This window comes from Saccostrea cucullata, unplaced genomic scaffold, assembly GCF_032062105.1.
Source record: "Saccostrea cucullata isolate Sc308-1 unplaced genomic scaffold, CSIRO_AGI_Scuc_v1 ctg454, whole genome shotgun sequence".
In the NCBI taxonomy this organism is placed as follows: Eukaryota; Metazoa; Mollusca; class Bivalvia; order Ostreida; family Ostreidae; genus Saccostrea; species Saccostrea cuccullata.
Window position 1 is genome coordinate 481,383 of NW_026933264.1, and position 72,089 is coordinate 553,471.

Sequence of the window (72,089 nt, forward strand, 5' to 3'; positions counted from 1 at the left end):
GATGTAATGTCAAACGTTCCATAGTGTTTTGAGTCTTGGCTAATTAGGAAAGATAACTCTTGAAAGTGGACTTTTTATACCAAATATTTTTTAAATTCGATTTTTCATTTCGTTTAAACATTCTTCATTCAATTTGACACATGTAATTCATTGAAATACATTCCTTGTCTCTTCAGAACACGTTTTTTAAACGTTTTATGCATAGATTAAAAAGATAATGACATTAATTGTTTTCTAGGAGAAAATTATTTTTTCTAATAAAATTATTATTAGGTATTATGAGGTATTTTCACTTTGTGTACTTGTCTTAAGAAGATGCCCATCATTTGACACGTAAAGTTCTGAAATTCTGTGAATAATAAACTTGAAATAAAACATTTCACTAAAATAAAACAAAAACTAAAAAATTCTATAAAAAATATTTATGATATCAATACCCCCATCTGGATATTTGACATCTACATTATAAGTGGTGCTGTATTGAAATCTAAAATAAACTGTGGATGTAATGAGCCACCTTAAAAGATCGTATTTTCTTACCTTCGCATTATTATACAATTTGAAACAAAAATGGTAAACACAGGGGCTACATTTTGCAGCGTATGAAAATATCTCCTTTTCTGCTTCTCAAAATTATAACTTAATAATACACTAAGTTTCAAATTTTAAACAATCAAAAACTTAAAAGAAATTTCGTATGTAACCCAAGTTAAAAGTAATTGAATAAATGCTTCAAATATCTGAAATAACAATGGATTTAAAATATCTGAATTAACAGTGGTTATTTCCATTGTTATGTCGATACGATATATCCAAATGAGCTTGAAAAAAAAAGATGACACAGAGTCTGACAGATCTGTTTCATATTTGAATATTTTACTTGAAGAAGACGCTAATTGTAATTTAACAATCAATTGCAAGCTTTATGACAAACGAAATGACTTTGATTTTGTAATCGTGAATTTCTCTTACTTATGCCGCAATATACCCTCATCACTTGTATATATTATGGGGTTTATATCTCTAGCTGATTCAACACACAAGAGCATTCTCTACGTTTCTTAAACGACGTAAATTATTATAAAAAACAAGTTAATGATACAAGAATACTAGTATTATCAGTTTCTTTTAAAGTAATCATTTTGCGAGTTCTATGGTCTATACAACAACCTTGTCACCAAATACAATTCATCATTCAAATGCTGATTGACTTAATACAAATTGTTAGGCCATTATTTACACACCGAATTGACGACGGATTTTCCATTATTTCCCGAACATGACAAGGAGCACTCTGCGGGTGTGATCGTTCTGCAGGGGATGCTTACTCCTCAGTGGTACCTGATCTATTTTTAAATGGAACTAGGCAACAAATGATTCCATTTGATAAAAAGTCATTTCTAATCTTAATGTCAATGAAAAAAGATATTGACCCTGACCTGCCTTGCTTCTGAAATAAAACGATCAAATGGAACCCCCATCCATACTATGAATGAGTAATAAGTTGTCTTCTTGAATCTATTAAAATATTAACATTATTTTGCATAGTCTGTTTATAAATGTATATGTTTCACCGACGTTGCGTCTGTTCTGATTACACATATTCTTACATAGTGGATAGAATGTTTGTCGACACTTGCATTGAATATTTGAAGACATTTCAAAATTGACAGTTTTTAGCTCTACTGGTCAGAGACCAGAAGAGCTTATGCGATAGTAATGCGTCCGGCGTCCGTCCGTCTGTCTGTCTGTCTGTCCGTCTGTCTGTAAACAATTTTTCAAAACGCTACTCCTCCTACAATTTTAGTCTGATTTCAATATAACTTTGCACACAAGTAGACTACACTAAGATACGTAGAATAGTGCATCGGTTTTTAATTTCGATGAACGGTGTTGCGATGGTTACTAAAAATAGAATTTTCTGTGAAATTCCTTTAAAACGCTACTCCTTCCACAGTTTTGGTCTGATTTCAATATAACTTGGCACACAAGTAGACTACACTAAGATACATAGAATAGTGCATCGGTTTTTGATTTCAATGAACGGTGTTGCCATGGTTACTAAAAATAGAATTTTCTGTTAAATTCCTTTAAAACGCTACTCCTTCTACAGTTTTGGTCTGATTTCAATATAACTTTGCACACAAGTAGACTACACAAAGATACATAGAATAGTGCATCGGTTTTTGATTTCGATGAACGATGTTGCCATGGTTACTAAAAATATAATTTTCTGTGAAATTCCTTTAAAACGCTACTCCTTCTACAGTTTTGGTCTGATTTCAATATAACTTGGCACACAAGTAGACTACACTAAGATACATAGAATAGTGCATCAGTTTTTGATTTCCTTGAACGGTGTTGCCATGGTTACTAAAAATATAATTTTCTGTGAAATTCCTTTAAAACGCTACCCCTTCTACAGTTTTGGTCTGATTTCAATATAACTTGGCACACAAGTAGACTACACTAAGATACATAGAATAGTGCATCGGTTTTTGATTTCAATGAACGGTGTTACCATGGTTATTAAAAATAGAATTTTCTGTGAAATTCCTTTAAAACGCTACTCCTTCTACATTTTTAGTTTGATTTCAATATAACTTGGCACACAAGTAGACTACACAAAGATACATAAAATAGTGCAATGGTTTTTGATGAGTAGAAACCAGTAGAGCTACAGTCTCGACAGAGACTTCTGGTTAATAACATCTTTCCTCGAGTTAAGGAATTTAAAATGTGTCTGGCACGATAAAGATTCCTCACTGCTCAAAGGCCTTCAGTGCTGAGTAAGGGTCTAAATTTGAAGTGTCTGTATGAGTGAAAATTCCCGAATGGAACGTGAAACAATATAAAATCAATTTTGTAAATAATCAAATATGTTCCGTACCGTTGAAAAATTCCTTATTTTTGTCCCCTACCGGTGAAGCTAGATGGATCTTTGGGTTTCCTCCTCGTCTGTCTGTTTGTCTATCTGTTCACCGACTAGCTGTTTCTCCGCCTGCATTTCAGTCTGTTCCACATTGTTTTTTAATCGCTGTTTGAATTTTTTTGAAATATTGAGCTTATATTTGGTATATGGGTGTATTGATGAGTTACAAATCAAGTTTGTATTCCACTTGAATTATTTTTGTCGGAATAACGTCCTCTTTATTATTAGAATTTTAAGTTTTTTACCCCCATTCTTGCAGATATTGAGCAATTTTTTTGAATGAATTAACGTTGATGACTGAGTTATTGATAAAGCTTGTTTAGTCTTCCCCTTTAAAGATTTTTGATGAATTTATGGAATTGCAAATTCAATGGGCACCAGATTACACATGCCGGTAAGTAACATTTTGCTGATACATTAATATTCTCAAAATGATTGTTCAAATGGACATTTTTTGTTATCATTTCGTTCATGGTAATTTCACAACCAACTGCAAGCTTTATGACAAACAAAATAACTTTGATTTTGTAATCGTGAATTTCTCTTACTTATGCAACAATATACATTCATCACTTGCATATATATCACAGGCAAAAGTGGCTCAATTAATTTTATATGAATTTCCATGAATTTCATGTGAATTCTTAGCATGAGATAGAGACAGAAAACAAGATAATTGAAATTTATATAAAAACTTCAAGCAATTTTGACATAACCACATATGAATTTTACATGAAGAGCATATCGCATAAATATCGTGCAAAGAAAAATTCACATAAAAATTCTAAAAAAAATTATATGAATATCAAATGATTTTTTTCACATAAAATTCGCATGAAAAAATATTTATATAATTTTTAGATGATTTTCATATAATTTTTAAATAAAAAGATAATGACATGAATATTATGTGAGCCACTTTTCCCTGTGATATATTATGGGGTTTATATCTCTAGCTGATTCGACACACAAGAGCATGCTCTACGTTTCTTAAACGAGGTAAATTATTATAAAAAACAACTTAATGATACATGAATACTACTATTATCAGTTTCTTTTAAAGTAATCATTTTGTGAGTTCTATGGTCTATACAATGACCTTGTCAGCAAATACAATTCATCATTAAGTCAAATGCTGATTGACTTAATAAAAATTATTAGGCCATTTTTTACACACCGAATTGACGACGGATTTTCCTTATTTCCCGATCATAACAAGGAGCACTCTGCGGGTGTGATCGTTCTGCAGGGGATGCTTACTCCTCCATGGCACCTGATCTATTTTTAAATAGAACCAGGCAACAAATGATTCAATTTGATAAAAAGTATTTTCTAATCTTAATGTCAATGAAAAAAGATATTGACCCTGACCTGCCTCAAATAGAACCCCATCCACACTATCAATGAGTGATAAATTGTCTTCTTGAATCTATTAAAATATTAACTTGATTTTGCATAGTCTGTGGATAAATGTAAATGTTTCACCGACATTGCGTCTGCTCTGATTACACATATTCTTATATAGTAGACAGAATGTTTGTCAACACTTTCATTGGATATTTGAAAACATTTCAAAATTGACAGGTTTTTTTTTACATCTTTCCTCGAGATAGCGAATTCAAAATGTGTCTGGCACGATAAAGATTCCTCACTGCTCAAAGGCCTTCAGTGCTGAGTAAGGGTCTAAATTTGAAGTGTTTGTATGAGTGAAAATTCCCGAATGGGACGTGAAATAATATAAAATCAATTCTGTAAAAAGTCAAATATGTTCCGTAACGTTGAAAAAATTCCTATTTTTTATCCCCTAACGGTGAACCTAGATGGATCTTTGGGTTTCCTCCTCGTCTGTCTGTTTGTCTATCTGTTCACTGACTAGCTGTTTCTCCGTCTGTATTTCAGTCTGTTCCACATTGTTTTTTAATCGCTGTTTGAATTTTTTTGAAATATTGAGCTTATATTTGGTATGTGGTGTATTGATGAGTTACAAATCAAGTTTGTATTCCACTTGAATGATTTTTGTCGGAATAACGGCCTTTTTATTTTTAGAATTTTGAGTTTTTTTTACCCCCATTCTTGCAGATATTGAGCTATTCTTTTTAAAATGAATTAACGTTGATGACTGAGTTATTGATAAAGCTTGTTTAGTCTTCCTCTTCAAAGATTTTTGATGAATTTATGGAATTGCAAATTCAATGGGCACCAGATTTCACATGCCGGTAAGTAACATTTTGCTAATACAATATTCTCAAAATGGTTGTTCAAATGGACATTTTTTGTTATCATTTCGTTTACTGTACATGCTGATTAGAAAAACAGGTATTTCGTGGACTTTTCGGGATGGGGTGATTACCTGTACTTGTTGTAAAGTGAAGGAATCCTTAACCCTCTGTGTCAGACTTGTTGAAAGAACATTGGGTAATAATCTAATTTTGCAGTTGACCAAGGAGGTATTTTTTATATATTAAATTAAATTATAAAAGTGATATCTAATATGACCCCTTTATACAAAATATCGGTTAATAATTATCAATAAAAATACTGATGAACTGGATAAATGTTTGTAAGAGTTAAATTCAGGAGATGGTTCTCAATTAAAATAAAGTACGAACTGTTATATGTGTGTTTAGAACTGCATTTCCTTGATGATTGCCTGTAAGTTCAAAATTAACGGTAAAACTGTTTAACGAATTGAAGTAAGATGCAGGCCAGTTTTTTTTCACTTTGTTAGGTCATTGTGTTTAAAGCATCCGTAGATGTATAAGGAGCGCAAACGAAATAAAGAGCATTTTAATGTACAGCAGCTTTCTTAATGTCAGAGTATACGAGTTTAAGAGATTATGCCACACATTACCCACGATATATTGATGTCCAGGCTTTCATCATTCACTGCTGCCTATTTCAATTAAAATAGATTCCATAAAACTAACCTCATTATTGGTTATTTGCAAAACTGTTTGAAAATATACTGATTGTACACAAAAGTAATCTGAAATTTATATCAAAAGATTTGATTTCTGATTAAAATATCTATATTGGTACACGCAATAGTAATAGTTTTCTCATGTTTACTTATTGTGTTCCATTATGAGCAGGCCTATTTTTGTATTCAAATCAGACAGAATTTATTCAAATTCATGCATATGATGTAAATATTTGACAACGTATACTCGACAACGAAATATCAATAAACAGTTATAAGTATTTCTATCCGTGTGTTAACATGATATCTAAATGAGCTTGAAATAAGATACCATAGAGTCTGACACATCTGTTTCATATTTGGATATTTTACTTAAAAGACGTAAATGGTAACCTGTGAGTGTAAGGAAAACGTGATGTCCCTAACATTTCAGATGTCAACTGCCCTTACTTACACAGCAATATAACCTAATCACATGCGTACAGAGTCTACATCTCTCAGTTCATTGATACGAAATAGAACATGTATGTTCTACGTTTGAACAATACCCGGTACCTAAAATGGGGTAAGTAACATGCATTTACAAAAAAAAAAAATGATGATACAAGCTAGTTAAGAAGACCATAAGTCTCGTTCAAAATCATCATTTCGTTAGTTCTATGTTCGATATAATGACCTTTTCAGCAAAAGGTCATAAAAACAAATGCTGACTGATGTACCATTATTTACGCACTTATTTGTCGACGATTTTTCTGTTATTTGTCGCACCGATCATGACAAGAAGCACACGGCGGGTGTGATCGATCGGCAGGGGATGCTCATCCTCCATGGCACCAGATCCTACCTCTGACGTTTTGAGAGATCCGTGTTTACTATGCTCCTGTTTTGTACCAGAGTCTGAATGTAATCGGGGAGTTGACAGAAAACTGTGATGAAGTGGATTTAAAAAATTGAATTCAAAATAAATTGTACAAATAATTCGTTTTAGATTTACCGAAAGAAACAGTACTAGTATGCACTATTTAATAGCAAGAGTAGATTCTGTATGGTATGCTTACTTATGTACAACATGTATAATAGCATGGCCGTTACTTTAAAAAATTTTGTAATAAATGAGAAAGCGACAGAGGAATGTTCATTTCTGTTACAATCAATGATTCATTTTCCCTCTACAATATCAATTTATTTTTAATTAGAGTCCAATTTCACTTCAAAGGAGACAAAACAAGCTTATGCTTCTTTTTTCTTCATTACCAGAGAAATTGTTTTGAAACATCAGATTTCTGTCATCTCTTTTGGATCTCTGTCTTTTTCGTCGTTGACCGATTAAGCCTCAAGAGGGACGTAAGAAGATTAAGTGTTTATTTAACCTCATGTGGTAAGCTCAGGACTAAACCTTTAACCTCCTTGAAATTAGAGATTTTATCTTGTTTTTATTTAGTGTTTATTCTTGTAACCAGGGATCTTTTTTTTTACTAAAATAGATTGTCAGGAAACTACAATATCGTTTTAAACTTTTTGCAAATTCTCGAAAGGTTTTTTTTTCTCAGCAAATTCGATCTATCATTAAGAAAAAAATATCTTCATTTAGACTGTAAGGTCGTTATTCCTACACTGAATTTTCTACCTTTTTTCAGTATATAGACAAAATGTTAACGGCAGATGTGAACGATGGGCAACGTATGCTTACTCCTCCATGACACATGATCCCTGCCCGTATGTTTTAATGCTCTGTATACTCTTGATTTGTATTGTTAAAAAATGACTTTTTAACTAGACTACTATTTGTAATCTCCACATCTTTATGTATATTTACGTGTCATGCTAGTTATATAAAATTGTTGATTTTATCATTATGTTTAATAAGAGGTATTAATTTTTATATTTGGATCTAATTTATATTTTGTTTAAGTAAATCATCTTTTCAAATAGTGTACTTTGGATAAATATCCTCAGTGTCGACGTTGCATCCATGAATTTAGAAACTTTTTATGGCAACAATTGGCCCTGGCTTGTGTGCACTTCTCTAGTTAATTCAATTCATCAAATATTACTGTTCATTGTCTAAAATGGATATATTAGATTGTTGACCTCTTATTTCAAAAGGCGAGCGGTGTTCTATTCCAGAATTTATATTTGTCGATAAAAATGTCCATTAGTCAATGTCGGCTCCAGTCATAAGTCAAATGAGAAAGCAGTGTTCAGGGAATCAGAAGATATGTAAAAACATAATCGGATTTAATTAAACCTATCAGCACCAATTCTTTCAATGTATTGTCTTCGTTCCGGATCTTTTTGGACCTTGATGCAATTGTCGGCATTCACTTAATCTTCTACGATCCACATAAAAATCAACCGCTCGATCTTGTTCTTAAATATATTGAACATCTTTTTCTGTCTTCTTTTATTTCCATCGCTTCCGCATTTTCCAATGCATTGAATATTCAACAACACGCAAAGAGTGCCTAAATGAATATATTTTAAATACTAGATTATCTTAAGAACTCATGTTTAAAAAATAATAGCAAAACGAGAATTATTGGGGGTAAAATTGAACACTAAAACGACTTTCAAAATAAAAGTTTAAAGAAAAAAAATATGCTTAAACATATTTATTTAATGTATATCTTCAAGTTTTAAACAAAACATAACAACAAAAAATTATAAAACTTTAGGAGTATTGTAAAAGGAAGCAATTAGAATTATACTTTAAAGGACATTAAAAAAAAAAAAGAGTTTTAAGTACAACTGTCTGATATTTGGCTAAACACAGGTCATATTTTGTTCAATTTAAATAGATTTTTCCTTATCTGATTTACAAATTAATCAGAAGTTATATGATATTGTAGAAAACTCGTGAGATATCTAAATTAACTTTCATTATCTGTTCTACGACGTCTCTAGTAGGCTGACCAATGTCTAATCAACATCATGTAATGTCCGTATCATACTGGAATCGATCTTTTCATAAAAAGAGCTAATCTAGGCAAATATTGTTCAAGGGATGCTTACAATGTATGGTTAAACTTCTTTTTTGATAATCAGCGTGCTTGAGGTTCGAACAGTTTCCTTTCAAGATGACAAGTAGAAATGGTTTCCGGTATTTCCACCGGAGGTCAATTGTTCTACATGCATATTTAATAAATTTGAAAACATTTGCTAAGTCAATTAATGATGCTTCATTTTCCAGCTGTCTAATAAATATATTTCAAATAAAAAACCCTTTTACACTTAAAACTACTCATGTTTTTTGAAAGTTTTTTCCTTAAAATTTTTCAATAAAAATATTTCTGACATAAAGTGTATTATTTTATATTTGACTTTAAGCTGGTTTGATTCAATAAAATCACGAAAGATCTTTCAAGTGCGATCATATCAATGTTTGTTTAATTAACAGATAGCTACTATCTGAAATTGTACATCAACTCATCATGTGCATAACTGATCGAATACAATGCCGTTAATCTACATATCTTACCTTAAGGGACGAAAATTTAAAAAGTAAGTCAACAATATTTGTCTCAAAGGAAAAAAAATGCATTTGTAAATTCACATACTCCTAGAATAATGTTAAGATGTTATTATCATTTAATGATGTTTTATTTTTACAGATATTGGACATGGTTACTTTTGATTATGTCGGCGATTTTTATCATACATTTCATATCTCCCTCATTATTTACTGGTGAATGCCAAACAAAACAGAGAATAATAAGCGACTGGAGTATTATAACGGTGGATGATGACAATGAATTTAACAGCAATAACTTTAGTTTGATTTCTGATTCCTTTCTGGCCTCCAGACGCCAGTTCATGAAAGAGGAAATTCGACACGTGGCTTTCCTTAAGGTCCACAAGACCGGAAGCTCTACAGTTACGAGTATAATTCAGAGATTTGGATGGGCGAGACAGCTGAATTTTATTCTTCCGGCAACAAGCCCTAATCTTTTCAGTCAAAATGAAAGTATTACAACCAATAACATTCTGCATATTGACAAAGACGAAACTTACGACATATTGTGCAATCACGTAATATACAACAAGCAGGCATTTCAAAAATATTTACCACCTGATACAGTGTACATTGGAATTGTAAGGGACCCTTTTGATCAATTTGTTTCATCTGTTTACTACTATAAGTACAGATGGAGCGTTCCCTACCTCGCCCGTCTTCCTATTAGGTACCCTATAAAATACTTACTGGAAAATCCGAATCAATACGAACCCAAAAATTATCAGAATTCGTTCACAAAGAGCAGAATGTCCGTGGACTTCGGATTACCTGAAGAATTATTTCATACAACTGATAAAAACAAGATATTGCCCTACCTTCGAAAACTACACTCAGAATTCAAACTGGTAATGATTAAGGAATACTTTGACGAATCTTTGATTCTTCTTCGAAGAATTTTAAATTGGAATATGAAAGATATCCTTTACATAATCAAGAACTCGTCAAAGTACGTGCCACTTAGAAGCTATCGGGACAGATATCTTCATAAGCAGCACTCATTTCTTGATTATTGTTTGTATAACTTTTTTGTTAGAATATTCTGGAAAAGAGTCAGGCAACAAGGAGAGGATTTTCACGCCGAAGTTTCGTATTTTCGACAGCTGAGATCTGCAGTGGAAGACTTTTGTTCTGAAGTGGTGAAAAAATCAGCTTTGCCTGTTCAGGTGTTTGAAGCAAAGGAAAACGAATTTCATTCTTACATTGTTATTAATAAGGAAGAATGTGTACTCTTATCGATGGACGAAGTAGAATTTTCAAATAAACTTAAATGGCGACAATTTCCACACCTTCGTCCAATGGGAAATCAAAGAAGACATCCTAGGAAAAGATGGTAGTTAAAAGGATAGGCAAATGAATAAAGAAATATCGTAAAAGTCACTGCCATTCAACTTTGCGTTATCAATCTCTGCTAATCAAGGATTTTAACGGACGATTTCACATTCGAATAAGAGGCATAAATAAACATTTGTTCTATGATTTTGATTTAAAGAAAAACTCTACATCGTATATTCTTTTATCCTTGAAACATCGTATAAACACGGTTCTCAACGAAATTCCAGTATCGCATTTTGCGTACTAGTATTTCGCAGTAATGTAGACTGTGTTGCTAGTGATTTAAAATGAAACAGGTCCTGTAGATGTGTGGTCTTAAAATGAGAGAAATATAAATGTTACATATCTCAGATAACAATGTTTTCTAATTAAACAGTTAGCAGTTTTATAGAGTTCAATAATGCTTCAATTATTCTTTATATATATGCATGTACCACTTTAAATACACGTATATTTTGGAGGTCCGTATTTGCTCTGCTTTAATTCTGTATTGTTTGATGGACTTTTGACCCAGAATATTGTTCGTTATCTTCATATATTTTGTTATGAAACTTATCTGTGCAAGCAAACTTGATAGAGAATGGACCAACTCTTACATTATGTCTAAAACATAGTTGGGATGGTTAAAAAAAGAAAACAATCTTTTAAATCATTTGTTATTTAATGTTTTATTATTTTATATGATTGTAATGCCTTATGAAAATATCTTCATCATAGAAGAATTATGAAGTTATTTGAAAAATGATCGAAAGCGGCAAGCAAACGAAAATGCACTTACATTAACAACCTTATACATGTAGTTAACTTTTGATTAATCAGAAGATGTAAATTCCGATTTCCCTAATTCAAGTAAAATATATTCTTTTAAGTTGCTCGCAATTTCTTTTAAAAAGGGAAAAGATAAAAAAAACGGAAAATGTAGATTTTTTGACAGAGATACATGTGAAAGGAAACGCCCAAACATTCATCATATCTTAAGTTGCCATGTACTGTGCATGTAAAATGTTTCTTCAGGAAACAAAACGAAAGTTTGTCAACAGTAGGAAAGCAACAGTCGCAATGACTCTGCTGACCCAGAAATTAATAATTTAGCGCGACAACATTGTTTATCATTTACTCCATTTGGTGCAAATTAAGATAACCTCTGTTTTTAAGACAAATAGCTTTGTTAATTTTTTTGGTTACTTGTTACGTTATTCTCTCCGATTTATCAAAAAATTATATTCATATAATATAATTTTTCAGTTTTCATGACGCAGCCTTTCCTGTAACTCATTCGTAAGATAGAAAAGAAAGAAAAATGGGAACGAATATTCCCATGTATACAAATACTGCATTAAATCACAGTGTTTTGCAAATTGTGTATATAAGTGTACATACACAGATGTATAAAAGCGATTATAAATATTCTTATGATTGTTTAAATAGAAGCTGCGGATCCTCCTTATCATCATCAAACTGGTCATTACATGCCACAAGTCACCTAGAAAACACAAAGAGAAAACCCTCCAGCAATAGAATTTTAAAAAAATCAATTTATTCCCTTTATTTCCCAAAATATAACATAATTCTTTAAAAAATGGAAAGAAGCATTATGTTAAACGAAGTAATATACTGACATACATCTAATACGTCATCAATCAAGAGAGGCTCCTTAATATGCAAATATAGTAGAGCGTGATATTATGCAAACATTATTATGCAGGTATCTGGATTTCAGAATAAATATATATATATATGGAATGGCGCTCCATGCTACTTGCAAAATAGCAATTCCATTTAGGTTCTGAAATATTAACAGCTGACATGGTTCTCCAAAATAAATACCAATAAATACAGTTAAAGCCTGGCACCATCATCCCAAAATATTTCACTTTATCTGTTAAGTTTAAGCTGTGTAAATCGCAATTTCGGTTAGTGAAAGTTCCTGGATAAAAAATGTAATAATATCATCATTATAAATATGGCACCAAATCTAATGTTATAAGCACTGTATGGTGAAGTTAAAACTTATGAAGGTATAAGAAAATGGTTAATATTTGAGGTAACAGGAAGTTGATCACTTTGAAACAATATAATATCCTGTCGTTAAAATGGCCCGTTCACTCTCCATTTGATCAGGGCCGAGTGCTTGTCAGAGCACACAAATACCTGGAAAAAGAAGAGAACTTTATCCAAACTGCTCCAGTTACTCCAATCTTTTTTTTCTCACAAAATGGTTGACTCTTCCACAGAAACTGATCTTTCCCGCCCCAAAGATGGAATTTTGGTGAAACACGGAGCGCCATTTCATATTTAAGATTTATTAAGTGTAGTTGCCTTTTCTCTGAATTTTTTTATACAAGAGAATTTCAGTCTCTCGAGAAAGTGTGGGAACATCCCTTCTAAATATGCAACAACAAAAACAATACTTACGCCATGGCATTTTCCAGGACAGAAACGTAATCTTGATTTGAATAACAATGGCTCTCCTGGTAGAAGAATAAAAGCCTTCATGGCGACTCTGGCCACCCAACCAGTCCCTGCACGATTCATTTCGGAGTAGTTTCTGATGGGAATCTCCAAGTGCTGCTGAGCTGTTCTTAATACACATCTGTATAAGGAGAAAAACTAGACTTGTTAGTTGATTCAAACCATTACATGAAATGGAACAATTCTATTTTTCTTTGTGGTTTTTCGATTTCTGGGACCGTTGGTGCGATATTCAATGTCGATTTATTAGTCGAGTCAAGTCTAGACTTAAATAGAAATTACAGAATTAGAATACGATTCTGCAGAATATAAACTAAGATTCTGCAATACTAGAAACGTAATAAAAAAGATAATAATATTTTAGCGCCTTGCACGTTGCCTTTCTTTTGCAAACTCAAGTGAACGCTATATGTTTTAACAAACATGTTTAGAAGCTTTGCTTAAACTGTGTTTATTAATTGTTTGAGACTAAATACTGACCCATTTTCAATGACAGTTTTGCTGACAACCTCATTGGAGTTGGCGTTAATACTGTATACCTCTAAGTACTCGACCATGACACCACGGACATCTGGAATAAAATATGAGCATGAATACTATTTTACAACGTATGCTTACATAGTTTAAAATTTAAAAAATTAGTTTGTAACACATGAAATGATTGTCATACATAAACGGGTCATTTTCACAAAATATTTTACGAAAAAAGCAAAAACTTTACAGTTTTTCCATAAATAAACAATTCACAGTGGGAAAATGTAAATATTATTGGATTTTATTGTGAATAAAATTTAAAAGGTTACTCAATATGTCTCAATATTTAGTTTGTTTAAAAAATTGAATGTTAAAATAAGACAATAACATCCATCGCAAATGTTAGTTTCCAATTTTTTAAACTTGCATAAATATTATAGATTATCGAAGTGAAATAACTTGCGAAAATGAGAATATCACCAGCATCCCTTTTTCTAAGTATTCGAAATAATAAATAAATACTGGTCTGAAACTAGAGAATGTGATAGAGTAAATTCTTGCGATTTTTTAGACGTCTTATGTAAAACAGCTGTAAAAGATAACTTTGATATAGGCGTTCTTGGAGCCATAACTTACAGGGAATATATTTTTTATTCCAATACTCCCACAGGATTTAAAGACCAGAATTTAATTTATTAAGCCTTATTGTTTGGTGCAATATTCCACAAAATACCACGTATCAACTTCTAAAAAAAGATTATTCAGATACTCTGTAAAATGGAGTTTGGAAAAAAAAAACTTCGTGTTTCAAACACCCATTCATTTCGCCCAGGATGTAATAAAATCTGTAACTGAAACCTAATTGCATATCTAAATGACACCAACTTTCGTATTCCAAAAAATGAATTGGGATTGGTTACTAATTAAAACAAGAGGCCCAGGGGCCACAGCGCTCACCTGAGCACATCGGCTAGGAAAAAGCACATATCAGATCAGAACTGAAAGTTTACTAACGTTGGGGGAGGGGGGGGTCTTGAATTTTAACCCCCAGGGGATCATGATTTGAACGAACTAGAATCTACACTACATGACGATGATTCCATATAAATCTTACTAATCATGGCTTTGAAGTACATGTACTTGAAAAGAAGATTTTAAAAGGTTTCCCTATATATTCCTTTGTAAAACTTTTAATGGCCATTATGGCCCCACCCTAGCCCCGGGGTCAGGATTTGAACAAACTTGAATCTACACTACCTGAGGATAATTTCACATGAGTTTCATCTTTCCTGTCTTAATGGTTCTTGAGAAAAAGATTTTTAAAGATTTTTCCTATATAAATTCCTATGTAAAACTTTGATCGGCCATTATGGCCTCACCCTACCCCAAGGGGTCATGATTTGAACAAACTTGAATCTACACTACCTGAGGATGATCCCACTTCAGTTTCATCTCTCCTGGCCTAGGGGTTCTTGTGAAGAAGATTTTTAAAGATTTTTCCTATATATTCCTATATTAAACTTTGATTGGCCATTATGGCCCCACCCTAGCCACAGGGGTCATGATTTGAACAAACCTGAATGTACACAACCTGAAGATGATTCCACATGAGTTTCATCTTTCCTGTTCCTATTGATCGTGAGAAGAAGATTTTTCCTATATATTCCTATGTTAAACTTTGATAGGCCTTTTTGGCCCCACCCTACCCCCGGGGTCATCATTTGCACAAATTTGAATCTACACTACCTGAGGATGATTCCACATGAGTTTCATCTTTCCTGGCCCAGTGGTTCTTGAGAAGAAGATTTTTAAAGATTTTTCCTATATATTCCTATGTAAAAGTTTGATCGGCCATTTTGGCCCCACCCTACCCGCAGGGGTCATGATTTGAACAAACTTGAATCTACACTACCTGAGGATGCTTCCACATGAGTTTCATCTTTCCTGGGCCTGCGGTTTTTGAGAAGACGATTTTTAAAGTTTTTCCTATATTCCTATGTAAAACTTTGATCGGCCATTGTGGCCCCACCCTACCCCCGGGGGTCATGAATTGAACAAACTTGAATTTACACTACCTGAGGATGCTTCCATATAAGTTTCATCTTTCCTGGCACAGTGGCTCTTGAGAAGAAGATTTTTAAAACATACCATCAAATTTTCACTATTTCTCAATTATCTCCCCTTAAATAAGGGCGTGGCCCTTCCTTTGTACAAATTTGAATCCCCTTTACCTAAGGATACTTTGTGCCAAGTTTGGTTGAAATTGGCCCAGTGGTTCTTGAGAAGAAGTCGAAAATGTGAAAAGTTAACGACAACAACGACAACAACGACGACGACGACAGACAACGGACAAATTTTGATCAGAAAAGCTCACTTGAGCCTTTGGCTCAGGTGAGCTAATAAAAGAGGAGTCTGAGAAAGCCGAACGTGTGACAAACGTAGGGATGGACATAGACAAAAAAACAAGTACCTAAATTTTCTTTAGAAAAAAAAGGAATGAAATATGGAGATAACGAATTATATTCGAACTCATAAGTCAAATCAAATGATTCAAATCGGGCGCAGAGCATTCGCGGATTTCTTTAGCATCAGAGATGGGATCAGGTGCAATGGAGGAGTAAGCACGCTCCGGTGATGGGTCATAAACGCCGTGTGTTTTGTCTTGATCAGGGAAAATGGAAAAAAATGAGACAATTCAGTGCGTATATAACAGCCCAACAATTTGTTTGGAAAAAATCAGTCAGCATTTCACTTAAATATAGATTGTATTTGCTGACAAGGTCAATGTATCGATCAAGGTACTTGAAAAAATGATGACTTTATACGAGACTGTAGATAGTCTTGTCAGTTTACCAAAAAACGTCTTTTTAAAGTAAAATATTCAAATATTAGACAGATGTGTTAGACTCTGTGGTATTTTTCATTTCAAGCTCCCCAGGATATATCGAGTGGACATATTAATGGAAGTCAATATACATTGATAAAAGAATAGAGGTCGTGGATAAATTTAAATGTTAAGTTTTTTCTGATGTTTAATATAGATTTTGAATAAATTCTGCTTTAAGATTAGCCCTCTAATAACGAGAGATAAAGTGGTAAAAAAAGTTTTATTTGAATGAAAATAGTTAGATCCATGAATGAAAAGGGATATAGATCGATAACTAGTATCATATTGTACATTAAACTTACGGCCGTACATATCAGATTGATTGATTGTATATTGTTTAACGTCTCTCTGGAGAATTTTTTCACTCATATGGAGACTCCACTACTTGCCGGTGGAGAGCTTCAAATTTTGTCCTATACTCGGCACACAGGGCTATTGAGCAGGGAGGAATCTTTTTCGTGTCAGCACCTACTGCGACACGGGACCTCGGTTTATACGGTCTCATCCGAAGGACCGGTCTCCACGTATACATATCATATACAGCGAATTGATGCATAGCTGATGTCGAAGGACAGTCTATGAAAAATTTTGTAACTACAGTGATGAACGATATCTTTACGTTCTTAAAATTTTTCTTGCCTTATATTTTATCTTCCTTAAACTTTCAGAAGCATAAGTATTATCGTTAATGTCTCACCAGTAAATTAAACATTCTATAGTTTGCCACTTCATTATTTTCACTTTTGTAAAATTCTTTTTAATATCTAACATATTTTATGTCACATCAAATATAAAAGCTTGCATTTCTTATCTATATATTCTAGCTTAATGGGCATTTAAAAGATTGTATCGATAACTCAGCATTATTAAAGTTTAGGAACGAGTTAACCCAGCATTATTAAAGTTTAGGAACGAGTTCACCCAGCATAATTAAAGTTTAGGAACGAGTTATACGTCTTTCCGCAAAGTTCTCGGTTATGCTTTTGTCAGTCTAAAACTTTTTTTCTAATAATGTAAATAACCAAGTGTTGTTATACATGCAATATTTTACAAATTTCAAAATAGGCTCCTGCTTTCTTTCGAAAATAATACGAACTGAAAAAATGTTACCTTTTCGATGTAAACGATATTATGTGAAAATGTGTGTTTTTTCGCTATAAAGTAATACGTTCACATAAATGAACTATTGCTGTTTAAATGCTCTTGTGTCGAAAACTTTTAAGGCAGACGATATTACCATTGAAAAGACAGGGTTATTTTAATAAAAGTTTTATTTGTGGTAAAATTTCATCTTATTAATAACGTCCTCTGCTTTCCTGTCCAATGTATCAAGATAAGGGAATTTAATTAAAAACTAAGGAAAGTCAATTTCTAATGCATCTGCTAAAAATTTAGTTGACTTTATAACATCCTATCAAAGCTCCATTGCCGCTGAAATTTTCTACACCATTGTTATATTTTAAGGACCCTTTTTTAAAATTTCCTTTTTCAGTGTAAATTTTGTTTAGAACACACTATACAGAATTACCTGGAAGTCCGACAGGTTCGAACTGAAGAATGATGCTCTCATTAGCAGCCAATGCTTGCACTGGCTCTCCATTCATGTCAAGCGCAACCATGCGGAACGGAAAAGCTGTTTCTGTTATTTCTTTGGAAGTTCCTTGAAAACTACAAAATGGAAATCAAATTGCTTCTCATTAGCAAAAATTAAAAATAACATCGTGGACATCGTATACTTGGTATTTTATGCCTACCTATTTGTATGAACACAGGAAAGTTCCATAATTTTATCACGTGGTCCGAATTGATTGTAGTTGTAAGTGCTAACAACTGTGGTTTTCATTGTTACATCACCAAGCTACAAGAAAAAATACAATATATAAAACACATGCTGTTTCTTATGAATTGAATACAATATTTTCCAAACTGATCTACATTATTTTACTACAAACCTGCAAGTTATTTAATCGAGAAAAAGAAACCATGATTCTCATAATTTAATTTCAAAGTCTTAGTGATTACTTTAGGTGTGTCAGGATGACGTGTTAAAGCACACTCGGTCCTGTCGCTGTGGAGAACTATTTTTTCCAGTTTCATCATATCCGGAATATCAGAAGGTACAGGCTTTAGAGCGCATGATTTCCTGTTTTTGTAGATGTAAACCTCCCCTGTAAATCCAAGAGGTCTGTACGCCTCAATAACCATCTTGTCAGGAGCACATCTGGCCACGGCTGTTGAGGTACCAATGCACATGTATCATTATATAGACATTAACTTTGCTTATTGTCAAATTATTTTTATGTTACATTGTTTTCCAGAAAAATCAATATTGATTTTTATTAAAACATAACTGTTTTTGCATGTTATACTATAAATAAGCTATAGAATTGTCTTTTGACTTGGATCAATCGTTTACAATTTAATATATTCTTGATATCATTTCGATTCAAAAACTTTATTGCATGCACCTAAAGAGAATATTATTTTATATTCTTAACATTCGCGTTGGCTTTCAATTATTAGATTACTAGTAATTCTAGTTATCATTACTAGATGGAATTTCGCAGAATTCGCCAATGAATCCATCTTGGCAGTAACATCTGTTTTTCTCATAGCATGTTCCACCATTTTTGCAGTCCACAGTGCATGCGGCAGCTGGGGTAATAAATTCTGTAAGACAAAGATTCAGGTTTCAACAAATCCGGAAAAGATGCATTTTTGTTATAAACAGTACTAAATTTGTTCTCTAATTTAATCAGAAAGAATTTTATTGCATATTTATGTATTCAGAAAAAGAACAATTTCCTTTGTGTCGTATATATTATGTTATTCTGTTAGACTTACCCGTTTTTAACCCACAATCGTGGCCTTGGAAGCCTTTGGGACAAATACAGAAGCCATAGAAATGACACTTGCCGCCATATTTACAACCATACCCTCCATTGTTTGTGCAATCATACAAAGCAGAGGCTATAAATTAAAATAATATAATACATAAAAATCAGTGAATGCTTTGAAATCACCTTTATTATACTCAAAATATTATTATTTTTTCTTTTAACATAATGTTGTAAATTTAACTACTCTGTAGAACAGGGACATTCACCATTTTTTGATGAAACAAATTCTTAGATATTAAGAGTATGTTATAAGGAGTTGAAGTTAGGGTAATGTAGGAGCTTTTGATTTTAATACTTAATGTTTGCTTAGCTTGGATAGAAGACAAAAATCAGCATTTTTACTATTTTTTCTAGAAGCATTTATACAAACCTATAGCTACCAGGCAACACGTGACAAGGATATGCAAGAAGGACATTCTGCAACGAAAAAATATCATCTCACCATCAATTGCAGGTATTTACAGAGCACTTGCACATTTTGGCCTTGAAATAAACACTTGTTGTTATTTTTTACTAATTTAATTAAGGAAGATCTTAATTTCTTAAGTTAAATATATCCGTGTCTGCATGACTTTTGTAAATTAATAAACCATAGGTTTGTCTCTTGGATGCAATTGTGCTTTAGTTCATAAATAATTTATATACATAGATATACATATATAATTGAATCATCTTGATATTTAAAAAAAGTGTTCAAAGATCAAATGATAAGATTTTAGCAAGTAAAATTAACAAGAAGAAGGTTTTTTTTTTAAAGTTATCTCATCACTTAAAAATATCTTAAAAAAAAAAAGTTAATCATGACAAAAGTTGATTATGTAACAACTAAAATAAGTTAAAAACAGCATCAATCTATGAAGAATATTATTTTTTTATTTTCATGGATCCTTGTTCTGCCTTGATAATCAACTTAATATTTCAAATATTTATAAGTTAAATTTCCGTTTGCTATCATCACCTTTTTTGTTTACTATGACAAATATATAGATCCTCCGCTTTTGATAAAATATTCATTACTATCAGAAACTCTGCATCTTAAACGTGAGAGCATTCTCTAGCCAAATATAAACTTTTCTTTACCACATTTCGAATAAAATATAATAACTGCCAGCAATCCAGCACAGAAGTCAACAAAAACAATACAGATCAGGCGCAGAGCAAAAGAAGCCATCTTGAAACATCAGAGGCGGGATCAGGTGCAATAGAGAAAGAAACTTTCCTTGTTGGCCTGTCTCTCCTGCAGTGTGCACCTTATGACACGGCATACAGAACAATCCGTACTCAATTCACTTTGTAAATAATAGCCTTAAAATAATTATGAAAAAAAGTCTGCACTCGACTTATATAATAATATGCTGAAAAGGTCAATGAATCGACTATAGGGTGACTTTACTAGATTTCGACGTTTAAAGAGAAAGTTACCATCCTAAATCCATCATTTTTTTGTCAATAAGTTGCCTTGTAATAGGAAGTGTTTGTCTGTGGAACATGTTGTTACGTTTCAAACCAACTGGGAGAAATGTACTCCGTATGCAAGTGAGAAGAGAATATTGCACATAAATAAATACGACAGATAAAAAGTAACCAAAACGTTTTGATAAGTAGTTAATGATAAACAACACGACATATCTAGCTAGCTAGCTTGTGAAATGATTGTTTATTTTAAAACATACTCTCCCAACCTCATCCCAACAAAGGTTTATAATTAATGCATTGTTATGCATTAAACTGAATTCTTCAGGACATTTCCAAATAAGGATGTATACGTTACTCGTCGAAATCCTTCATTTACTTTGTTAAGGGTCACTCGTCGAAATATTTCACACATATATTTGTCGTTTTTCAGGTTATTGCAGGTACAAATATTAAGATGTAGCTTCACATAAAAGAATATTGTCTACGAAAACATTTAACAACCAAATTTTAATTCATTAAAACAATTTTTTTTTGTAAAAATAACTTTTTGTTTTAAAATTTAAATGCCAAACCATTTGACTACATGATTTGTTAGACAGTTTCAATTTATAAATTTATAAAATTTTCAAAATTTGATTTATTCAATGTGTATGTCAAATTTATAATCATAACATGCCATGCCTTTATTTGCATAAGAATCTGAAAGCTTTCTGAAATTACATATAATTATAATAGTTATATTTTATCGTGTTCATATTATAAATTTCAATCTGGATAAATCCCAGACTGTTATTTCCTTTTTAGAATATATATATATTATGTCGAAAAATGTGTTGACATTTAAAAAAAAACTAAAAAAAAGGGCTATATTTTACATAAACTCTGGGAGTTATTAAATCTGTCATATATGACGACTTCTTGCTGACATTTGTGCTGATTAGAAACAGGCAGTGTCTATTCTGTATTCATAGAGCAAAATATGGAAAATAAAGAATCAATTTCGAAGTAAGGAATTTTCACGTTTTTTTTGGATTGAACAACGTTATTGTTAAACAATGATTCTAGTTCTCAAGCTTCCAATCAGCGGTTTGACATTTAAAACCTCCATACAAAGTTAAATGTAATTAAATTTCAAAAAGTAGAATAATTCAATTATTGTAAAATATAGACAGAGCAAATTGAGTGGAACAAAACGTTAATAAAGAAAATGTTTTATTCTAAAAATAGAAGCACGAATTGTAGCGCATGCGTCAAGATATTTATGTTGGGGATCTTTGATGACAATTTAAGGAATATAAACACGTCCATTCATAAACGATTGTGTTCAATTTCTTTTTAGTAAAATCAAAGTTTAATTTACAGATATAAGTTAGAATCAAAAAAGTATGCTAATTTATTTCTTAATGTCCAGCACAATGATATATAAGGCGTATATATCAGGAATGAGGTTTATAGAATTGGCAATAAATGGCGATGTAAATTTGATAGGAATTATATATTTTGAAATGAATATTGAATAAGTTACAACTCTCATGGAGATAGCTAAGATCCATGCAGTGTTTCAAGGAAATCAAGAACTGTTTCATTAAATTTATCAATTGTTGAACCAGGGGGGGGGATTAATAACTAGAACTGTAAAAATACATGTAGAATTATATTCTGTATTCCTTGTAGACGACTCGTTTTGTTTAATTAATTAAACTGAAGGCATTCACACACGAGCAAAATATTCTAATGTCCAACACCATCAACATCTTAAGATATGCAAAAAATGAAAATAAAAGCCTATCCACTAAATTGATTTGAAAGCATAATTTCGAAACTCTATTCTTCTTGTAATCAAATAAAACTGTCAGAAATATGCATCACAAACATATTATAAATAAAAATCTTCCAAACAAATAAAGGTCGGAATTCAATAAATTGAAATCAATGGTTTGCTTAAAAATATACCGTGTTGAGCATATATTTTTAAAAACCCCCATAAATTATAGCAATACAATAAGGCAAAACAAATTTTTTGATATTTCTCTAAAAGAAACGTGAAATAATTTTTAAAATCTGATAATCACTGAAAACCGTTTTAACAAGAATCAATTATAAACTTACGTGTTCTTTCTTTGGAAAGCAGCTAGAATCCGAAATCTTTCACCTTTATGAATTACAAGCTTTGTCATCTAAATTATGCGCACTGTTACTTTCACAAATGTAACGTTTTTTAAAATAATTAATACAATTTACTCCCAAATCTTCAACCACAAGAGAAATGTTAATTTGAGATATGCAAATGAGCCATAATGAAATTCATTAGCCAGTTTGGATGCTTCAAGAACCCAAGAGGAACCCAAAAGAAGTAAGTAATATTTGAATCAACTTTAATTGCCTATAATGAATTTATGTGCAATAGGTACATGGGTCACTTTTTATATGTTTAAATGAATTGTGTTTGAAAAGAAAAAGAAGGCTTTGATGTCAATTTTCATTTTAAGCTTACATTTTTTTTACCTCTTGCACATGTTAATGTAAGTTACCTTGTTGTCGGAAAGTCAATAACAAAAATATGATTGAGATAAATTGTACATGCATGATACTTACTTACGGTTAGTTTTTTTCAAGTTGTTCCCAAACTATTTACAAAGTAAACGAGTTTTATCTGTCTTTATTTTTTATCAAACCTTTATTCTGCAAAACGTAAACACTTATTTGAAAAATATTACACAATGATAAGAATATTATTGTCGTTTACCTGGCAATGTATTACTTTCTCTATTCCCCAGTTTAATTATGGATAAAAAGTCCTTATGAAATCAACACTTTATAAAGGGGTTTGTTTCTAAACGAAACATTTACTTATGATAGAAAATAATATCCAAAACTTAAACAAAGATAAGCCAGCCAAAAGTCTATTCTAATATTGCTTTTGTATAGTTGGGAGTTAGTTTAAATTTTAATTAACTAATGTGGTAAAGCTTGTAATCAATTTCTTCATTTGAAAAAAAAATCCTTATTTAATGTGACTCCTGTGCAGTAATTCTTGGCAGGTGTTATATTAAATATCACTATAAATAATGAAGTGTCACCAATGTGTTTTGGCGACACAGTCATCCAGTTTGACTAATTAAAACTGCATATTCTTTTTTATTTATGACAGTTTCATTCGGCCCGTAAAAGAAGTATGGTTTAAAAAGGTTCCGCTTTTTAATTCAAATTTGGAATAAGAATAGTTTTTCTAAATTTATTTATCGTAAAATACATTGAAAATACATTAAGTTATGAAAATATATACAAATAAACCTTTATTCAACCTTCCAAAATACGAAAAGCTCATTATCTTTAATAGCCAAATACCAATGTTTTATTATTGTTTAGGAGTCAGCTTTGGCTATATTGCTGAAGGCGTGACAGCTTAAGAATAAGAAGTAGAATTTGGAATTCTATTGCAAGACATTAATTGAATTCAGTTCAATTAATAAAACTTAATTGAGGTTTCATTAATTATGTAGGATGCCTTACAATTTAAAACTTAAACCACTTTGATATTTTAAGCATAAACTATACTGCCTTTGACATCTTGAATTACATTAGTTACCTTGGTAAATGGTGTCGCACGATTTTCCTTGTCGGACAACTTTACTTAGCATGTAAATTGAAAGAGTGACAATTGTGAAGAGATGAAAAATAATGCACAATGGACGCTTCTTCCTGATACCATTGCATAACCTATCCATAAACTTCGTGACTACGTCTCATGAACTTTGTCCAAAATAGATTCAATATTTATGCCTTTTTTATCTTTATATCTTTTTTTTTTTATTATTTTAGAATAATGTCACCTCTCTTCCAACTGGTTTTCTTGTCTTTTGTCGGCTATGGTAAGTTTAAGATGGAAAAGAGAATTTATAACTATGTAAAGAATGCTAAAGCATTCAAAAGAATGAGGAATGAAAGAAAAGAAACCTTACAGTAAACAAATGAGATATAACAAAACAACATCAAAACAGCTGTTATTATTTTTAATCAGATTATCCTTACCTGAAATGCTATTAGATATCTAGTCCGAATTACTGAAGTGAGTTTAACTGAATGTGAAAACATTAAATATACTCATCTCAACATGCAAGGATATAGAAATGTTCAGAAGCCATCATTTTGCTTTACTCTCAGTTTCTCCGAAGATTTTTTTCCACTTATTGAAAAATTACGATTCAATTAGTGATGATTAAATATACACTATACCAGGAATCAAAGAAGTTCATTGAAAATTGTTTATCAATTAAATCACAGTACTGATATTCCTGCAATAACCTTGCAATAACCTTTTATTCAAACTACCACTGTCATGTTTGACAAATAACACTCAATTTTCTTTTGATTTATTCAAATTTTATCGTGATAAACAAAAATCACTCCCTTGCAATTGCCTTTAAAGCAAATATTCAAGAGTTTGGCTCTAAGAATTTTGCTTCTTAATATATCTTTATAAAAATTATATGGATTTTTTTTAAAACACAGATTTTTTGCAGGATTGGGATACAATTGTCTAAACACCGGTTATGACTGCAAAAATGGAGGGGCTTGTGATTACTTTGGAAGGTGCAAGTGCCCTCCAGGTTTCGGCGAATACGACTGCGGTTTGGACGCTGGTAAGACTTGATTATGCAATACAAAAATGTAAAAAAAAAATCAAATAATTTTATTGGATGAAAAGGTTCTATAACAATAGCTATTGGGGTTCAAATTGCAAATCATAATCTTAAGAGAGGAAAAGTTTCAATATTTCAAAAAACTTACAGCATTTAGATAATAAAACCCACTGTAAGTAAATATTTGAAATTGATATAACATAAAAATGATAAAATTTTTATTGTAAATTATCAGCTGCCATAACAACGGGAGCAGCCTGCAGAGCCACTTGTATGAACAAAGGAATCTGCTTCGGTGGGACACGTTGTTTCTGCCCAGAAGACTATATCGGAACCAAATGCGAAGTACCTGTCCGTAAGTTCAGAAAATGGTCGTAATATCAATTTTTCATCCCCTTAATTCAAAAGTCACGTAATCTTTAAATACCACTTCTACATGTTTTGTTTTATCGTTTTGATAAAACGGGTATTAGATTACATGTTATGTCTAGAAACATTGAATATGGAAGCGATTTTTTCTTTTTAATTGTAAAAAGTCGTTCCGTTTTATTTTTGCCTAATGTTAAACTTTTTATGAATATTTAAGTGAGTGCCGATTGTGGAATGTCTTCAATGAAAATAAGGGCGTATCGACCTCTTAATTTCAACGGAGAAATGTTTTTGAAGCAAAGCATGTTTGGTTGCAAGCTGAGAGAAATGTTCACCAACGTCGCAGGTTTTAAGATGTTTGAGTTAGATATACCTCATGAGGCTATTTCCCCATGTACGTTAAAGAAAACAGAAAATCCAGAGGTACATGTTTCACATTTTTGAAAAGATAAATCTTTAAAAATGAAATTCCATAATTATAAATCAGAGCATTAGATGATAGTAAAAGCACAGTTACCATTTTGAAAGACTTATCCTAAACAAACTAACATATAGATTTAATAATAAAAAAAACACGTTCTGGAGGTCCGTGTTTGCTCTTCTCCTATTTTGTATTGTTTTATAGACTTTTGATCTGGAATACTGTTCTTTATCTCCATATGTTTCATACAAACAATTTTTATATTGTCAATATGTTTCAGGTTATAGAATCTGTTCTCGTTAATAAGGAGATATATTAATGAATGAGATACCTTTTTTATTATTAATAGACAGGAGACACAATATATGAGGTTGAGGTTGCGACTGCACATGCAAAGGGCCTATTCAGCATGTCTGATACAGTACATAACGTCAAATGTGTTTACGGGCAAAGGTAACAAATACAATGTTTTCTACAAACAAGATAAGAAGATAAAATGTTTTAACTATAAATGGTAATACACAAGCACCTAAATATTATTCTCATCCCATTGAAATACTTTTTACTCATAACACTTTAACACTTCTTTTAAAATCAGACGCATTGGAGAGAACCCTGTCGACGTCACGGCTGCTATGAACCCTCTCTCTATTCAAGTTGTGGACTCCAATGAGCTTCCTTTGCAGCAAGTTCAAAGAAATGATGCTTTCTATGTTGTAGCACAATCTACTGGGAAATTCCCAGGTACACACTGATACTGAAATAACAATCTTATCAACCCAAGTAACCTTCGTCAAACTAACTGTTTATTAACGTTTTACTCTCTACTTACCTAGATACCCAGGGTGCACGTATTAGATACCTAGAGGCGTATAGTATCGACAGACAGACTAACGAAGTGAAAACTATAAAGCTTATTGAAGACGAGTAAGTATTTTCTTTATTGCTTGGGATGAACTCGATATGGTAAGGTCATTTAACATACTTAAGTCTTAATTTCTTACTTTTATTTGATGTTTATCTTAATTTCTTTACCTAGGTGTCCTATAGAATCAGCCGTTAGTCTTTTGGGATTTACTCCTTCCAATGTGCCTTTCGAGTTAAACCAGAAATGGCTTGGACGAGTTGAAATGAAAGGTTTCTTTCTAATCGATGGTGAGCCTCTGCACCTTGACTATCGCGCAAAGCTCTGCAGACGAAAATGCTATGAGGTAATTTACTTCAATTGTGCCTTTCTTATATTATACTTTCATCCAAACAACTCATGTTAGAATAAAGTCATGAAAGATACACACAATTTCATCAATGATACTTTTGAAACTTTTAAGACCCTTTTAATATTAAGCATTTTCTTAAGTACCGGTATTCAGTTTTGATTCATTTATTATGTTTCAGAAATCATGCAATACACCAGGACCAATAGAAATCCCAGTTAAAAGGCCATTCGAAGAAGTAGTCCAACCAATTGAAGTTGTTTGAAAGCATTTTATCGACATCAAAGAAAACAATAAAAATACAGCACTCCGTTTATTTAACCCAAAATGAGTGCTTAGCAATTGATTAGCCAGTGAAACGTTAATGTTACTTTCTTATATACGTTTAAACAACACTATGAATGGTAATGTGTATATTGCGTTAATATTTTTATTAACTATATCAATAAATTTCAAAATAAAATTTTATTTTAAAAAAATTAACAGAACAATAAATCAGATTCATTTTTCTCGTGGGGGAAAAACCAAATACTTAATTAATCAGTTTTTTGGTTTACTTTAGCCCTCGTATAACTTATTGTAATCTGTTTTCGTTCATCGTCATCTATCGCATTTCCTGTGCTGTCTCTTGCATAGTTATCCATTAGCCTTTTAACGTGGTGGTTACCCCACCCTTAACACCAGAGATTTAAAAATCGTCAAAAAAAATTCACTAAAAGAGAAATTGACATGTACCCCGAAAAAGTCGTCGATCAGGAACAGTAATATATAAATGTTATTTTTTGTTTTCGTTATTGTTCGGTTTTTAATTATATATCCTTATTAGTGTCAATTATTTGACTCTTGCATTCAGTTATCTTTTAGAGCCTTGCTGGACTAAACGGATGAATGAAAGCATATTTTCACACTTCTAAATGTCGATGAATAAGCGACTTTACTTCAGAAAATGAAGCATCTAAATGTACGAGTACCCAAAATATCATTCAATCACCGTAGTCATTAATTTCGAATGTAATGTTGAAGAAAGATATTTTGTTGTTCCATTAAAAATGTATAATCTACATAGGTGTTTTTGATTTACAAGTTTTACTAAGTATTGACTAAGAATGTCCTTTATAAGAAAAACGGTAGTTTTCTAGTAAGGCTTTGCTTCATAGTCGGTACTCCCGGGTTTGATTGTTTTTCATCGCGCCGCTCAGATCTGAAACGTAAACGTAGACCATGACTGTTTCTTCGCCAGTCACCCTGTACTAGAACTAGAGGCAAAATTGTGGATTTTAAATCTTCACAGGCTATGAATGCTGATTAAAGTCTAAATTTGAAGGCTTTCATCGGTAGGTCGCCCCATCTCAATATGAATGAAAAGTTCTCGAACTGAACGTGAAACAACATGCAATTAATCTTTCAATCAAAATTTATTATGTATACTTGACCCGCCTGCGACCAAACCACACTTGTTGTTTACCAGAGTTGTGCATTTCTATCTTTTAAAAATGGAAGCATTACGAATTAGAACGCGAAGAGACCTCGAATATTTTAGCTTCCAATAAGTATTGAAACACAGTAGTTAAAGTTTTTACCGAATATATTCTTGTCTATGTATATACATATTTTCAACATCTTCAGCTAATTTGCAAAATTTCTACTATTTTTAATATTAGCAATTAAATCTGATAATTTCATGGGCTGCACCGCCCTTGAGCGTAAGGAGTGTGTGTAACTACTTACATACATTGAAATTCATCTCACTCCTATATATAAACATAGATAAGAAGACAAATCGCATGAGAATGATATTGATCACAAAGTTTGACTTAGTCTAAAATTGAGTTCCATCTGACCAGCTTTTCTGATGCGGTTTAGGGATTATATTAGGTGGAACATATGGAGATAACGAACACTATTCAAGTTCAAAAGTCAATAAAACAAAAAATAGGAGCAGAGCAAACATGGACCTCCAAAACATCAGAGAAGAGATTGGGTGCTTTGGAGAAATGACCATTCCCTGTCACAACTGTAGTGTGCTCCTTGTCATGATCGGGAAAAAACCGGAAAATCTCTCGTCAACTCAGTACTCTGTATATAAATAATTGCCTACCAATTAGTATGAAAAACGTCAATCAGCACTTAACTCGATGATAATGATAGGTCTAATCTGAAGAAAGTAAAATCGTGATACTCAGCCGACCGTTAATGCCAAGAGGACCTTATTTCAACCACCTGAATGATTCATGTGGCCTTCTGTTATCCTCCCTCTGCAAACAAGCAAATATGTTAAAAGAAATAATGATCCACGAAGGAAAAGAACTGATCAGTTCATTTTGAAATATTCTGAAGTAAATATAAAACAGATCTTTATGTTTTAGCATAAAAATATGTGGTTTTAGAGACCAGGCCTTCCAATAATCTGTCGGAATTCAATGGATAACATTTGTGCCGCGTTATTTACAGAACTATTTTTTTTTGGTAATTGTCGCATAACGGATAATTTTAGTGGCGTGCAAACTTTGGATTATGTTGGTGGTTTTGAAGTAAACAGCTTCAATTTTAATCGCCAAATTTAAACCCTAGATTATTAATACTCAATACAGAAAAAAAAATCACATATAAATTTGATAAATATGTTTTATAAGCAGTACAATTTTCATCTTGTATTCTTTTTCCTCAAACTTTTGTGCAAATCAGTATTCAAACGTGTGTTTTCTTTTTAAATTCATTCATTTATGTAAATATTGTATAGTACATTAATACAAGGATCAATAATTTAAGCCGTCTTGTATAAATCTGTAAAATCATACATAATAAGCAGTGCCGAAATAATATAAATAATATAAAGCAAGATTTATTCAAATCTTTAACATGAGAAGACGAAAACACTTGATGTGACCTTCAGCCTGACATTTAGATTATCAATTAATAATACTTTCAACGGCGTATTATCAATCTATTAACAACAATAGTTTCTTCGATTCATATACAGACATGATGTATCCCACCGAGCTTGAAATGAAAGACACCAAAGAGTCTGGCACATTTGTTTGCTAAAGTATACAAGAAAAAGACTTTAATGGTTAACTAACAATAAATATTTTTTGATTAACGTGATGACTTAAACTTTTCAATCATCAAACTTATGTAGCAATATACCCTTACTACTGACATATTTAAAATTGACTATGGAATTTTTCGTTTAGCTCAACAGTACATAGGATTTACGGCGGGTGCATGTGACTTATAACAGAAGACCCTTTGGAGTTTCCTCGGGGTCTCTGTTTTATGCCCTATTTACAGGTTTTTATTATTTATTTTTTTCCCAATCAAAGTTCGTTTTCTTCACCTATTTGATTTATGATTGTATTTAAAACAAATTACAAGAAGACTGTAAAATCCGGGGCATCGTGGAAGGAAAATCAAGACATGTACATCTATCCTTATGTTCATTAATGGTTCGCGTTGAAGAGTGGTTTTAAAGGGTTCATGTCAAAGTACTTTCATCTCTTTTAAAAAAATGATTTGCCACTTTTTATTCAGAACCTTTCTTTTCGCAAGAAGTGGTAGTAAAATCAAAACTTGTTTTTTCATTAAAAAAAAATTACAAAAGAATGAGAGAATACGTGCATAAATAATCGGTACATTAGAAAAGAAACTAACCCTAACCAAACCCCTATTTCTGACGTTTCTAGTTTTCCTTTTCTACTCTAATCGAAAACTTAAATTATAATTAAAAACGGGTTAAAAACGAAAGACAATAGTTAAAGGAAAGACTTATACCACAGTTTTTCCAGAGGGTCTTGTGTTTTGTCAAATATAAGAGCTTTTGTTTTTTTTTTTACTATGAGGTTATCATAAGCTTGACATCACAAAAATTTTCTAAAATTTATTGACATTTCCTTTTATAAATAAACAAATATTGATCAAGTACATTAGCATCTTAGAAAAAAGATTATAAATAGAAAGATAGGAACCATTCATTAATAAGCAATTTATGATATAAAGCACTGAGAATTTTCTGGAAGTTTTTTTTTATTTTTAACTTTGAAAATTTCCTTATTTTGCTGGCAGAGGACCCTACTGCATGCTATAAAATTTGAGAGACGAAGAGTTTAAAGAAGAAATTATTACTAGGATTTATGCAACAATTCCAAAATGTAAACATCCGAAAGATAAATTCACTATTTTGTCTATTCTATAAAGGAATGACGCATAAAAACTTAACAAATACCGTTTTGAAGATTTTCAAAAATTTCCAATTTGACAACAGCGTTTAATACAAAAATAAACAGTAGAAAATATTCCTAGATTTGGTCATCTAATTCGCTCGATAAACCAAAAGCTTCCGAAGATTAATTTAAATAAAAAAAAAGTAGAAAAAAATGTAAAGCTTATGTTTTGTAGCAAAGAGAGACAACTATCAATTGCTGTTATAAACATTCCCTTGATGTTCTCCCATGCAGAGACTACACTGACGCTGTTATGTTTAAGAATATAATCTAAAGCTTCTGTCAATATAGCTTTTTCTGCCAGAAATGTATTTATTTAATATTACTTATGAATATTTTTCATATACAACTAATTTAAGATGATTTTTTTTTTATTTGCAACATGCCGTTTAAATAAACTTATTTTTGGCTTGGGTTAATAAATTAATCTTTACTCAACTGAAGTGAAACAGGATATGTAAAATATGTTCAAAACAATTTTGGACGAAAATACTCACGTCGCCATAAAGATGAAAAAATATTAGAATAATTAATTACTGATACTATCTTTTACATCCACATTAAACCTTTTTAGTATACTTAATAGCTTGTTTCACTTGTCAAAAAATACAATACAACTACTTAAGTTTTAGTACAAGTAATCAATGGATAGCAACATGATTGTTGTACAAACTTTTGAGAATACATTTGGGAATTAAAGAGGAGAAATCACATATTTTTATGTTGTGATTCTTGTTAAAACTTTTTGGATCTTATTTCAAGCTTAAAATCATTGCTAATCAATGTCTCGTGGAAAAGCATTATCAAATATGCTTTGATTTGATAGATTTGATATTGAATACTGTTCGTTATCTCCATATCCTTCATTTGAAAGATTGCAGAAGGATAACATATGATGTACTTTGTTTATTAGATCTAACTGTTATGTTTTCTTAATGCTTATCTTTTGGATAAATTTATCAACATGATAAAAACAAATAAGGATTGTTATAAAAATTTATAAATAGTCACAGTTCGTTATGAAATGCTTTATGGTGATTCAATTAAAAAGTATAATTGAAAAGCTATTATTATTTAAATTTATGGAGAAGATTTCATATTTGGCATTTATGAGAAATAGGGGGGATTTTTGTCTTATAGTGTTCTGAATGCAGTCAATTTTTTAATTTAAAACATGCCATACAATTATCACATTTTAACCTTCTCTTATAATGTGTTAATATTTTACATTTTTGACAGCTTTATTCATTCCTCTATGTTCGCTTTATTATCACAACTAGTTTGGATGTGTGAAGACCTAATCGTGACTTCACATACCTTAAAATATTTTCAAATCTTACGTATATTTCAAAAAAATAATAATTTATGTTGAATTGTTTATGTTTTCTCGAAAATTATACAGAATGAAACATATGGAATTAACGAACAGTATTCAAGACCAAAAGTCGATAATCAATACAAAATAGGAGCAGATCAATCACGAACCTCCAAAACATTAAAGATGGGATGAGGTGCTATGGAGGAGTAAGCATCCCCTGCCGCTTGGTCACACCCATGACATGATTGGGAAATAACGGAAAAATCCGACATCAATTCAAGTTTAAATAATGGACTAACAATATCATAATGAAAAACATCAGTCAGCACTTGCCTCAATGATAAATTGTATTTCCTGACCAAGTCATTGTATTGACCACAAATCTTACGAAATGATGACTTTAAACTAAACTGCCGAAATTCTTGTTTCATCCACTTGTTTGTCAATATTTAACTTCGTTTTAACTTCGTTTTAGAAATTTGTTCATACGCAGAGAATGCTCTTGCGTATCGAATCAACTGAGATATATTCACTCTGTATGCAGGTGGTGAAGGTATATTCCTGCATAGGTGAGGGAAGTGACGATAGTACTTATAGTTAAAGTCATCACGTTTATCATAGAGCTTGGTTGCTAGATAACCATTAACGTCTTTTTCAAGTAAAATATCCAAAATGACACAGATGTGTCAGGCTCTGTGGTGTCTTTTATCTTAAGTTCACCAGGGTATACAGTATCGACATAAGAATGGGAATTATCACAGCAAGTATTGTCTTCTTTTCATGCATAAGATTTTGCACAAATTCTGCCTCAAATGAATACAAAAATAGATCAGCTGATAAGGGGGTGCAATTGGTCTCATGAGAATTCCAACAGATTGTTGGAAGACCTGGTCTCCAAAAACAACTTAGGCATTGCCAATCAGAAACTCAAGCATCTTTTTATTATTTCAACTTCAAAGTACTTGTGTGTACAATCAGAATGTTTTGAACAAAATAATTTTACAAATGACAAATTTAAAAGGCAACTAGCAGCTGTAAATAGAACCAATTCTAGGCCTATATCAATACTCAGATATAGATAAAATTTGAATTGAAAATAAAGTTGAAATTGTCAACATGAGGAAACAATTGCAAAACCAGATAAAAGAGAAAAATCATCGATGACGTTTTATTTAAGAAAATATTTTCTTTTCCTCTTCTTCGATTGACCGTTCACGGTAGCTTAGCCGGTAGAGCGCTCGCTCCATGAACGGGAGGTCTTGAGTTCACATCTCGGCCGCGACTGACCTAAGTCGATAAAAATTGGTAGCAACTGTTCCTTTGCCATGCGCTCGGCACTTGAAGTGAACGATGCAGGTCCTTCGGATGAGACCATAAATACCGAGGTCCCGTGTCATGGCAGGCGTTGGCACGATAAAGAACCCTCACTGCTCAATGACCCTGAGTGCCGAGTAAAGGTCAAAATTTGGAGCCGTTCACCTTTATATGGTGACGTCACTATATGAGTGAAAAATTCTCGAATGGGATGTCAAATAGCATACAATCAATCAATCAATCAAGTGATACATATATGCCATTGAAATAATAGTATAAACATGATAAAGAATCTGACACATATGTTTCTTGCTGTATTGATATTTTACATGAAAAAAAAGTATGGGGACAAACCGACAACTAACTTTTATGATAATTTTAAGGACTTCAACGTTTAATCTCAACTTCCCTTATTAATGTATCAATGTACACTAATCAACCGCATAAGGATATATGTATAATATATCCAAGATGACTCATTATACGATACTATGTTCTTCTATCAAACAATTCATAACTGAGGAAGGTAACCGAGAAGAAAGTTGATAATTCAAGGATTTCATCGTTCATATTTAAAGCAAACTTTGCAAACTATATGGATAAAGTATTTACCTTGTTTGCAAATATGTCTCGTTACGTCGAATGATGACTGAAATCATGCATACATATTGTTAGCTCATTATCTTATAATGATTTTTATGCCTCTTTAATCGAAATTCTAAGCTTTATAGGTTTCGCCCTATCTGTGTGTCTATCTCTCTGTCTGTCTGTTAGTCCGCAAAAACTTTCACCTTGCCCATAACTTTTGAGAGGATGAAACTGTGTCTTTCAAATATCACAGGCATATTTTTTGTGATAGGACCTTTCTTTTGGTATCATCAAATTTTACCTCTTAACCTTGACCTTGGAGCTTGACCACTCTTACAAAAAGTATTTTATTTTAACATTGGCCATAATTTTGAACAGTTGGTGCTCGGGCTTTCATACATCACATTGGCATTTATTGTGACAGTACCTTTCAATGGGTATAAATATTTTTTACCTTACTACTTTGACCATTTATAGAATTTGACCCACTGCTTTAAACTTTTACCTTGGCTTTCTCCCTCATGACTTCTGTTTTCAACCTCTTCTGCGTGAAATCATTATTGATTCGATATTTGAAGCTTAATCACTTTTCGTTTTCTTGACATTTTATCAATTTTACAATAAGCACAAAGATTTAAACTTGAATAACTTTTTCACATTTTTTCTATGATAAATCAATTTCATGTCCAGTCAAATTAATCCTTTATATCAGGTATAATATCAATCGTAATTTCATTTATTGATTTTCAGTGTTTTGATTGACCAAGAATAAAGTCAGGAAAAAGTGTACACATCGATAAAATTTCTCTTGCATTCAGAATTTCTTTCTTGACCTAATGTTTACTGGCAAAAAATTGAAACCAATCGTTACATTTAGTCTGTTTTAGATAAACGATTAAAGAAACTTGAATTTAATTAAAAACGAAACTGGCGACAAACAGGAGTGAGACAGGAATATAATGTTTATGTTTCTGTCAGATCACAAGTGTAAATTTTTAAATCATCGTCTTTCATAATCATGCTAATATTAGCAAATCAGTTCAAGCAGTTCTCAGTAGCGCCTATAGGTAAGAAAAACGCACCTATTACCATCCTATTACATGTATTATTTCTACATCCTATATTCTGTCCTGTTTATGAGCAAATCAAGGGTGTCGTCGGTTTGCTTCTTTCGCTTTAGAGGCTTGAGCGTTTGTCATCAATGTCAACATGGTCAAAAATGAATGTTTCTGAAGTCTAACGTGTTCTTATGATATTTTGTCTTAAACAATATTCGGCGAAAGTTTATAAGTTTATTTTATTTATTATTTTGACAATTAAAGTTGAAACCACATGAATTTTTATTTCAATTACGTTTCATTTCTAAATCGCGGCATAAAGTATCCTTTTGTTGTTCATAAATAACGGATTGTATATACCGGTATGTAGGCTTCAAAGATTATTCATTGTAAAATTTCGTGATTGAAATAATAAAAATTTAAACGTTCTTTCTTCAGAATTTATGGATATGTAAACTGACAAACTTTACATAAAGGTGATTCGCACTTTTATTCAATTTGTGTGTTCAAAAGGCATGTGTTAACACATTGATTTACATATACTGAAAAAATAGAATTTTAAATTCTATTATATACTTCGATTGACTTTTGATAATCCATTAATCTAGAGAGATAAACTGTAATGCAAATTCTTCTTCTAATTACCGAAATGAGTAGAATACCTGAATTTTAAGTTAATAAAAAAGATTAAAAAATAAGATATCTAGACTTAATATGACACAAAAACATTTGGTAAAAAATGTTGAATGGAAGCCGATCAAGTGCATTCTCCCAATTTATCTAGCTGTCTAGTTAACACGTAAAGGGTAAAAATTAAAGCAGGAAATGACAATTATCTTCGTTGTTAAATCTAGTTTGAATTGACGCTGAAGGAATTAAAATATTTATAATCATATACAGTAATAATAGATATTAAGCAGTCATTGTTTTTTATTAACAAAATATGTGAATTATTTGTTTGAATGAAAATTGAATATGCAAACGTTAAAGGCATAGCATGACACACAAGTTCAACTTTTAAGATACAATACTTTTAAAACTAAAGAATCAAAAAATCAAAGAATAAAAAAATCTATATAAAATCCTCTTAATGCCCCTAAATCGATGGTCTTTCAAACCAATCTGATGTATTGAATAGAAAGAAAAAATATAACATAAATATTTACACAAAGTAAATTCTTGCAATTTTATAGGGACGGAAGGAGGGAGATTCTCGGGTTAAAAATTTCAGTCTGGTTCCCCACTTCTACAAACGATTCTCTATTGTATGTGAATGCAAAAACATATACTAAAACTTAAAATTTTGATTAATTGATTGATTGCATGTTGTTTAACGTCCCACTCGAGAATTTTTCACTCATGCGGAGACGTCACCGTATGCCGGTCAAAGGCTTCAAATTTAGACCTATACTCGGCACTCAGGGCCATTGAGCAGTGAGGGTTCTTTATCTTACTAACGCCTACCGCGACACGGGACCTACGTTTTTAAGATCATATCCAAAAGACCCGTGACTTTCACTTCTAATACCGAGCACTTGGGGAAGGAACAGTCACTACCTATGTTTACGTCTTTGGTTTGACGCGCCGCTGCGATCGAGAATCGAACTCGGGCCTCCCAATCACGAAGCAAACGCTCTACCACTAGGGTACCGTGAACGGTTAAATTTTTAAAGAACATCTATTAAAAAATATTTAAAAGATAATTTATTTCCCTATTGATTTGATATGTCTCAGTGAAGTAAAGACACCAAAGATTCTGCCTCATCTGTTTCACATTTGGGTGTAATACTATCAATTAAATTGTATTTCAAACGAGAACTTTTTGTTGTTATACCCACAATCACCCACTTGTGGGGCTTCCATCTTCAAACATATTTGTTAATTCAGAGTATGCTCTGATTACGATAATTTTTAATACCGAGGTATGCTACTGACAAATTAGTTGGTGTTAGAGGAATTTTAAAAGTCTCGTTTACAGTCAGCGTTTTGTAAATTCTATAGTCGTTATGATAAACTTGTTAACAAATATAACCTGTCAATGGAATGAATTTTGCTTACCTTATTTTAAAACATCTCTTATGAGAAGCATTTTCATATAATAAAACATATAGAGATAACGAACAGTATTCAAGATCAAAAGTTCATAAAACAATACAAAATAGGAAAAGAACATACATGGACCTCCAAAACATCAAAGGTTGGATCGGTACCATGGAGAAGCATCCCCTGCCGACCGGTCGTACCCGCCCTTGTGCACTTTGTCGTGATTTGGAAATAACGGAAAAATTCGTCGCCAATTAAATGTATTGATAATGGATTAGCAATTTTTTTGAAAAAACGTCGGTCAGCATTGGACTCAATCAGAATCAGAGTCAGATAATTTTATTTAGAGTCGAATTTTTGAAGCAAGTAACATGAGGTCTGTAGAGCTTTTGACCGACATAATGATAAATTTTATTTGCCAAGAAAGTTATTTTAGCCACTATAGAACTTACAAAGTGATGACTTTAAACAAGACTGCTGATATTCTTGTTTCATCAACTTGTTTGTCAATAATTCACCTCGCCTTATAAATGTTTCATACGTAGAGCATGAACTTGTGTATCAAATCAACTGAGATATATAAACTCCGTATGCAGGTGATGAAGGTATATTGCTGCAAAAGTAAGGGTAGTTGACGATTGAAAAGTTGATGTCATCACGTTTATCATAGAGTTTGGTTGTTAGATTATCAATAACGTCTTTTTCAAGTAAAATATCCAAAACAGATGTGTCATACTCTGTGGTATCTTTAATCATTTTATAAATTGTATTTTAGAAGAACTTGGATTTATTTCTAGTGGTAATCCAACTCATACTCATAGTTCCCTTTCTAAGGAGGAAATTCTTCAAATTCAAATGTCAGTTTGGAATATCCCAAAGAACCAAAATAATTTTGAGCTACCGTATATATATTGAACTCCAAAACGTCATGAGAATCCTTAAAAAAAGATACATAGCGGTTTCCAGTAAATGTACAACCAAGACTCTTTCTTTACTTCTCAATAAGATATTAATAGTAGTGAAGAAGAAACTTCAAGAGTACTGTGCAACAATATATTCAAGAAAGGAGTACATTTCTAGATCTAAAATTCCAAGGAACTTTTAGACAATTTGAAATCACAAGATTTTTCCAAAATCAACAGCTAAAAATTAAGGCATTTCAACTTTATACAGAGCCATTCTCTACAATAAATTAAAGATTAGGATTTTTGATATCATTGCAAGCTGCTTTTAAAAAAAAATAAAAATGGAACTTGTCAATTTATTTACCTTGTCATTGCTCATTTGCAAAATTATTTTGTTACAAAACATTCTGATTATACACACAAGCACTCTGAAGTTAACATCAAAAAGATTGAGTTGAGTTTCTGATTGACAATATCTATGTTGTTTTTGGAGACCAGGTCTTCCAACAATCTATTAGAATTCCCATGGGTACCAATTGCGCCCCGTTGTTAGCAGATCTATTTTTGTATTCATATGAAGCAGAATTTGTGCAAAATACGTGAAAATAAGAAAACACTTGATGTGGCCTTCAACTTGACATTAAGATATATCGACGATGTATAGTCCATTCTTATGTCGATACATGTACGATATAATCCGGCAAGCTTCTTCAGTTAACCTTATATGAACGGACTTCATATAACCTTTTATTGTGTGGTATTGATTTTGATGTATTTCAGAAAAGTGAATATCTATTCAAAAGTATGACGTCTGTTGAAAAAAAATACTAAGAAGAGTTGTTTCAATTAATTTCTTTAGCACCTTCAATTAAATACAGATTTTTCAAAGTTCTTAGCTAAAAATAATTCTTTACAGAAATAACCATGAAATCTTCCATAAATCCAATGCCAGAACAAGCAAAAATATAGTTCTCTGTAACAGATGGGACAAAGATATATTGTATGAAGTGTGAAAAGCCGGAAAGTTTATAATTGTTATATAACTTTTTGTCATTTTTCAGAGTCTCGCAAATCTGGTTTTTCTGTAAATTATATCTTTCGCTGCACATGCTGCCAGAATAAATAAGGTAAGCAATAACAATCTCTTAATTACATGAAAATAGAAAAATAAGGGAAATCTTGTACTACAAGTTAGTAAAAAGTATTTTTATAGGATTTTCCTTAATATTATACTTTCAAAAAAAGTAGAAAGTAATGTGCTTTGGATAAAATGGAGTAAGATTGATACATGTAAATATTACAAAAAATATAAATTAAATATATACGAACAGATGATATTTTATACATTATCTATTCAAATGAAGAATAATATAGAATTTATAAAACAATTTATAAAACATAAAAACTTAAAATATTCGGTGTGAAATTAATGTTTGGGATTTTTAAATCAATATAGGCTCAAATTAAAATATTACCTCAATTTATAGTTTTATAATAAAGGAGAAGCGATCGGCAACTGACATTAAATTGAACAAACGTCAATCTTATCTCCATTCAAAGGTCTTTCCAACTTTGCGCAGTTCCAGTTCTTTTCAACGAATCAACTAAAACAACCACGCATTTCTTTTTTTTTATTTCAGGAATCAAAAATATTGTTCTTTCTGCTTCTTTATTCTCTTCATTTTCTTTACTTTTCCTTTAAGGAAATGTTATCTCATGCAATTAGATATTTCATCCATTTTTAATTTTTTTTAACATCTCTATATACAATATGCGTGCACACATCAAATGTTAAAAAGAAACATATTGACAGTAGATTGTACCCAAGTTCTATTATTTTTATTTTCCAAATAAATTCTCTCAGGTTGTTAATAGTAATACTCTTTCCTCAGCCCACCTCATTTCTTCTATTGTCTGCGCATGCTTTAAATGCACTTATATAAATTATTAAAGTAGTGTTGATTATTAACACAAGGATAAAACAGCTATAAAAAGCAAGGATTTTATAAATCCGCTCAAATGAATTTCGGTTACAATTCTGTGAATGACTTGCATGCCCTTTTAATTACGTAAAATTATAATAAAGCATTTCACGCATGACAAATAAAATTTGACATCCAATCACAAATTCTATTTTTGAACAAACAGAATTAAGAAACAAATTTTTCTTCGTATATATATTATACCAAATAGATGAAAAAAAATCTTAACAATAAACTAAGCTAAGGAATATACTAAATTTAAAAGACAAAAAATTACTTACTTGTTGGCTTGTGCAATGAATTATATTCTTAATGAGCTGCACCTCACGTCCAATTTATGCATAGAGTGCTTTCATGTGTATATTATTATAATCACACTTATTCAATCTCGATATCCACACTTAAATTGGAACCGCAAGAAAAAATGTTAATGGTGAATATGTAAATGATTCATAGGAGTAATTCATTAGCCTATTTGGTCGCCCCAACACCTTTGGAGTAGCGTTGGACATAGTAGGTATGTTCGCTTTTTGTGTTTTGATAAGATATATTATTTTTATATAGTTACCTAATGGTATATGTCTACTTTTGAAATAGTTCAAACGTGAATGCATTAATTTACTGGTAGAACTGCAAGTAAATGATTTTTATTCACATAAGTGAAGTGTTCTTGCCCACCTTGAATGTTTTTAATTTTGAATCATTATTCATACTACTAGATTATAAGACTACAATGTTTTATGGAGACATAAAATTGATTCTGAAAAATTGTTTGACAACGATACAGATTTTTGCGAATTCATTTTTACCTTCACTTTGAAAATTGAATTTTCATTAAAAAGAAAAACTCTTTAAAAATTGAAATTTTTTCATATTTCATTCAAAGTCATATGGTCATTTAATGAAAAAACAACTGTTGATCTGTAATAGGTATATGAATAGTTACCACTCCTATAATTTGCGTGTCGTTAAACTTTCATTCTTTTAATGAAATCAAAGGTTAAATCGTGATTTTCCTACACGAAGATGAATTTATTATCATTTACTTTGATTTTTCTGATAATTAATAATTTTGATTTATTAATGTATTTCATTTTGGACAAAAAATAAGGTTTTAAATAATATTGTGGTTAGCTACCATTTGGAATTTATCATACGATCTGTTGTTTAGTATTTTCACGTGTGGTTTTCATAATTCTCCCATAACAATAAAAGGTTGACGTTACCACTTTTTGTCTGAGTTAATGCGGACCACCTTTTTTCCCTCATGATGCTGTAATTACTGTCTATAAGATAGAGAAGATATGTTAATTATGTCAATAGAATGACGTATGTAAATTAATAAGCTGACCATGACTTTATGTAAGTTTATTTTTGTTTAACCAAAATGTACGACCAAAATAAAATACGGAACGTGCGTTTATCTACAATGACTAATCAACTACACTGTACATAACGGCTCTGTATAATACCTATAAATGCTGCATGATATAGCCCTCTCTTTCATTTTGAAGCTGATGTTTTTATGAGAGGGCAACATTTTCTTTGGATCTTTGTTACATTGCTTGTTTTTATGACACCGTAATCGAAGATTCGAGGGTATATAGTTTTTGCCATGGCCTTCCGTCAACCTGTCGGTCCATTTGTCTATTAATGTGTTTGTCCGCAAAAACTTTAACGTTGGTCATAATCTTTCAGGGGTGGGCTAAGGCTTTTATATTTCACAGGTGTATACCTTGTGATAAGACCTTTCTTAGGGTACCGCCAAATTTGACTACTTGAGCTTGGAGTTTGACCTACTTTAACAAAATATTACCAAGCTTTACCTTGGCTATTACTTTTGAATAGTTGGCACAAGGGTTTTCATACTTCATACACATGTATGTGTATTCACTGTGACAAGACCTCTCAGTTGGTATAAAACTTTTCGACCTCTTGACCTTAGAGTTTGTCTCATTTAAGAAACTTAAACCTTGACTATAACTGATAAAGCGTTAGTGTTAAGGCTTTCATAGTTCACAAGCATTTTCCTTGTGACAAAAACTTCCATGGATACCAACAATTTTGACAAGCATTTGTGAATCTTCGATCCTCGTCATAAGCTGCCATACGTGGACATCAGTGTTTCGCAAACACATCTTGATTTTTAATACGAATGTGTTCAGGCAATTTAATTGTTTTTAAGTTTTGAATTTTGTCGAAGAATATAATTTATTTATAATGATTTTCAACCAAGTGTTTCATATGCTTAAAAGTTAAAAAAAAAATATAATGTATATTGAGTTGCTTTCCTCAGTTTCAATGAAAAATCTCGCTTAATTTACAAGGATGTGATTGAAAAATAAGAAAAAAAACTTTAAAATTAAGTGAAAATTGGTATTTTTATTTTATCCACTAAATGATATCATATAAACATTTGTACAAATAAACACCTGACACCTTTTTTGATTTTAAGCAAAACAAATGCTTAAAGTAGTGAAAACATTATGTTCATTTACAGGAATGCTCTCTAATCTCATTGGTTTTCAAAATTGTTTTGAATTTTGTCGAAGGAATCGAATATATTTATTCATAATGATTTTCAACTCTCCTTTCAAAAAGTATAAAGTCCATTATTTTTAAAAATATGTTAAAAGGGCAATTATATATTTTTTAAAAAATAATGTATCAAATTGATTGTTTTTGCCTTCTTTAGTATGTTCAGATTAATGAAAAATCTACACTGATAACTGCTACAAATTTATACCATCTAACAGTGAAATATTAAAAGCAATTAGATAATGAGGGGTCCGTGTGTTTACTTTAAAACTGTGTCCTTACAACAAAAATAAGGAAAAAAAACTAATTAATTGAACAAACAAAAATTAAAAAGTGAAAATTGGTAGGGGTTTTTTTTTATACAAACTTTATTCAATTTCTAATAAAAAGTAAAGAAAACATTATATTCATTTACAGTATCTTCAACCTTGCTCTCGAATTCTTATTGGTTATCCCAAAATAAAATCGATCGAGGTTATTAAAGATGACGTATACCTAATTTGAAATGTGGGCATACACGAAATTACCATCTATTTGTTAAAAGTTAGTCCAATATATGTCTTGCATCACAGCGTGTTTTAGTTAAGGTAAAATGTGGTAATAAATCAGGCACATTAATAACATGAGCTAAGATTTGTTTGGTAGTGAATCACTCTCTACGTTAACCACCCATCGTCTTGGCAGTTCAGTCGGTAGAGTGCTCGCTCCGTGTTCGGATGGCCGTGAGTTCGAATCGCACGATAAAGATCCCTACCTGATCAATGGACATACGTGCCGAGTAAAGGTCAAAACAAAAGCCCTTCAACAGTTTATGGTGACGTCTCCATATAAGTAAAATATTCTAGAATAGGACGTAATAAAATACATACAGTCAATCAATCAATCCACTTCTAGCATTAAAAAAATTAACATTGACATTTAGCCCTTTCCCCTTCCCCAGAAAAAAGGAGACTGTATTAATATATCTATTAACAACCTCTACAAAATATAAATTTTAAATCAAGAAACAAAACTCTCGTAAGTACTTTATCGTGCTTCTTTTTATATAACATGTATATGTATTCAGTAGCATTGTAATAACATGATAGTGCTTGTTTTCATCTTGATGTGTAACAGCAATCATCGTTCAAGCATTTAAGAAGCAAAATAGACAAAAGCCCACAAAAATATTTGATAAGAGATCAATAAACACGGAACCCTGGAAATCCCAGGGGTCGGATCATGGACCTCGAAGGAGTAAGCCTCTTATGCACTGATCCCATTTCTGTGAAATATCCAGGGGCTCGTGTTCTACGTCCTATTCAGAAATTTGTTTTGTTAATAGATTTTTTGACATCACTGTTCGATTAATGTACCTTCTCCTTTTAAATCTTTGAATAACTGGACTGGTCGTTTCTTCATACTGTGAAGAACTTAAGTAAATAATTTTAGTTTATAAACACAAGAGGCCCACGGGCCACATCGCTCAAATGAGTTACTTTGGCCATGCTGTTCTTTAACAGATCCCCCTTGTAATATCGATTGGGACCCAACCTACATGTACTCCAGGGGTCATAATTTGGACGATTAAGAATTTACACTACCCCAGGATGCTTACATAAATGTTTCAGCTTTTCTGGCCCAAAGGTGCTTGAGAAGAAGATTTTTAAAGATTTTCCTATATATTTCAATGTAAAACTTGGATTCCGTATTGTGCCCCTGCCCTACCCACGGGGGTCATGATTTGAAAAATTTAGAATCTACACTACCCAAGGATGCTTCCACACAAGATTTAGATTTTCAGGCCCAGTGGTTGTTGGGAAGAAGATTTTTAAAAGATTTTCCTATATATTTCAATTTAAAACTTGGATTCCCTATTGTGGCCCCGCCGAATTGGGGTGGGAGGCTTGAATTTTGTACTATTTGAGGATGTCTCAATATCAATATAGCATATATAACTTTGCTTGAGAAGAGGGTTTCTAAAAATATTTCAAATATATTTTTATCTAAAACCCATTCTTGCCTTAACATACCTCTGATGTTTAAGTTTTGAACAAACTTGAATTTACATTATGTCAAGAAGCTTTCATATAAGTTTCATCTATTCTCACCAACTGTTTGTTGAGATAAAAAATACACAGATTCTATTTTCATTATTCCCTAGTCATCTCTTCCCTCGGAAGAGGGTGTGTGGCCATTTAATTGAACAAACTTGAATCATCTCTACTCAAGGATATTCTTTGCCTAGATTGGTTAAAAATGACTCAGTAGTTCTTGAGATGACGATGAAAAATTGAAAAGTTTACGACGACGACGATAACACCGACGACAGACAACGGACACATTTCGATCAGAAAAGAGCCTTGGCTCAAGTGAGCTAACACATAACATAATAAATGAACCCGACCCTTACATCGACTTGATCAGTTTCCCATTGCATTTAAAATCGACTGTGCTGCTTTAAATAGTGTATGTACAATATTTGCATCTTAGACATTCTCTTAAGATATTGTGGTTTCTTTTACGAGTTCAAATGAAACAAACTTTTGTTTAATCAGTAAAACAACATAATTCAGAGGTAAATTTGCTTTATTAAGACATTTAACGACGAGTAATTATCGTTTCAGTCATATTAAAAATACTTTTGTAAGTTATTTAATTCTATTAATTTGAAGGATTCTGTAACTTTTCTCATTAGCACCGCGTGTACTTTGTCAAAATTACAAATTGTCATTGCAACCTTAATAAAATAAAAATGGAATCATGAATTTTTATTGCTTTTTAATTGCATCCAAATGATGCAGATTACGAATGAAAATTCTATAAGAGAAAGCGGTTACACCATATTTGATATTTATACGATGTAGTTGATATGGCATCTGGCAGTTATGAGCTGCAATTGGAATAAATACATTTATAAAGAATAAATAACTCAAAATGGATTGTGATAAAATGGTTTTTGGTTTTTCTTAATTCAGACAAGAAAAGGAAGTGCATCACAAGCCGTCTCTGGATAATGTAACAATTTTGGTGTACTTTATATATTTGTTTTGAAACAATTTTTCATTTAAGTTTTTTTTAATGGAACTTGTTCAAATTTTATTTCAATTCAAAATGGATATATACATCCCCCTTCTGGAATGAAACATTACAAAATAAAATATGTGAATTGCCATTTTCTGAAAATGACAATACATATTAACAACACACTAAAACCCCATCTTATACAGTTGCCTTTTCATATATTATCATAATAAAATGTAGACTCTTGACCTTTTATGTGTTCCAAAAGAAACAAAAATTATATGAAACGAATTAAGTTTCAAAGGAATTAAATATTGCAGATACTTTTTTAATTAATTAATAATTACTCAAAACAATTTACAATGATATAAACACTAGAGGAATGGATGGTTTTACTAAGCTCTAATAACATTATTGCCCCGTATTCTACAATCGTATAAATACATCTGCATTTTAAAGATTTTTTGCATATAACTATGTAAAAATTAATGAAATCTTGAGATTCCAAGTAAAACAAATGAAATTATTGTAGTCTTACTTTTATTTCTTTTTTAACAAAACTCTTTGATCTTAAAATGTTGAAAATTTCTTTTATCATATTATTTATTTTCAAAGCTAATAAATTATAAATAAACACAGATCCTTCTTGAGAAATTTTATGTGTCACGCTTTGACAAGACAAAATACAAGCTAATAGAGTGAATTTAAACTCTTTAAGAGATGCAAACAAATGATACAGTTGTAAAATGTAACATTTGTTGCCTGAAAACATGAACCATCTGTTGGGTCCTGGTAGTGGTTGATGGGACGTTCAGACACCATCATCGCAAGGCGTCAGGGATTTCACATACTTTAAGAGCCACCAAAGTAGTGTCTACATATATAAGAACTGTCGTTTCATCGTTTCCATTAGTTCTGTAAATCTCTGCACAACAGAAGTTCCACTGCATATTTTAATATTAACATCACCAACAGATGTCTTCAAAATGAGTGAATCTAAACTGGAACGGAATATCTCACAGTGCTATGATCTGAGAGCAAATGTTTCTACATTTGGTAAATGTTAGAACTCTGTTTAATCAATCAGTTAAAAGTTGACTACTCAATTCGATTAAAAGCTTTCTTGCTTTAATGAGAGTTAACCATTTCTTATTTCATTGTTAATTTCTTTTTAAAACAAAACTCAAAAAAAAGATAATTAATTCATTTGTTGAAAGAATACAAGACCATGCAGTCTTCTGATCTCTTTTGGGGTTGATGAATTCATATGTTTCATCCATAAATTAATAATTTTGGGGTAACGTATCTACGGTCATAAGAAATATTTAAGAGGGTCTTGATTTGATAGAAGGGAGTGTTTCAATTTTTTCCATAAGTGAATGTTATCTTACGGTAAGTATTAAAGTATTTTAAGCATAATTGAAGGTTTTTAGTTGGCTTAACTTACAACAAATAGAAGCTTATTTTTGTAATATTGGTTGCTGTATGTAGATACCCGACAGTCGCATACAAGAGTAGATCTCGAGTCTTATAATAACATCAGGGATCTTTTTCATAATTAACAACATTATGTGAAGTCAATGACTTACGCTATTCTATAACTCATTTAATATTTTCAAATATAACATAGATCACTGCTTGAATGTTGAAAAATTGACCTTCGGTGATTTTTTTTAGTAATTCAAAACAATTACAATTTTGGTAATTATTTTAAATATACTTATATGAGGGATATAAGTCTTTAGAAAGTAGAATTAAAACGTATTTATTTCATTTTTTATTTTTTAGGTGAGTTTAGTTTATTAAAGAAAATGGAAAGCAATAATTACATACCAACAATGGTACTATAGGACTTTAATTTAAATATCAAGACGAACTCTTTATTGAGGATGTACATGTAATCATAAGAAATATTATTTCATTTTGCAATATCTGTCTTTTTTTAAAATATATTTTTAAAGAAAGTATACATCTAAAATATAAGCTTTCAAATCGTATTCCTTTGAATATAATTTGGAATCTTTTAAAAAGGTTAATATTACATAGAACTGCACAATTAATGTGTGAAAACAATTACTTGTGATCATGTATTTGGACTTACCTTAAGAAATTGAATATTATCATTTTCACAATTTCTTTTTCAATTTCTGTTTCTCTAAAGATTGTAACAGTTGAGGTAAGATTAAAAAACAATGAAATAAGTGAATTGATTTTACAATAAAGTACTGCGAGTTTTTTCAATAAATTTTGAGGGCGAATTTACGGACGAAATACTTCAAGCAAACAAAACGCAGAAATGACACCTTTACTAATGTTTGAACGCAAATTTAACTCTTGTTAAATGGTTTAGTAGTAGGATTGGACTGGTCATATCTTCCAACAAGCCGCATTTTAAACATAAATTTCTAAAATCACGACACTTTGTCAAGCACAATGAATGCTTTTATATAACCGAAATTAGACAAAAAATCAGTAATCACTTTTGATAATAAAAAAAGCAAAATTTATAGAATGGAAACTATGAAATCTGAAAGTGATGATAGAATAAAATTTTTCATATTAATCAAATATTTATTTTTTGGTACGTATCTAAGAATTCAAATTTATCTCTTTAACAAAAAATATATATTTCCCTGGTGACTTTCTATCATCTCTATGAAATATTATTCTTTTGTTTTAATTTGTCGTATATTCTTTATTTAAATGGATGCTAACTTAAGGATAACAAATGTCATTTATCGTGCACGATTGTCGAGGGTCTATGATAAATTAAAGCAATTTACAATAATTTTATTTTAATTCGTTTACTTTTTTACCAAAAAATTTTTTTTCTTTAATTTTCATAGAAAATGTCACCTTTGGGTCCCTTTGTTTTCCTATTCTGCTTTGCAGTTGGTAAGTACAAAGCTATTCACAAACATAGTTTGTCATATAACCACGTTTATTTCTAATTTTTTAACTGCATAATGTCCACAACTTTTAAAACCTTTAAAGCCACAATCATGTTTTCATAAAATAAAAAGTTCTGTCGAGCGTAAAGTAGCTTAGGTAAATCATAATTACTGTACAGATTAAATGCATTAACTTTTAAGAGTTGACAGTTTTTGGAATTAAAATTTTATGCATTTGATGTACTGGTGATGTATTAGATTTTTTTTCTTTACTGACAGTTATTTTTTCTTTTCTTTTTCTTAATCCTTTCAGTTTGTGCAAAACGTAAGAAAAGTATTAATATATAATTTTGATTTCTTTGCTTTTATCATGAAATATATTGTTTTTCTCTCGTAAAGTTTGAAAACATTATATCCTTTATCGCTATAGTTTCCTTAGCACCTTATCAAGTGATAACCCATCCTTTATTATCCCCTCCTTTAGAAAAGACTTCAAAATATAAGTGCCAGAAAAACAAAGGTTATGCCTACCATTTCGTGTATGTCACGGTCACGCCACTTATATTTTTAGCTCAAACTTGCAAACTTGTAAACAACATTCAACTTGTGCATGCAAAGGTGAAAAATATATTCTAATAACTTTTTAAGAGTCTCAAAATTCTCAGACTACCTACATTCATTCTTTGTTACATGAGACCATGGTAACCATGGTAACGAAGTTAAGCTACATTTTCGTGGGCAAACTGAAATTACTTTTACTATATTTTTTTCCCCATAAAAGTAGGTTTTTATGGTTCTGAAACCTGTGATTTTATGAGACCTAACACTTTCAGGAATTGAACAAAATTTACACGGATCTTACAAAAATTGTACGTTTGTCAATTTTCCCGTTTGTGCGCCACGGTGTCTCTTCAGCCAATACATTATATTTATCTCTACGACATACAAGTACCAAATATCGAAACGGAATGAAAATATTTTAGAAAGTCAACCTGGTCGATTGATTTATTTTTTGCTTGACTGGAAACTTTTTTTAATCCTAAATTTTCTTATTTTGCCAACAACTACTGTTATTGTATGAAACCTTTTTCTCAGATTTTAAAAATTTTGTCGCAAAGTTAAAATTTTCAATGGAAAATGTTTGCCACCCTTTTTTACATAAGTCTACATTATTTTATAGGTAGTCTATTTTATATTTTTCAGGTCTTGCATCTTTTAATTGTCTGAATCCTGGATACAACTGTAAAAATAACGCCCCGTGTGACTACTTTGGTCGTTGTAATTGCCCTCCTGGGTTTCAAGGCTACGATTGTGGACTAGATTCTTGTAAGAGACAGTTTTTATTTCATTTTTCTGAAATAGGTAAAATTTGTCAAGAAAACAGGAAACATTTTCTTGACAATTTTCAGCATAAAACTTTTTTTGTTGTTATATATGTTTTTTTTCAAATGGATGATGCATTGTTCTGAAAGCAGATTAGTTTTTTTTGACAAATTTATATGAAACTAGAATATAAATGCATATAACTGCACAAAATCTTATGATACATTTTGTTTTTGGCATCTGTGAAATATAATCTTTTTCAATCTTTTTAACATGGAGCATTTTTCAGCAAAATATTAATTTCTAGAAAAAATATTTTTCATGCATAAACATCAACAGAAAGGGGGAAATTACATAACAGATGGATTCTGAAGGAAAAGTTCATTACGTGACAACTTTATTTTTACACAATTAGTGTGCATTTACTTTCCTAAATTTCCCTTAAAGTTTTCTTTAATCTGAAAAAAAAAATCAATTGTTTATTATATCCATTTAAAAAGCATAATATTTCAATAACTAATTAAGATTTCTGCTTTTAAGACCAAATGTTTGATTTAGTTTTGCTTTGGTTCCATAAGATATTTAAACTAAATTTTATAAAGAAACGCCTTTGTCTCACGTAGAATTCACATCAACAACTTGTGTGTCATCATCGTGTCATTCTTCCACTTTTGTTGCAGCCACTATTTCAAGTTCTGTAGACTGTCGGGCCACTTGTCTCAACAAAGGAATCTGCTATAGTAGTACATTATGTTACTGCACAGATGGTTTTATTGGTTCCCAATGCGAAATCCCTGTTCGTAAGTCATACGTTAGAGCCTCTACAACAATGGACAATTTTACAGTAAAAGTCCTCAAAGTTTCCTATTTAAAAGCACTACAAAATCGCTTTAGACTGTATAATGTGACTTTGTTGATAAGAATGTTTTCGTAGTAAAATAAAATGCATTCAAGTTTTTTTTATCTTTCTTAACGTCCCCATTGAGAATTTTTCACTCGTTTGGTCATATTTTTTTAACCTCACAGTAAAACTTAATGCAATAATTTAAATGTAAAAACTTTTCATGTAAAATAAATGAATGCTACAGCACATTTAAGAAAATTCTCAATTCTCAATTGACGTATTTTGATGTTTCGTTGCAGTTAGTGCTGAATGTGGTTTAAACTCAATGAAGATTCGAAGCTTTCGTCCCCCTTCGTTCCAAGGAGAAATGTATCTGAGACAGAGTATGTTCGGATGCCAGCTGAGAGAAATGGTCACAGACGTCCCAGGTGTGAGAATGTATGAGTTAGAGGTCCCCCTCCGAGCCATTTCACCCTGTTCATTGACAAAAACTATGAACGAAAAGGTGATATTTATTGATCTTGTGCACTTATAACTTAAACAAAACAAAATTAATTAACGAAAACATTTTTAAGAACTTTTCATGATAAATGACTTGTGTGCTATGTTTTGTCAAATTTAAATACTTTATCAAATATCAATGATCACATAAAAGATCTGCAAAAATAATGTGAACCATAAAAATTAACAGCTTGAAGGTAGTTTTATGGCAAAAATTGTAAATCTCTATTGATATTCAGACAGGGGACACGGTTTATGACGTAGATGTAGCTACCGCGCATCACAAAGGTCTCTTTAGCATGTCAGATTCAGTACATAAAGTGACGTGTGTCTATAAATCAAGGCAAGTACCAAAATCAAATAGGAGAAAAGTGAGATAAAAGTAAACATTATGTTTGCGATACTTAAAATAAAATTACTTCATAACTTCTGGAAATATTTTCTAGCTAAATAGAAATTCAGTAAATAGTTTTTAAACAAAGCTAAAATGAAATTCGTTGCAGGAAAATTGGCGAGAACCCAGTTGATGTAACAAAGGAAATGAATCCATTTCAAGTAAGGTTGACAAACGATAACAATCGACGTCTTCAACAGGTTCCGCGAGGCGATATCTTCTTTTTCAATGTAGATAGTAGTGGCAAAAATCCAGGTGAGTGTTGACCTTTTCTGTTTGTAGACCATACTCAAATAAGTGTTAATTGCTAACTGTGTTAGATGTAGAGTTGCCTATATCTTTTGTAAATGTGTAAACCTACTTTAATATCAGCCTTGCTTTAAAAGTGATATATTTTACCGCAATATTTGTTTTATAAGTCTTTATGCATTATATCTGAATCTTGATTTTACCAAATATTTAACATTCTGATACGTTAATTAACATATTTAAAGAGATGCAAGTAAATTTATTCGTTCAAAAAGGATATCTCCAATTAAGTCATAAATGCTTACAATAAATGTCTTCTCCACATGTACAGTCATTTGATTTTTTGCATACATAGACATTGGGGGTACTAGAGTAAGTTATCTTGAAGCATACACTCTTGATCAACAAACTGGAATGATGAGAACCCTTAAACTAATTGAGAATGGGTAAGCATTTTTCAGATTGTCTCAAATAAATTGCTTTGGTCATGATTTAGCATATACTATTTAGTTTCTTGTTAATACATATTAATGATAACGTTTCAAAAGTTAAAACAAAGCAATCATTTTTTATTCTTCCTGTGCAAACATTAAGTTTGAATACAGTTCAGTTAATATACCTTTTACCTGATAAACCGTGTAAAGATTTGTTTTTTTAATAATCAATCAGCTACATTTAATTTTTACGATAAAAATTTTACTTTCAAAGTTTACTTTTTTATGTAGAAAAAGAATTCTGTTTCAGAGGTTTTTATTAAGTAGGATTCTAAGTACATATTGTATTTACTGAAATGTACCCGCAATGCCCATTTGTAGGACCTTCGAACTTTTAATACTTTTTTAACTGAAAACATTTCCTTTATAAAGAAATGATTATAAAGCACTAGATAATTCTTTAATATGTTGCACTAAATGTTAATACATTTTCTTAGATGTCCAGTTAGAAGTACAATCGACCGATATGGGATGTCTATTTCCAATGAAGAGCATAGCTATCGAGGTTTCTTTACTGGACGAGCAAAACTTGAAAGTTTCGAAATTATTATTGGAGAGCCAATACAACTGGATTACAGAGCCCAAATGTGCAAAAGACGATGTCCACAGGTATTTGCCTCCATAGCTTTAAAAGAATACTGTAAGGTTTTCAAATGTTAGGATTTAGGAGACGAAAGTTAAAATTCTGTATATTTTTTTTTAAATTACAAAAGAATTTCCTTACTAGAAAGTTCGATATCACTCCAAAACGACGGTAAGAGTTCTTTTAATATATAGTTCGTTTAACAAGCATCTGCAATTGTTTGTAAAAACAAAAAAGCCAACTAAGAAACGCAAATCATTGAATTAATCTCCATTTTTTTTCTCCTATTTCTTGAAATTCTCCACTTGAATCGTTTTTCTTCATTTTTTCAGGCAATCTGTAATTCACCACAGCCCTTACGATTACCCAGGGTAACTCCATTTAAGCACCCCACGCAGGCAATAGATGTTGTGTAAAGAGGAGACAATGTTCTTTGATGTTATCAAATACAAGTATTACTAAGACAATTCAGTGTACGCGCATCGTGTAGAATTGAATCTCTGTTATGTATACATTATTTCGCATTCCAGTTACCATAGTTATGAAATTTTGGTTGAGTTTCCAAAAAAAATAGAACAACAGAGAATATTCATTCATATATATCCTTAATATTATATTCTGGTTAATTTGTTTCAGTGCTTACTGTCTGAGGATAAATGTTTTGGTCAAAGAATATTGGTTTCTTAATAGATTGAAAGATTGTAAATACTCTTCAAGATATGTTTCAAATGTTTTGGATTTAGACGATCAAAGTGTTATACATACATGTAGTTAACGTTACTTCGTAGAAAAAAAAATGGAGTACAGAAAAACTTTTGTCGAACACAAAAAAAATTTGATCCTTTCTTCCTATAAATTTTTTATAGGAAAAAGTACCATTTTAATCACAATGAATGTGAATTGTTGTACTCCGTTTCATCATTACGTCCTACATGTTTTTAATATGTCTGACAATCTGCAGCATAGCAAAATATTATCACCTATCATGGCATCATTATTGGCATCAATATATGTCAATAAATTTATTTATCTAAATAATATATCTCGTTTTCTCAAATGATTTATTACTTAATTTTTCCTTGTTTACTCTATTATTTAGTACATGTATCTGTATGGAAATTCTTATTTGTCAATTTATGATAAAATTGACCTTGTCAACAAACAAAGCCAAGCATTGTTTAAATGATGATTGATTTTTCTTCACACCATTTTCGTGCATTATTTACATACTAAATTGTCTACCTTTCCCCCTCCTTAAACCCTATTACGACAAGAAGCACACGAAGCAAATTCTGACGTTCCTTTCCACAGTTTTGTTGAAAAGAAAAGAAAAATGAAGACGTTGTATAATTTTTAAAGCTCATTTCTGCTACACATAAATGTTTTGCAGGTAAAAATGTTTAATGGTATAGTGCTTAATCAAAATAGACACTACGTAGGTTTGAAATTTTTCAAATTATGTTATGAACAGAAAATGCAAGTGACAATATCTACCGCTCAAGAAATAAATATGCTAATATGCTTGAAAAACAATTTACAATTTCATTCTATTTTTATTGGTTTTCATGAAGTTTGCTAGTGATTTCCATAATGTTATGCATATAACAATGTAAACTTTTGAATGTGAATTATATACTGTTATTTACTGTTTCTAACCGATTCTCTTCCCAAGCCATATATCTAAAATTTAAGAGAATGTTGAATAATAGCTCTGGGACGACACCGAGCGTTTATAATTCATTGTGACATTGCATTGCAAATCTTCAATATATCATGCGAAAACTTTTACGGAGTCTGCATATTCAAACATTTATTTTTGTAATAATATTCTAAATCCAAACCTAATTTTAAAAGTCCTTCTGTTTTTATTTCTAAAAAGGAAAACGAATTCTTTAAAAATAGAATTGATTTTGCAATTCGTTTAATGAGGTGGAAGCATTTCTTGCTACTTTAAGTATTATTTAAATCATATAATTAGTGCAGGCGTTGGGGGTTATAATTAGAAATTGCGAGTCTGAGAAAAAAAATACTGCGTCAGCAGCATCCTCATAAATTTCAACTGCATTTTCATTTTAATATCCCGAAAGATTGTCTAATTGGAATGCAATTGAAAAAAAATATATCTGAGATTTTCTGGTTACTAGCGGACGTTCTTTATTTTTTTTTCTTGCGCAATATGTTATTTTTCTCAGACATCAAATTTTGATTTTTACCGGACTAGTCATTTTTTTCTACGTTGGTCGTCAATTTCTTTAATTTGATCTACTCTCCATCTTCGTCCGAGTACTGGCAACAGTTGATTAGTCGGTCGACATTAAAATGTTGGGTCTTAATAGCTTTTTACATATCGATCTAATGGGTAAATCAAACTACAGAACAGATCTTATTATCAAGAGAAAGCCACAGGGTCACCATACAGATATCTGAACCTTTCAAATCATTATGTTTTAGGAATGTCACATTTCCGAGCCAGATATTAGTAGCGTAATCAAATATAAAGGATGGTTTGGCTATGTGAAGCATTTAAAAAATATGATTGCTCGAATTTCGGTAGAGATTCTTATAAAAAAAACTGCGTCTCTATTCTGATATCCAACATGAATTTCTTAAAAAAATATGAGAATATATATTTTGTAATGGGCAAAAAAAAAAAAAAACTTTTAAAATGTTCCATATAAAAAAAGAGAAGGGATCTCTATACAACGCACTCATAACTAGCTCTGTACAGGCATGAGCCTAGGGAAATAATTTGGCTTACATAAAATTACCCATCTGAAAGAGCGTGAAATTCTGAGTCAAACAAGTGTATCAAGTATTTTCCATATTCCGACACTTCAAATAACCTCAAAATAAGGGTCTCCTATATGCCTTATTTTGCTTCCATCATTTTTGCCCCAGGCCCAGTAATCTCAAATTTATCCCCATTAAGCAACAAATCAATCACAGATCATATCTCGGACACCTAGATGTGTATGTATTTTGTACACTACTTACCAAGTTTTGAAGGTCTGCGCTCTTGTCTGGTCACAGTGACAATTCTCTACACAGCCCCACGTATAGTCTTATCACTACGCTCTGTACAGGCATGCGCCCAGGGAAATAATTTGGCTTACATTGTATTAGAAAATGAACTACACCATCTGAAAGAGCATAAAATTCTGAGTCAAATAAGTGTTTCAAGTACCAAATTCGACCAAAAATGACCGAGATATGATCATTTAAAGAATTCCATCCCGTCACTCTTAGTAACGATTCATTCCGCATATCAAAGAGACCACTATGACGTCACAGTAAAAAAATTCATTGTTCCAACAATACTTCAATCAAACGCTAAAAAAGTCATTCATGCATCGATTTTAAAGCGGTTTTCGGTGTTGGGTTCGATTTAACACCCTTTTCCGCATCGAATGAAACTATTTTCAATATTCCGACACTTCAAATAACCTCAAAATAAGGGTCTCCTATACAGCTTATTTTACTTCCATCATTTTTGCCCTAGGCCCAGTAATCTCAAATTTATCCCCCTTAAGCGACAAATCAATCACAGATCATATCTCGCACACCTAGATGTATATGTATTTTGTACACTACTTACCAAGTTTTGAAAGGTCTGCGCTCTTGTCTGGTCACAGTGACAATTCTCTACACAGCCCTACGTCTAGTCTTATCAATACGCTCTGTAGAGGCATGCGCCCAGGCAAATAATTTGGCTTACATTGTATTAGAAAATGAACTACACCATCTGAAAGAGCATAAAATTCTGAGTCAAATAAGTGTTTCAAGTACCAAATTCGACCAAAAATGACCGAGATATGATCATTTAAAGAATTCCATCCCGTCACTCCTAGTAACGATTCATTCCGCATATCCAAGAGACCACTATGACGTCACAGTCAAAAAATTCATTGTTCCAACAATACTTCAATCAAACGCTAAAAAGTCATTTATGCATCGATTTTAAAGCGGTTTTCGGTGTTGGGTTCGGTTTAACACCCTTTTCCGCATCGAATGAAACTATTTTCAATATTCCGACACTTCAAATAACCTCAAAATAAGGGTCTCCTATACAGCTTATTTTACTTCCATCATTTTTGCCCTAGGCCCAGTAATCTCAAATTTATCCCCCTTAAGCGACAAATCAATCACAGATCATATCTCGCACACCTAGATGTATATGTATTTTGTACACTACTTACCAAGTTTTGAAGGTCTGCGCTCTTGTCTGGTCACAGTGACAATTCTCTACACAGCCCTACGTCTAGTCTTATCAATACGCTCTGTAGAGGCATGCGCCCAGGCAAATAATTTGGCTTACATTGTATTAGAAAATGAACTACACCATCTGAAAGAGCATAAAATTCTGAGTCAAATAAGTGTTTCAAGTACCAAATTCGACCAAAAATGACCGAGATATGATCATTTAAAGAATTCCATCCCGTCACTCCTAGTAACGATTCATTCCGCATATCCAAGAGACCACTATGACGTCACAGTCAAAAAATTCATTGTTCCAACAATACTTCAATCAAACGCTAAAAAGTCATTTATGCATCGATTTTAAAGCGGTTTTCGGTGTTGGGTTCGGTTTAACACCCTTTTCCGCATCGAATGAAACTATTTTCAATATTCCGACACTTCAAATAACCTCAAAATAAGGGTCTCCTATACAGCTTATTTTACTTCCATCATTTTTGCCCTAGGCCCAGTAATCTCAAATTTATCCCCCTTAAGCGACAAATCAATCACAGATCATATCTCGCACACCTAGATGTATATGTATTTTGTACACTACTTACCAAGTTTTGAAGGTCTGCGCTCTTGTCTGGTCACAGTGACAATTCTCTACACAGCCCTACGTCTAGTCTTATCAATACGCTCTGTAGAGGCATGCGCCCAGGCAAATAATTTGGCTTACATTGTATTAGAAAATGAACTACACCATCTGAAAGAGCATAAAATTCTGAGTCAAATAAGTGTTTCAAGTACCAAATTCGACCAAAAATGACCGAGATATGATCATTTAAAGAATTCCATCCCGTCACTCCTAGTAACGATTCATTCCGCATATCCAAGAGACCACTATGACGTCACAGTCAAAAAATTCATTGTTCCAACAATACTTCAATCAAACGCTAAAAAGTCATTTATGCATCGATTTTAAAGCGGTTTTCGGTGTTGGGTTCGGTTTAACACCCTTTTCCGCATCGAATGAAACTATTTTCAATATTCCGACACTTCAAATAACCTCAAAATAAGGGTCTCCTATACAGCTTATTTTACTTCCATCATTTTTGCCCTAGGCCCAGTAATCTCAAATTTATCCCCCTTAAGCGACAAATCAATCACAGATCATATCTCGGACACCTAGATGTATATGTATTTTGTACACTACTTACCAAGTTTGGAAGGTCTGCGCTCTTGTCTGGTCACAGTGACAATTCTCTACACAGCCCTACGTCTAGTCTTATCAATACGCTCTGTAGAGGCATGCGCCCAGGCAAATAATTTGGCTTACATTGTATTAGAAAATGAACTACACCATCTGAAAGAGCATAAAATTCTGAGTCAAATAAGTGTTTCAAGTACCAAATTCGACCAAAAATGACCGAGATATGGTCATTTCAAGAATTCAATCCCGTCACTCCTAGTAACGATTCATTCCGCATATCCAAGAGACCACTATGACGTCACAGTCAAAAAATTCATTGTTCCAACAATACTTCAATCAAACGCTAAAAAGTCATTTATGCATCAATTTTAAAGCGGTTTTCGGTATTGGGTTCGGTTTAACACCCTCTTCCGCATCGAATGAAACTAACTAATGATTTGAACAAACTTGAATCTACACTACTTGAGGATGATTCCACGTGAGTTTCATCTTTCCTGGCCCAGTGGTTCTTGAGAAGAAGATTTTTAAAGTATTTTCCTATATATTCCTATGTAAAACTTTGATCGGCCATTTTGGCCCCACCCTACCCCTGGGGGTCATGATTTGAACAAACTTGAATCTACACTACCTGAGGATGATTCCACATGAGTTTCATCTTTCCTGGCCCAGTGGTTCTTGAGGAGAATATTTTTAAAGATTTTTCCTATATATTCCTATGTAAAACTTTGATCGGCCATTTTGGCCCCACCCTACCCCCGGGGGTCATGATTTGTACAAACTTGAATCTACACTACCTGAGGATGATTCCACATGAGTTTCATCTTTCCTGGCCCAGTGGTTCTTGAGAAGAAGATTTTAAAAGATTTTTGCTATATATTCCTATGTAAAACTTTGATCGGCCATTTTGGCCCCACCCTACCCCCTGGGGGTCATGATTTGAACAAACTTGAATCTACACTACCTGAGGATGATTCCACATGAGTTTCATCTTTCCTGGCCCAGTGGTTCTTGAGAAGATTTTTTAATAATGCCATTTATTTTTCTCTAATTCATAATTATCTCCCCTTGGAAAAGGGCGTGGCCCTTCATTTGAACAAACTTGAATCTCCTTTACCCAAGGATACTTTGTAGCAAGTTTGGTTGAAATTGGCCCAGTGGTTCTTGAGAAGAAGATGAAAATGTGAAAAGTTTACAACGACGACAAATTTTGATCAGAAAAGCTCACTTGAGCCTTTGGCTCAGGTGAGCTAAAAATGATTGTAATTAATTATCTGTCGGGGATCCCGAAACGTCAAAAGACGACAGAGTTAGGAAGCGACGTAAGTTAACAAGAAAATTCAAACACATGTTTTTGTTTTGTTTTTTTTTTTGGGGGGGGGGCATTTTGGATGAGAGGGGTTCGTTGAAACAATTATTGTAAAAAAAAAAATAGGGGGGGGGGGGTCATAATCATCGGTACCTTGCAAAGCAAAGAATGGTTAGCGTGGCGGCCCTTATTGATATATTGCCACTCCTGATCAGTCCCAATTTTCATCAGTTTTTTTTTGTGTCTGGGGAAAAGAGCTGTAACACATTTCCGACTCACTGCTCCCTTTGATATAAAAAAGTAAACGTTTAATAAACCTAGTTATCATTAACCCGTATCCATTATAAAAGTTTTCATCATCATCTTGTAATGGTATATTTTCAAGTTTACATTCATTGAAATAAGTGCTGTGAAAAAATGTTAGATTTAGATGCAGTGTTCACAAAGAACATTTATATTCATTAAATCCTGAGAATCCTTGCTTTAAAGTCAAAACTGGCGTGCAGACAAAATGAAATTAAAAAGATCTATTTGTTTTGTAGCTTTTTATATAGATCAGAATTCCTGTAATTTACACAGTATAAATCAATCACGTTTCATAGATATCCGAGATTTAAAACAATGATACATGTATATATACATTCATTTCCGGATCGGATAAAAAAATATCAGACGCAGTTTAAAGTCAATTTAACCCACTGAAAGTTGGGAATATTAAAGTTCAAATTCATGAAAAAAATTATTTGAACGTAGATAGCAAATATTATCTTAATCTACCCTTAATCGCGTATTTTTTTTTTTAGCTCAGATATGCCATACATAGCTTAAAAATTTAGTTTGAATTTACATCCTCCATTAAATTAAATTAAAATGACAACTTATTCGTGTGAAGTTATGTTACTAATCAAAATTATACAAAAAGAGATTTACAAGTGTTATATAACTCGGAAGAATGTATATCCCGCATTTTAATTTTAAAGTACTAATGATATATTGATATATAACCTCTCGCGAATTTTTCACTCGTATACGAAGACGCCCTTATTTGCCATCAAGGGCAATCTGATTAAAATAAGATGTCGTTTTCGCTCCGAATTTCGGAGCATAACAAAGACCTGTAATAAAAATTAAACGCAAGTCGTTAAAAATACTAAGGTTAGATATATTTGCATTTAATAAACATGTCAGATTAGTCTGCAATTAAAGAATGTGCATAACGTGTGATTCAATAATGCTGAAAATCCTATCATAAGGGTGGATTAATGATTTCACACAACTTATCAGAGGGGGAATTAACAATGCTAATTATTAAACAAAAAAGACTCTTTTGAATGTTTTTGCATGCTTTTACAGAGATCCATATAGGCGTCGGAACCGGGCGGGCCCCACTTTTTTTTCCCCAAAGATAGACTTAGTATAGACATCGGACACTGCTGTGTAGGTTTAGCCCCCCTCCCCACTTTCCACAGACATGTTGCAGTACAGGCTTAAATAATTGGGGAAAGTGTTGGTGTTTGGAAAAAAATTTTGGTGCTGAAGTTCGAATCTACCCCACCACACACACACGCTCACACACCCTCACACACACACCTCACAAATGAAATAAGATTTTCGTGTTTGGCCAATGCACATTTCCTTTTTTATTTCATTTATTAATTTTTTTTTGCTTGTCAGGTTCTTTTGAATGTATAACATTTTTTTTACACCCACCACCACCACTTTCAAATTGCTCCCGACGCCAGTGAGATTTGAATATCCTGATGTTCTTTTTTTTGTATTGAAAAAAAGATGTTCTTGTATATATGTGTATTCTCATAAAGAAAAAAAAACCGAAACTGAAAATTGTCTTAATTTATATACATGTTATCAACAAAAGATAGCCGTCTTCATTTAGAACAATCATAATAATACACGAACAATGTCGTATGCAGTTACTTCGTATATCTATGATGTATGTCCTCATGTTAATTTTCTATTTACAAACTTATACTATACACACACACCCTCCCTCACACACACAAAATCAAAGTGAATAAAAGAAAGATATATCATTCATTCGGAACTTGAAGATTTCACCGCGAGCAAAAATTGGAATAATGGATTAATTCAAGCTATAAATGTTCCGTTGACTTTCTTGATGAATCGTTTTCTCGCAAAAAGTAGCAAAATCGATGACCAACAATATTTCAAGTAAAGAATATTAATTTTTATATTCAGGAAAATTTAAACTTGCTCTACATTTTAAGAATAGTCCACAAATGGAACAGAAGAGTAAGCTATAACTTTTTTTTCACTTCAATTTTTTTTTGGCGCTGTATCGGGATTAAAACGTTGAAGCGTTAAAACGTTGAAATTCGATAAGGCCAAGTTGACGACGTCATAACGTCATAGCATTATTTTCTTACGAAAACTACTTATATTTGAAGAGCTCTCTTGAAGAAATGGTTTGAGATAATAACAAAAATTAAAATGACATTGGAAGTGGTCACTCTAGACATGTTTCAAGAACAATTTTATAAGATTTTGGGACTGGGCGGATTTTCGGTCATACCGTACTTTCTTCTTTATCCCCCTTAAGCGACAAATCAATCACAGATCATATCTCGGACACCTAGATGTATATGTATTTTGTACACTACTTACCAAGTTTTGAAGGTCTGCGCTCTTGTCTGGTCACAGTGACAATTCTCTACACGGCCCTACGTCTAGTCTTATCAATACGCTCTGTAGAGGCATGCGCCCAGGCAAATAATTTGGCTTACATTGTATTAGAAAATGAACTACACCATCTGAAAGAGCATAAAATTCTGAGTCAAATAAGTGTTTCAAGTACCAAATTCGACCAAAAATGACCGAGATATGATCATTTCAAGAATTCCATCCCGTCACTCCTAGTAACGATTCATTCCGCATATCCAAGAGACCACTATGACGTCACAGTCAAAAAATTCATTGTTCCAACAATACTTCAATCAAACGCTAAAAAGTCATTTATGCATCGATTTTAAAGCGCTTTTCGGTGTTGGGTTCGGTTTAACACCCTTTTCCGCATCGAATGAAACTATTTTCAATATTCCGACACTTCAAATAACCTCAAAATAAGGGTCTCCTATACGGCTTATTTTACTTCCATCATTTTTGCCCTAGGCCCAGTAATCTCAAATTTATCCCCCTTAAGCGACAAATCAATCACAGATCATATCTCGCACACCCAGATGTATATGTATTTTGTACACTACTTACCAAGTTTTGAAGGTCTGCGCTCTTGTCTGGTCACAGTGACAATTCTCTACACAGCCCTACGTCTAGTCTTATCAATACGCTCTGTAGAGGCATGCGCTCAGGCAAATAATTTGGCTTACATTGTATTAGAAAATGAACTACACCATCTGAAAGAGCATAAAATTCTGAGTCAAATAAGTGTTTCAAGTACCAAATTCGACCAAAAATGACCGAGATATGATCATTTCAAGAATTCCATCCCGTCACTCCTAGTAACGATTCATTCCGCATATCCAAGAGACCACTATGACGTCACAGTCAAAAAATTCATTGTTCCAACACTGGATGAAAAATACAGTTTCCACATGGCTGAAACTCTACTGAAACTCTGCGGAAACTTAAGGTTACTAATAGTTTCCGCAAAGTTTCAGTGCGGAAACTTCAAGTTTCATCAAGTTTCCGCAGTGCGGAAACCAAAGGTGTCCACGAATCCAAAAAGTTTCCGCAACTGAAACTTGCTGAAACTTGAGGTATACACAAGGTTTCAGTATGCGTATATGGTTGAAATACATATGGTGTACCATAGGTTTCCGCAACTGAAACTTGCTGAAACTTGAGGTTTATGCAAGGTTTCAGTATGCGTATATGGTTGGAATACATATGGTGTACCATAGGTTTCCGCAACTGAAACTTGAGGTTTACACAAGGTTTCAGTATGCGTATACAGTTGAAATACATATGGTGTACCATAGGTTTCCACAACTGAAACTTGCTGAAACTTGAGGTTTACGCAAGGTTTCAGTATGCGTATATGGTTGAAATACATATGGTGTACCATAGGTTTCCGCAACAGAAACTGTACTATAAATTATACAATTTAGCCCAGCTTTTCAACCAAAACTCATTTCCCCCCTGAATTTTCATATTGGAAAAAACAAAACACACTCACACTAGTTATCGAAGAATATTTAATGTTATTATCAACATTTACATACATTGGCTTGGTCATTTATTTTCTCTCGCATCATAAATATTTTTACAACTAAGTCCAAGCTCTCATGTCACAACAGGAGGACAGAGAAAATGTCTGCATTTAATGATGTCTCATACATGAGAGATGTAATCATGCAAGAGGAACTTAGAACTGCAATCAATCAACTAAACCTGAATTCGGTATATGCAAGTCTAGTATCATCAAGGAAATGTAAAAGTACTTGGTATAATAAATGCACAAGTTCACATCATAAGTAGCCAATAAGCACCAAAGTGGATTTCTTTGTTAAATATTCAGTTTGTAGTCCATCATCAACCAACAGAAAAGTCCTTGAGTGGTCCACATTTTTGAAGACCCAATTGCACTTCAAGTTCAAGTTGGATTGATCTGCTCGTTAGTTACTTCACCCTATTGAAAATATATAAAAATATTGTTTAATAAAATCCCACTCTAAATAAAACAACATGTTAGATCCTCTTGCATACTCGCTACACAACATCTAACAGCATCCATAGAAGGTCACGTCAAATACAGAACAACTCAGACTCTAGACTTATTCATCCCAATAAATTAAATACAATAATTTTTGCATTCGAGTATTTGATTGGTTAATAGAATTTAACGTCTGACGTGACACTCTACAGGATGCCATTAGATTTTAGCCAATATGTGCGCAGATCTAACATATAATTTTAATAAGATTGACAAACTGAAAGTTCCTAAAACTGTTCTAGCACAAGCCTTTGTTTGATTAATTTCAGATTTTCAGCATTTTTGATCAGAATGATTTAAGATAAAATCTAAAAATTTATCAAGTGTAAAATCTCATTAGTTTATTAAAGTTGCCTCTTTTAAACACTTAACAAGGGATAATGAAATAAACAAACTTGAATATATTTAAATGTACTGAATATGTATGTATGGATTTGTTTCTGATAAGATTTCCAGAGTAAATTAAGGATTTTTTTCTTCATTTTACTTGTTCATCAAAATATTTTTTGTACCCCTAACCTAGACCCTTAGACCATGATTCATGATATTTGAATAACAACTAGAGGCCCACAGACCTTATAGGTCACCTGAGTATCATGTAAAGCCTAGAAAAAAAAAATATGTTTGTTCCCGACCGACCCTAATATATAGAGCCGACCCTAAATTTTTTTTAATGCTTTTGTCCCATGAAGTGCAAGATTTCACCCAGGGAATTATAGTCTCCAACTTTGCAAGCTTTTCAACATGTTCAAGACAGAAAGAAGTTTGAGTTAACTTTCTTTTAAGTCACAGAAATGCTTGAAAACACCATTTCTTTTGTCATTAATGTTACTTCTGTACACTTTTTGATTCAAGAAGCAAAAAAAAAAAAAAAATGTTTCAAAAAAAAATAATTACCTACCTATCTACCTATATTTTTTCAGCCTGAAAGGGGAAACAAATATATTTTTTTTCTAGGCCTAACAACTTCCACTCAATTGAATTTTGTTCTTAATTTAAACAAAAAGCCCTGAAATTCACAATTTTACAATTTTGAAAGACGCACCTTTGTTTATCATAATTATACACTTAGTTAACATGCTTACTTTGGTTACTTAATACCCAAAGGTAGATCAGAGTAATAAATATACAATGCAATTCCATTTTATAACCACCAGTTGTGTACCCCACCCCACAGGAAACACTAACCCTGGGGCCACACATTTCAAAATTTACTAAATGTTTTCATAGGTTTTATTTCATCTTAAATGGTTTGATTAATTCCAAAGAGCTATAAGACCCACCTAATACTAGAATCCCTGACCCTGGGGTCATGAATTTCATAATTATGGTAGAGGACTCAATGCCGATTACAATCATACCAACAGTTTGACTGCTTGATGTTCAGGAGGGGAAAAGAAGAAGGAGATTTGCAAAGATTGCATGAATTTTAGTGGTTTTGGCCCCACCCCTCAGGCCCGCGGGGGGAGGGGGATAAAGTTTATTAATTTTGTTCCCCTTCACCAAAATTGGTTGAAATTGGTTCAGTGGTTGCAGAGAAGCTGAAAATGTTGATAATACTTATCTTAAATAAATCATACAATTTTAGTAGGTAGCTCGCAAAATCAGACTTTCTCAGAGAATGTTAACATCTGTTTATTTCATGGAAACATATAAATATATTATATAAAACTTAAAAAGTAGAGGAAAGCAGCTTACATGTAAACCCCCTCCCCCACCCCCCCCCAGAACAGAAGTATTCTTCATCCTCTCCTATTAGCCTTAGTTTTCAGATGATTAGTTCAGTGGATATCTGAAATTAAAATAGATCAAGTTAGTACAGTACCGTACATTAATAACTGTTTTTGTTTTTAGCATGAGCTAAGAAAAGTCCCCAAAACCACTTGCATGTCCATTTCCTTGCACCTGACATTCAGTTAAAATTCTAATAGACACATGACAAAGAAAAAAAAATGACGGAAAATTGTATCATTTTAAAATGGACACACTCTGGTCTAATTCTAAGTGGCAGTCCTATCACAACCACAATTTAAAAGTTCTTGAAAAGCAATTTATCTGAGAGTGAGAAAAATTAAATAAGTTACAATTTTTCATAAAAGCAAGACTACATCTAAATTATATTTGTTTAAGATATGTAGGCCTTCTTTGATTCAAAATTATAATCCCTTTAATACTTTATTTTATTTATTCCATTTTGCATCAAGGGCAGATAACTATTTATATAAGACAGAACTATGACTCTTTAGTGGCCATTGTTGAAAATTGATTTAATTAGTGATAGAAATATGGCAAATGGTAAACAGCTATAAACATAGAGATTACAAAAATCTTATTTGTGTATCAGTCATTTTATCAAGTCAATAAAATTTAGAAGTCATATAGACGTAAAAGTATTATGTCAAATTTTCATAATGGGTCACACAGTGTGGCCCAGTGGTTAGAGCAACACGCCTCAAGTCGGGAAGTAGGTGCTGATTCTTACATCAAGGGTCTGAATCCAATGTAGTACATAGAGACCGCTCCCTCGGATGAGAGCAGAGACTGTGTTGGTGATGTATCCACATGAATAAAAAGTTCTCTAAACGGATATCATAATTTCTACGAGCAACAAACAAATACTAGTATTTGACTATATAATATCAATGCATGCAACTTAAGAAATTGATAATGGCCAATTGCTCATTTCATTAAGCTCCAGTCTATCATAATGCAGAATTTATACACAGGTAAACAATAGCTGTTCTGTTGATATCAAGAGAATCATGTTTATGGTTAATATGATTTAAAAGTGATTTCTGATATTTAGAAACTGCACGGTGCAGCACCACATTTAATATTTGAAGCCCAAGGTACAAAAATAACATAAGTATTTCTAATGAAGAATTAAACCATGCACACTAAATCAAGTTTTAGGTTGCTTAAATAGTCTTATTTATTTCATATAGATCAAAACATGCATATGTGTCAACATGAAATTAAAATTTAATTCAAAATAAATATCATTTTAAGTTTAATTCATCATAATTATGCCTTGTAAGAAAATATGCTTTTGTATCTTTGTATATAAATAGTTTATTCACTTTCGACATTTGCTTTAAAATCCTTATGTATGGTATGAAAATAAAATACTTCAACTTGAATAATGTGTGGCATATTATGAAAATTATCAAGTCACTTCCATAGCCCAAAAATCTGCAAGTTCTCAGGAATTTTACTTTCATGACTAAAACATGTACAAATTGGCATTTCACAGTGATACAATACTATACAATGGCATTCTCCCATCATGATGCCCTCTTACAAGTCTAATATTTACGATTCTAGATTGCATGTATGTTAAAAATATATTGAACCCCTTCCTCAGCTGTGCAGCACAGTCTTCCATCAATAATAAAAACAATTTAGCAAAAAATAAATGTATGATTCAAGAAACTACTTCTGAGAATAACATTAAACACATCCAGCAGCTATAATGGACAATAAAGCTCACCTTTTCTGAAAAAACATAAGCGTGGGGTCAAATCTTTCGATTTTCCAAATGAAAAAGTTAACACCGGATACAAATAACGATATTATCCTCTAAAACCAACCTACATTTAAAATTCCGGAATACTACAACACGTTGTAATTTTTAAATTATGTAAATTTTACATGATTGGGACGATGCAGAAAATATAATAGCATATTCTAATATTCATATGAAAAACATGAAAGATAAATACAATGGTGCAAAATACATGCATGCGTTTAAACAGCAGTTAATTATATGTATAACAACCTAAGCTGAGAATGATTTACAAAGCGCTTTTTCACAATAATTACAACTGTACAATGGTCATTTTGAATTTTTGGAACGCACCATTTTAGGTCAACATTATTCTTACGATTTCAGACGATAAAAACAAAAATAAAGGTGCTCTGAACTGCAACAAATAACTACCTGTATCTAATCTGCCGTTTGGGGTGCCTTTCTTCAGTGTAGATTTAAAAGATCTTCTCATCTCTGTTGTTTTTCTTGAGCAAATTCTTGGTGTTTTCTTCGCCATTTTGTCCTTCTTTCTTCTCTGAAAATCTAACTAATGAGAGAGAAGCATTCTGCCGCGATACGCCACCTAGTGATTCAAATTTTTTACGGAAAATTCAGTTCAGTTTTTGCATTTCTCTTTTGGCAATTTCTTTTTTACGTTTTAAATGCAAATGTCCTTGTATATATATGGCAACAGAATGAACAGTTTTGAATGATAAAATAAAATTGATCATGGAATCGAAGGGGATAAAAAGCGAATTTTAGACCTTTATTACATGATTATGGTAATTGTTGAAACGGACTCCGACTGTCCTAATGTTTTCAAATAGAATGATTTAAAGTCACATGTACACATGTACTTCGATTATTGTGTAAAAAAAAAAAAAAGAAAAGAAAAGAAAAAAGAAAATGGTATACAAGTCAACAAAGTTATGCTGGTGGCATATTAACCACATATGTGCAATTCAAAAGCAAAATTGGGGTTATAAGAATTATTCATCAATTGTTGAAAATTTTCTACTCAGAAAATATCAACATGAATGTACAAATCTATTTGTTATCTAGGAATTTCCTGTCACAGCTTACAAACTGAAGTGGGGAGATTTACCAATATTTCTCCTGAAGATCGATTATGTAGATTATGTAGATGTAAAATTCATTTTGTTTTTATAACATTGTCATGTAAAAAAAAAATATGATCGTCAAACATGCCCCCCCCCCCCAAAAAAAAATTCAGTTTATTAATTGTAAATCTCCATACTTCTCAGCTTTAGATGATGAACCAAAAAAATATTGGTCACTCAATACAGAAGATACGGAAACTTTTAAATTTGCAGGCAAATTTATATAAATGATATCATGTAATAGAAGTGGTCATAGTCCTTTACACACGTCATATGTAAATTCTTCTTTATTCCTTTATAATACAGGATTATTAATTGCTTTTAATAATTGTTTTGCTATTGATTGACTCATCTTTTCCTTATTATTGTAATAATCTCACACTTTTCTGTTTTGGACTTTAAATTAGAAATAAAAAGTTGTTTTAATATAATGTACTTAGAAATAACCTATATAAAAAAAGTTATGAAATAAATTAGACTTAGTTTTCATTAGGTTGCGTTTCATTGACCTATTTTCAATATTTGAAGTTTACAATGGTGGCAAACAAGGAATACCATTAATTGTCGATTTCTTTTTGTGATTGCCGTTTTTTTTTGTGGAGAAATTGTAAAATAATATTGAAATTTTTGAAATAGTCTATCGAACTAGCTATAGCAAATATTCTCCTTACCAATAGATTAATTTTATTTTATTAGATTGATAGATAAATATTTAAGAGGTTTGTCTATTTTCTTTTAATCACCAACACATAAAATAAAAACTTCTTATGCTAAATATGAAACATTCTATGAAATATTTTACATAACACATTATACATATGACATGTTTGATTTTAGGTGAAGTTTTATATAGTGTGATTTATTTTTAATTTTGAATGTTCAGAAACCTTGGTGTCATTAGAAAAGGCTAGTTTTGTATACCATGTACTGCGTGTATATATTACGCCTGGTCACAGTCCATTGTTACTCTAAGGTAGAAAAACCTCTCAATCCACATAGAATATACAAAAAATACACCAACACGGTAGCAGGTGTCTTCGCGACACGTGTCTCCCCACCTGTGGCACGTGAGGACAGGTGCCCGCGAGTGGGGTTCAACGTAAAGAATTGAAAATTCGATCAACTTACAGACTACTTTAAATTTATTTTAAAAAAAACTAAGTTCTAAATCACATATTTAGCACATTATACATCTCAATACGAATATAATTGAAAATATTACTAAAAACTATACCGCGTTTTCAGTGATATTGCATTAATTAACATCACGAAAGCAAGATATATGAAATAAAACAAAATAATAAAAAAAAAAGCCTACACATAATATACAATCTAATTAAAATTTTGAGATTTTCCATTCGTTCCCAGGGTATTGTTTCACAAAAGCAGACTTTTTACATATAAGATTTCCTCGTGTAAATAAACATTTGGGGAACAAATGGAAGATTTAATTTTAATTAGATTGACATAAAATGCTGCAAATCCTGGGAACCATGACATCAAATTTTCAGGACATGTTTTCTTGAAATATTTTTAATGCTGTAAAACCGCGGCTTACGAATAAAATGTTTTCACGAAGACGGAAATAAAAATACATATATGTAGATATTAAATCAATGTTATTATAAAAATAACTAGTACAGGTAACTATTGAACTATATGTATATGAATAGTAAAAAAGGCTTCCTAGTCAATATGTATTGTTAACAAATTGAAATTATTGAAATGATATCCATTAAGGAATATATAATTATATGTAGAGACATGTATAAAGAATATAAATGCAAACTTCTCTATCTCAGATTATGTTCACTCTCGTAATTATCTGTATTTCATGCACCATGAAGACACACTAATTTTCTTTTTAAACAACTTTACATTAAACGTGATCGTAGTTTTGTGAAAATGATGTATGTTTTCAAAATAGTCAATTCCCGAGGGAGAGTACTGAGTTGGGTAATGTAGAAAATCCTTGTGAGAGGAATCGATTTTGTTTAAAAATAATATTTTTGAATTCCGACACAATATGAAATAAACAATTTTTATACATTTAATATGAAGCAAGGATCTTGTATAATATGCTTATCATTGATATCAATATCGGTATGTGTAAGTTTACACAGAGCAAGCACATCTCAAAATCTGAAAATGAACTATTAGATATTTAAAAATAAAACCATTTGTTTTAAAAGTGTAAATAAATATAAGGATGATATGAGTTGATTTTTCTACCCTTTTGAAAAAAAATTATAGAGAAAAAGTTTCAGTTCGGTTTCAGCATGCGGAAACCATAT

The 72,089-nt window shown here is 31.8% G+C and overlaps 4 protein-coding genes and 1 long non-coding RNA gene across 7 annotated transcripts; 3 read left to right on the forward strand and 2 right to left on the reverse strand.

The window, feature by feature from the left end:
* Window positions 1-9,272: 9,272 nt before the first annotated feature.
* On the forward strand, window positions 9,273-10,700 carry LOC134237803 (galactose-3-O-sulfotransferase 2-like). Its single transcript, XM_062719947.1, has 2 exons — window positions 9,273-9,353; window positions 9,464-10,700. Exons 1-2 carry the CDS (start codon window positions 9,307-9,309, stop codon window positions 10,698-10,700), a joined length of 1,284 nt encoding a protein of 427 aa, XP_062575931.1. The 5' UTR covers window positions 9,273-9,306.
* Window positions 10,701-11,340: 640 nt separating this feature from the next.
* LOC134237814 (gigasin-2-like) lies at window positions 11,341-41,289 on the reverse strand. 3 transcript variants are annotated; one of them, XM_062719961.1, is made up of 10 exons: window positions 22,957-23,062; window positions 19,802-19,848; window positions 19,376-19,501; window positions 19,082-19,201; window positions 18,554-18,762; window positions 18,286-18,389; window positions 18,060-18,199; window positions 13,651-13,741; window positions 13,114-13,291; window positions 11,341-12,181 (listed from the first exon to the last, which is right to left on the reverse strand). In XM_062719961.1, exons 1-10 carry the CDS (start codon window positions 23,022-23,024, stop codon window positions 12,164-12,166), a joined length of 1,101 nt encoding a protein of 366 aa, XP_062575945.1. In that variant the 5' UTR covers window positions 23,025-23,062; the 3' UTR covers window positions 11,341-12,163. The 3 variants fall into 3 exon arrangements, with proteins under 3 accessions (XP_062575945.1, XP_062575946.1, XP_062575944.1); XM_062719962.1 differs by lacking the exons at window positions 11,341-12,181; window positions 22,957-23,062 and adding exons at window positions 12,230-12,849; window positions 41,204-41,289; XM_062719960.1 differs by lacking the exon at window positions 11,341-12,181 and adding an exon at window positions 12,230-12,849.
* LOC134237813 (EGF-like domain containing protein 2) lies at window positions 23,130-28,034 on the forward strand. The gene is made up of 10 exons (XM_062719959.1): window positions 23,130-23,200; window positions 24,670-24,719; window positions 25,371-25,490; window positions 25,726-25,845; window positions 26,077-26,282; window positions 26,630-26,733; window positions 26,879-27,024; window positions 27,117-27,207; window positions 27,320-27,491; window positions 27,676-28,034. Exons 1-10 carry the CDS (start codon window positions 23,145-23,147, stop codon window positions 27,757-27,759), a joined length of 1,149 nt encoding a protein of 382 aa, XP_062575943.1. The 5' UTR covers window positions 23,130-23,144; the 3' UTR covers window positions 27,760-28,034.
* A 123-nt stretch (window positions 41,290-41,412) lies between the features above and the next one.
* LOC134237815 (EGF-like domain containing protein 2) lies at window positions 41,413-54,782 on the forward strand. The gene is made up of 10 exons (XM_062719963.1): window positions 41,413-41,435; window positions 49,310-49,358; window positions 50,558-50,680; window positions 51,358-51,477; window positions 51,821-52,026; window positions 52,262-52,365; window positions 52,526-52,671; window positions 53,021-53,111; window positions 53,597-53,768; window positions 54,075-54,782. The coding sequence occupies exons 2-10, from the start codon at window positions 49,313-49,315 to the stop codon at window positions 54,156-54,158; spliced, it is 1,092 nt and encodes a 363-aa protein (XP_062575947.1). The 5' UTR covers window positions 41,413-41,435; window positions 49,310-49,312; the 3' UTR covers window positions 54,159-54,782.
* Window positions 54,783-57,388: 2,606 nt separating this feature from the next.
* LOC134237831 (uncharacterized) lies at window positions 57,389-58,677 on the reverse strand. Its single transcript, XR_009985883.1, has 3 exons — window positions 58,539-58,677; window positions 57,939-58,084; window positions 57,389-57,484 (listed from the first exon to the last, which is right to left on the reverse strand). It is a non-coding gene; the product is annotated as an uncharacterized LOC134237831 (long non-coding RNA).
* Window positions 58,678-72,089: the final 13,412 nt, after the last annotated feature.

Coding starts and splice junctions, on each gene's coding strand:
- LOC134237815 (XM_062719963.1), top strand. CDS start 49,313: ATGTCACCTTTGGGTCCCTTTGTTTTCCTATTCTGCTTTGCAGTTG. Junction 49,359..50,557: donor CCTATTCTGCTTTGCAGTTG/GTAAGTACAAAG, acceptor TATATTTTTCAG/GTCTTGCATCTTTTAATTGT. Junction 52,366..52,525: donor ACGTGTGTCTATAAATCAAG/GCAAGTACCAAA, acceptor AATTCGTTGCAG/GAAAATTGGCGAGAACCCAG.
- LOC134237814 (XM_062719960.1), bottom strand. CDS start 23,024: ATGACAAAGCTTGTAATTCATAAAGGTGAAAGATTTCGGATTCTAGCT. Junction 19,202..19,375: donor CGATTGTGGGTTAAAAACGG/GTAAGTCTAACA, acceptor TTTGTCTTACAG/AATTTATTACCCCAGCTGCC. Junction 13,292..13,650: donor AAAACTGTCATTGAAAATGG/GTCAGTATTTAG, acceptor CTCCTTATACAG/ATGTGTATTAAGAACAGCTC.
- LOC134237813 (XM_062719959.1), top strand. CDS start 23,145: ATGAAATTCATTAGCCAGTTTGGATGCTTCAAGAACCCAAGAGGAACC. Junction 24,720..25,370: donor CTTGTCTTTTGTCGGCTATG/GTAAGTTTAAGA, acceptor GATTTTTTGCAG/GATTGGGATACAATTGTCTA. Junction 27,025..27,116: donor ATCTACTGGGAAATTCCCAG/GTACACACTGAT, acceptor CTACTTACCTAG/ATACCCAGGGTGCACGTATT.
- LOC134237803 (XM_062719947.1), top strand. CDS start 9,307: ATGCCGTTAATCTACATATCTTACCTTAAGGGACGAAAATTTAAAAA. Junction 9,354..9,463: donor AAGGGACGAAAATTTAAAAA/GTAAGTCAACAA, acceptor TTATTTTTACAG/ATATTGGACATGGTTACTTT.